Raw genomic sequence first — 60,948 nt, 5'->3', positions numbered from 1 at the left:
ATAGCTAATGCGAAACAGTGGTGTGTCCTACCACAATTATGCTGACGACACTCAGATCTATGTCTCACTGACGGCAGGTGAATATGGACCGTTCACTCTGTCATTGCCTTCAACAGATCAGTGAGTGGATGCAAAACAACTTTCTCCAGCTGAATCCAGACAAAATTGAAATCATCGTCTTTGGCTCACAAAAACTTAGAGAAAGTATTAGCAACCATTTCCAGTCTCTTTCTCTCTAAAACCCGTAAACAAGGTAAAAAATTCAGGAGTAATTATGGACTCAGACATGAATTTCAACCGCTATATCAATTCAATAACATCAGTAGCTTTCTTCCATCTGAAAAACATTGCCAAAATTACAAACATAGTGTCCCAACCAGACTTGTAGAGACTTATCCACGCATTTGTCTCCAGTAGACTAGACTACTGCAACGGCCTGCTCACTGGCCTCTCCAAATGAGCTGTAAAACAACTGCAGTTAATTCAGAACGCTGCTGCTCGGGTCCTGACAAGAACCAGGAAGTATGAGCTCATCAGTCCTGTTCTCAAGTCTGGCTCCCTGTGGCTCAGAGAATAGACTTTAAAACAGCTCTACTTGTGTATAAGTCTCTCCATGGCCTTGCACCAAAATACATCACAGACTGCCATATGAATCATCTCAGACTCTCAGCCTCCTGCTGGTGCCCAGAGCCAAGACCAGACACGGGGAATCTGCGTTCCAGGTCTATGGGGCAAAGGTCATGAATAGCCTTCCCGAAGTTGTGAGACAGGCCCCCACCTTGGCTGTGTTTAAATCCAAGCTAAAAACTGTTTTGTTTAGTCATTTTACCTGTTTTTTAATATTTTAAAATACAACATTATTTTTATTCTTTGTTTTACTCTGACGTACATTGTTTTACATTTTTATAAATTGCATTGTGTTTTTATTTTGTTTTTTTAAATTGTGTTTTAAACACTGTAAAGCACTTTGAATTGCAGTTTGTATGAATTGTGCTTTAAAAATACATTTGATTTGTTTTGATTTGATTTACTGAAAATTACTCAATAAGTGAATTTGTGGTCTGACATTTTGCTCTACTTTCTACATTTGCAATTTCTTGTCTCAGGCACCACTTGACCCCTTTAGAAACCACGTTACATTAGCTTTCTATCTCTCCCTCGCCAAGATGCACCTGCTTCTTCTTTACGCAGTCTGTAAGTTTTACCAACATTTCACATTAAAAACATAAATAGTCAAAGCTAAAATTTCTGTTCTCAGTTTGTCAGATGGCAACCGTAACTTTATCATCCGTGATTCAAGATGTTGGCATTACTTCTGTCCACATTGGGAGTAGCGTGACTCTACACTGCTACTACAACAGTACGCAAGTGGCCAGCCATTATTCGTGGTATCGGCAGAGACTGGGAAGTGGCCCCACAGTCCTAGCCACCATTTACAAGTTCGACACACCGTCCAAGATACTGGTGTGGCTGGAGAAGCACCCGCGTTTTGCCGTGCAGAGGCAAGAGGGACAGAACCATCTCCACATCTCCTACGTTCAAGCTCAGGACACGGCTCTCTACTTCTGTGGCAGCTCCCATAATAATGTGGTGGAGTTTGGACAAGGAATGTTTCTCAACGTTCAAGGTAAATGTTCTTTTAGTTTTGGTTGTATGTAATAAGCTTTCTTAAAAAAAAACAAAAAATTGTACTGCAAACTGAATATTTTTAGTCCTACTTGACAAAAGCTTATATGATGATTTGAACATTTCTATTTCTTGCACCACTTTATCAGATATGATTTAGTTTTTCTCAATTTTGTGTATATCTTTTGAAAAAAAAAAAAAAGATTTGGTGGATTCCTTAAATGTGATGTCCTCAAATTGTTTTTTTTTATTGCTTTGAATTGCTCCCTTACTCCTGCTCAGAGGTTACATTCACAGAGAATTAACAGCGTAATTTTTTAAGCCGTGGCGTAAAATTCGGAAGGCAGTCCGTCACTAAAATCAAACTATTGCCCTTAGATTTACATAGGATATCAAACAAACAAACAAACAAACTAACTAACTAACTAACTAACTTCAAATAAAGTGCTGAATTTCAGTTTCTACCTATTTGTCCTCAGGGTGCCTCTGCTGCCCCAGCACAGCACGGTTTCACTTTTTCAATTCAGTTGCAATTCAATTTATTTATGTAATGCCCAAAATCACAACAACCGTTGCCTCTGAGGGCCACAGTGAAAGACTGATTAAGCAATGTCTGTGGTGGCGAGGGACGATGTTCCAGAGTCCTCTGTCCTTAGACCCTCCTTCTCGGCCAGGAAAAACTACAAAAAACCACAAGAAACCTGGAGGAGTTCCACAGTGAAGGGGGATCTAACTCCTACAGACGGACAGACGGACGCGAGGGAGACTTGAGCGACTCAGGAGGAGTGGGTCCTTTTCTCTCTCCCCGTAATTCCGCCTTTTCGTAAAGCGATTGTTCTGACACCAATGTGCAGCATAATGGGCAGCGGGTGTGAACAGTGTTGCAGATCCGCAAATTCCTATTATTAAATAGAGCCCAAAATTAAAAAATTAAAAAAAAATTATTGTACAAAAAAAATCCCAATAACGCACTAAAATGTTTGCACACCCTAGAATGAGAATATATTTCTAGTAAGATTTTTTGCCACCTATACGCACATTCACAAACACACCCACATAAGCACAATATAAGCAATATATAGTAAAGGTTTACATAGCATGCTCCAAAATGACCTCACATCATAGATCTAGAGACCAATCAGCTCGTGTAGGTGTTGTGAACACGCAAAGATGCCGTGAACCTGCCCAAATTCCATGAATGAGCTGCAGGTGTAAAACTATGGATCCAAGGGTTCAATAACAGAACAAATCATGGAACTAATGACCACCACGGATCTGAAGGCCGTGGATCTGAGGGCCATGGATCTGAGAGCCGTGGATGTACTACTCAGAAGCGATGTCTTGAACTGTTTATGACTGAAAAACTAAATAACGTAATAAATGCTATAGAAGGAAAACAAGGAAATGGAATGTTTTGCCAGGTATAAAATAATCAATGTCACGTTTCGTGTGCATCAGTGTTATCTGTACTTCAAATACAAGCAGCCTAAATACTGACTTAATCATGACTTCAGCATGTTTGGCATGTAGATAAACACGTCATCTGAATGCATTTGACATGTTGTAGAATGATAGGCATTTGGCAGAAACAAAATCCTAAATTTAAGAAATCTATTTTAGATAATACATAATAATACATAATAATAAGAATCAGAATTATTTCCATTGTCAGTGAAAATGTTTGCAAACAAGACATTTTTAATGGTTTTATATTCTATTTGCGATACACCACAAAACACTGAATAATAACACTAAAATATTGAGCTGTGACATTAATAGATTTTGGTAAACACATATACAAAATTTACAGTAAAGCACTATGTATACAATATAATAATTAAATTGACGTACATAAACAAAATTGCATTAATGAGCAAATGTTCTGATGTACTGTAAAAGTAAAGAAGCAGCACAACAGCATTAGACCATGAGCTTAATTGATCCATGAGTGAAAATGATTTTATGATCTCTCGCCCCGTGCACACCATGGAGCTACTAAAATAATGCCTGTTATTGGGTCATTTACTTTTTACGGTTCAAAATCCTTCAGTTTTCCTAAAACCAGTTGTTTAATATTTTGCTTTATCTCACACTGGGCTCTGGCTGCTCTAGCAACTCTCGCTCTGATTGGTCAGCACGATCACATGGTAAGCAAACCTACGTAACTCCCGGGCATGAATCTATTATAATATCTGGATAGGGTATGGCTAGTCGCAGCATGTCGCAGACTACCCCAGTGGCCACTCCTTTGGTACTGCATCGTGCGTCCATAAAGCTTTTTTTCCCTAGAGCGCAATGTAACTAAAAACTGTTCGTGTTCGGCTGACAGGGGACGTAGAGCTTTCCAAAAAGTCGGATATGGCGGCAATTCTTACTTATTTATGGGTCATTGACTTTTTCCAATTTTAAGATTCTTCAGGTGTCTTTAAAACGAATTTAAAGCTGTTAGCTTCGGGTACGCTCTAGCGCGCCGCTCTAGCCCAGCTCGTGACCGTCTAGACCAATCAGAGCGTGTGTAAGTGAAATGAACGGGACGAGATGCCGTGGATGAGCCCAAATGCCTCGAAAAAGCTATACACGCGTAAAACTATGATCCATGAGTTTAATAACTGAACAAATCATCAAACTAATGACCACCACGGACCTGAGGGCCGCGGATCTATTACTCAGAAGCGATGTCTTGAAATTGCTATGCCTGAAAAACTAAATAACGTAATAAATGCTATAGAAATGGAATGTTTTGCCAGGTATAAACTAATCAATGTTATGTTTCGTGTCCATCAGTGTTATCTGTATTACACAGACAAGAAACCTAAATACGGACTTAATCATGACTTTAGCATGTTTTGCACGTAAACATGTCATCTGAATACATTTAACATGTTGTAGAATGATATGATTAAAAATCGGTAATTTAAGAAATCAATTTTAGATAATACATTCCATGTACTTAGGACCAGAATTATTTCCATTGACAGTGAAAATGTTTACTAACTAGAATTTTTTTTATGGTTTTATATTTTATTTGCGATAAACCACAAAACACTGAATAATAACTCTAAACTATTGAGCCATGGCAATAGATTTATTTTTTCCGGTTCAAAACCAAACCAGTTGTTTAATATTTCGCTTTATCTCACACTGTGCTCTGCGCTGCTCTAGTAACTCTCTCTGATTGGTCAGTACAATCACATGGTACGCTAACCGGACGCAGACCTACGTCACTTCTGGGCTGCAGTGTCCAAAGAGTTAGCTAAAGGCAAACTGGTGACATGCGCTACTGAGCAGCACTCATTGACTTGAATGGGCGGCCATCTTGGCTGCTGGGGGCTTGCTCCCGGGTCGCAGTCCTCGAAGGCTAAAGGCTAAATGGCCTCATGCACCACTGAGCAGCTGCCATTGACTTGAATGGGACGCCATCTCTGCCGCTGGGGGCTTGGACTGGACTAATATTATATTGGACATTCGTAATATGTAAAAAATTACATTCAGACTTGACATGAAAATGTATAAATTTGACAGACTTTGGACAACATGGGACTTTTTCTTTGGGTTTCCTATTTTTTTCTTCCTTTTCTTTTTATGATTGGTTTGATGTCTTTATTAACTTTATTAATTAATATCTGAGCTCTCTCTGGTCTTGCTTCCCCTTCACTGGTGTTGTTTTTTATGTGTTCTTAAATTTAGAAAATAAAAACATTTAAATGTAAAAAAAAGAAAACAATACATGATGATCAACCCTAACCCAAACCCTAAAATCAAATACATTTTCTTACATTCGGTAATGTACAGCGGTTTCAAATTGATGTAGGCATTTCAGCCCCTATTTACCTGCAGTGTCCTGCCTTAAAAATAAAAGTAAAAAAATACCGTAATCAACTTTCTTATTTTTTATAGATCCTGCAGAATCCGTCGCCAAATATGTAACCCAGTCGCCTTCATTAGTGTTGGCAGACCCTGGATCTTCTGTCACATTTGGCTGCTCAGTGAGGCCAGGGACGTGCACTGAGGAGAGCAGCATCTATTGGTTCAAACAAGGCTCCGGACTGGGCCTTCTCCACACCGAAGGCCCAGAGTATGGGGCTCTGAACTGCACGTACCACCTGTGGAAGCCCAACGTGAGCTGGTTCGATGCTGGGACATACTACTGTGCCGTGGCCTCCTGTGGGCATGTACTGTTTGGTAGTGGGACGGTTTTACAGTTTAAAGAGAGAGAAACTGGAGAGAATGGAGACCCGGACGTACACATTCGAGTCCTGGTCAAGTTGTCCCTTCTCAGGATGGGTGTGCTGCTTCTTATTGTCAGTGTGTGTCTGTTGACATACTGCATTAGGAGCAGATCAACAACAATCCAGAAAAGCTCTCAAAATAAACCAAGAATTTAAATTGAACACCTGCACACCTGTTTTGAGCACACAAATATTTGTGTGCTCAAAACACACAAATATTTCTGTCCTCTCTGAGTGCTGGGCCAAAAGTGCAGAGGAGCGAGCCACAACAGCGAGATGCACTAATTTACTCACTTCTCTCATTAAAGATCCCATATCATGCTATTTTTCCTGTTTCGTAGTCTACCCTAAGGGCATAATCTGATAATAATAATAATAATAAGTGTTGTGCAACACCCATAACATAATAGTTATGAAATCTCACCCATACCTTGGACCCCACTCACAAACCCGGAAATGCAGACGGCTTGGTTTGAGATTCGCCCCCACCCTTGCAAAGAGCAATCCGCCTCCCCCGCCCAACCCGTGACGTAGTCTCAGCGAGAGCGTGTGTCCCCCGCCCACCCGTGACGTAGTCTCAGCATGGAGACGGTGTGTGTACAGCTCTTGCGCTCCATCTTCTTCTTTATCGTGGCAATAGCGCCACCACTCAAATGTAACTTTGTTGTAAATTCCACCCCACAAGTCACTCCAACTTTGTCCAACTTTCTGCGTTGGACACGGTGCAGCAGCCAATCAGAGATGACGCTCCAGTGACATGCTACATACGACCCGGAAGCAGACCAAAAACAAACCCCGCAAGATAAAAAAAATCCTTAAGACGCAGCTCTCAGAGCAAATACTGCTCAGCTCTGAAGTATATGCGGGCCCATCGCCTCCGCTTTTGGACTTTGTAAAGTTAATAAACCAAAGCCATGGTCCGCCATTAAACTTCATTTAGACCACGAGAAAAGCAACACAGCACAACTCCTCCACTGCGCATGAGCGCAGGACGACTCGGACACACGTCTGCTGTTGAGTGTATTTTACAGACGTGCGTCCGTCTTCAAATGTACAGGCGTCCAACTTCTGCGTCGGGCGCAAATTTGACGCCACAGTGTCTACCTAGCTTAAGAAGGTTAAAAGCTCTGAAAAGTCGATTTTGCATGATATGGGACCTTTAATCTAAATGAGTGAAAGACTTTCCAAAGAGAAGTCTCTTATCAGGCAGGCTTATTTAGTTAGATAATAACAGAAATCATTACTGATCTCCTGCGCTGTTAAAACTTTCTACAACCGCATAGGGAGAGCTGCACTTCGGTACAGAGGTTCAAATCCGGACGCCACAATGCTTAGCTACGGATCCAGACTGTGGAATGCAATTTTTGACATTTATAAAATGTAAAGACTTAATTTTACACTGAATTTGAAAATGTATACATTTGTCAGTTATTGGGACACGTAGAAAAGGGGAAATGTTTTGCTTTTTTTGCTTTTGCTTTTCCTATTATTTTAGTTTTGTGTTTTAACTCTGTGTTTTTCTTTTTCGATTTTTGTTACACGAAAACACACACACACACACACACACACACACACAATAATGTGTAATAATCTCAAATCAATAAACCGAATTCTATTTGGTGAAATACTTATCTAATAAATGACATTATTATATTTTTTCTCTCATTCCACTGTTCAAAAGGATTTTCACACAGAGAATCAAAGCCACATTTGAAAAAAAAATTCCTCCGTTACTTTACAGTGATGGTGGTAATGAAGCATTCTCAGCATTCAACATATTCTCATCATTGCACATTTAATAATATATAGTTTTTATTTTACAATATTGACATTCCAAAATACTGAATTTGCAGAGAAAAGTTTAAACATGTTTATAGTTAACAATAAATTAAATTAACCTGAAATAAATTATAATCTCATAGTCATATTAACGTTTCATATGACTATGAGATTATAATTAATTTCAGATTAATTAAACAATAACAATATTTTTTTGTTTCATCAGGACCAAGCTATGGTGTTAATGAGCACAAGTTATTAGGCACTTATTCCAGAAATGTCTAATCATAATTACTTAATAATAACTTGGCTTTGATTCTACACATAATATGTCAGTCACCTTGGCACCTCACTTCTGAATAAACCACTATGTCCTGTCTTGGTGTTCCTGAGGCTGACCTACAAGAGGCGCTCCAAGACATCACATTCACTCCTGCATAAGTAATCTCATCTTCAACCTGAAAAAAAGAACAACACAAGGCCTAAATAATGATGTACTATGTCTTTATAAATGTGCAATGAAAGGAAAAAGTGCACTATGACCTTTTCACCATTAGTGCCATGACGGGAATCTACTTCTGTAATAGAAACAGCGTTACTTGGGTGTGGAAATGTGTTCTCATCTGTGTGTGATGTGAATGTGGTCAGTACCTGTTTGATCATTTTTCCTATAGCTATAAACCAGCCAAACCAGGACAACCACTGCCAAACCGAAAACTACATTCAACACAATCAAGACAAGGACAGTGCGACTGAGGTCAGGCACTGCAGAAAGAACTCCATCTGCAAACAAAAGCACAGATATTTTTTGTATTCCTTTATACAGGTTCAATAAATACAAGTATTATGATCAAGTAGTGATGTCTTCATTGATTGCTTTGCCAATATTTGAACTTTTTAGATAATCATCATTTGATTTATGAACAGTTTATTTTAAGGTACTGCACCTGACTGGCAGATGATTCCTCTGTTTGTTTTCAACATTTTCTCCATGTCACATGGGGTAGGTGGAGAATGCACAATTATATGAATGTTGGCGGGCTGATCACAGAGTGAATGTTGTAAAATGCATGAGTTAAACAGCTTCAGAAGGGTTTTAACCTTCCATTCCAACTCACTAAGTAGATACACTTTAAAATTTGAGATGAATCTTTAAATATACATACATTCATGACATGATTACTGTACAGTAAGATTACTGTATTGCCAGTATTCTCGCACCTCCATTATGAACCAAACCAACCTCATTTCAATGTATGGAAAGCATTTTTCATACCGTGCACATGAATCCTGGTCCCATTCCCAATCCGTGTGTGTCCACAGGCAGTCACCACACAGAGTTAAGTCCCATCTGCAGTAGAACTAACGTTCCTCAAGGTCATGTCATGAACACATGCCGTTTCTTTAGTAATTGCATTTATCTTACAAAGACTCTCATTCATTATTATTCCAAGAAATAATCTCAGAGGTTTTAACCCAAGTGACCCGGATATGTTCTGTTTTACTGTGGCTTGAGCTAAAAGAACAGCTTAGAGTCACAGAGTCTCCTTGCTGCACTCTGATATAATCTGGACTCTGGACCACAGACTGCACAGACTTTGACTGCACCGACTCTTCTTCAATCTCCGGAACAATGCCGGATCCAAAGAGAAGGCAAGGCAAGTTTATTTGTAGAGCACATTTCATACACAAGGCAATTCAAAGTGCTTCACACAGCAGGAAAAATGCATTCAAATCACAAAGAAATTACAGAAACAGAAATACAATAAAATTAACTAAATTAAAAATTATCAATCCAACTGATTGTCTAAACTAATAAAATCACAAACAAAAGAGAAGAGTGCAAAGAAAAAATCCTTTCAGTCATATGCGGCATACAGCTAAACAAAATTGTTTTTAGCTTAGATTTGAACATTGTCAGAGTAGAAGCCTGTCTCACATCTTCAGGAAGACTGTTCCAGATTTTAGCTGCATAAAACTGAAACGCAGATTCCCCATGTTTTGTCCTGACTCTGGGCACCAGCAGGAGGCCGGTCCCTGAGGTCCTCAGAGTCCGAGATGGTTCATATGGCACTAACATATCCAAGATGTACTTTGGTGCTAGGCCATGGAGAGACTTGTACACAAGCAGAGCTGCTTTAAAGTCTATTCTCTGAGCCACAGGAGCCAGTGCTGAGACCTGAGAACAGGACTAATGTGATCGTATGAAGTGTATTAAAACTAGGTCCATGCAAAGTTAGGCCTCATTCTGAGACTGGCTTTTAGGAATATGTGTGTTTCTACCAAAATGTCTATTCCACGGAATGTAAGGGGCCCACATCTGATTAACTACCGAATGGGAGATGTCTCCATTGGCTGCGAGGCCTTGAGATGCCTTGTATACAGCTGTGTTTTCTCATGATCTCATTTCTGTAAGTTCTCCAGTTTTAGAGAGGAGAGCTTTTCGGTCCTCATCCTACCCAAATATGGATATTCTTTACATCTGATCTCTTATTGGCTAACCGGCCTTTACATGTGTGATATCATACCTGTCAGATATTGTTTATCGGTCTTTGTGCGGTTTCAGTATATAAAGGCGAGGTATGCCCAGAGAGGGGGTTCGTCTTCCTGATCACCAGCGGACCCAGGGCGCTGTTTTCTGCTGTCCTGTTATCTGATGCTGTTATCTGTATTAAACATCTTCGAAAAGTACAGAACAGTGTCCGCGACTTCTTCTTGTCACACACCACCCCATGGGAACGTCACTTAAACCACATCACGTACTTCCTTGTTCTAGTCAGGACCCGAGCAGCAGCGTTCTGGATGTACTGCTGCTGTTTTACAGCTCGTTTGGAGAGGCCAGTGAGCGGCCGTTACAGTAGTCTAGTCTACTGGAGACAAACGCATGGATAAGTATCTCTAAATCTGGTTTTGACACTATATTTTTTTATTTTGGCAATGTTTTTTAGATGGTAAAAAGCTGCTGATGTTATTGATTTGACGTGGCTATTAAAGTTCAAGTCTGAGTCCATTATTACCCCCAGATTTCTAATTTGGTTTGTAGGTTTTAGAGCGAGACTCTGGAGGTGACCGCTAACACTTTCTCTTTGTTTCTGTGGGCGAAAAACGATTATTTCAGTCTTGTCTTGTTGTAGAGTTCAGCTGGAGAAAGTTGTTTTGCATCCACAAACTGATCTGTTGGATGCAGTGACAGAGTGAATCTACTGGTCCATATTCACCTGCCGACAGTGAAACATAGATCTGAGTGTCGTCTGCATAATTGTGATAGGACACATTTTCACTGCGTATCAACTGACCTAACGGCAGCATGTAGAGGTTGAACAGAAGGGGACCCAGGACTGACCCTTGGGGCACTCCACAGGTCAGGGTCATGTGGTCTGAGACACAGCTACCAATTTCAACAAAGTACTTCCTGTCTTCCAGATAGGACCTTAACCAGTGTAGGGCAGTACCAGTGATGCCCACCCAGTCCTCTAGTCTCTGTAAGAGGATCCCATGATTGACAGTGTCAAAAGCAGCACTCAGATCTAACAGAATTAAGACTGAGGCTTTGCCCGTGTCAGTGTTCAGGCGGATGTCATTTGTCACCTTGACAAGAGCAGTCTCAGTGCTGTGATGAGGTCTAAAACCTGACTGAAAAAACATCAAATGAGTTGTTTATTAAGAGGAAATCTGTGAGCTGTTGGTAAACAACCTTTTCAAGGACTTTGCCCCAAAATGGCAGATTAGAGATGGGCCGGTAATTACTCAGTACTGCGGCATCAAGACTGCTCTTCTTTAGGAGAGGCTTTCTGACCGCAGTTTTCAAAGACATTGGGAATGTTCCAGATTGAAGCGACATGTTAACTATGTGAGTGAATGGTGCTAACAAACTGTTCAGCACAGACTTTAGAAATCTGGTGGGTAACACATCGAGGCAGCATGTAGATGAACTCAGACTGGTGATGATCTCATGGACAGTTTTGTCAGTTACTGGTGCAAAGTGAGTTAGCTCAAAGTGTCTTGGTGGTTTTAGGGTAATTTTTTGCATTGGAGAATTTATAGCATTTTTAATGCCCTGAACTTTGTCATTAAAGAATAATGCAAACTCATTACACTTGGATGTGGAAATGAGTTCTAACGGCAGCTGAGCTGGAGGGTTTGTTAATCTGTTTACTGTGGCAAACAGGACACGCGAGTTGTTACTGCAGCTTCCAATTATTTCAGAAAAATATCTTTCCCTAGTTCTACATAAGATTAGGTTGTACATGTTCAGCTTCTCTTTGTAAATCTCTTTTTGAACCTGGAGCTTTGACTTGCGCCATTTCCGTTCGGCCCTACGGCACTCCCTTTTCTGTGCCCTGACCGAATCATCATTTCTCCACGGCGCCTTCTGCTCATTTTTAACCATTTTAGCCTTCATAGGGCGATGGTGTCCAGAACATTCAAAACACTAGATGTAACAGAGTTCAACAAATCATTTACATTAGAACATGAGACATTTTCAAAGTTTATCATTTCCATAAACAGTGCACATGTGCCATCACTTATGTGTCTCCTCTGAACAACTGCAGGACCAACCGGTGGTTTGGGAGAAACAGACAGGTCAAAGAAGACACAGAAATGATCAGACAGAGCAACATCAATCACATTAATATTTGAAATATTTACCTCCTTTGTAATTATGAGATCTAGAGTGTGTCCTTTGCTGTGGGTGGGGCCTCTCACATGCTGTGTAAGACTGAAGGTTTCAAGGACAGCATCAAGCTCTTTAGCGTTTCTGTCACAAATATTATCAACATGCACATTAAAATCACCTGTAATGACCAAACCATCAAAGTCTGTGCATACAACTGAAAGCATCTCAGTAAAATCATCAATAAAACTTTGGCAGTGCTGGGGAGGCTTGTATAAAACAATGAAGAGAATGGATGGAGACCGTTTTAGCTCCATTTTAAAGGATACATACTCAAATGATGAAAACACCCCAAAAGACAACCTGCGGGTAATTATTTCATCTCTAAAGACAGCACAGACTCCACCCCCTTTTTTGTTTTCTCGTGTTTCAGATTCAAACTTAAAGTTGGGTGGAGCAGATTCTATCAGAACTACATTTCCTGTGTTTTTGTCAAGCCATGTTTCAGTTAAAAACATAAAATCAAGATTATAAGAAGAAATAAAATTATTAATTAAGAGAGGTTTGTTACATAAGGATCTGACATTTAGCACAGCAAGTTTCAGACTAGTTTCAGTGAGACTGGGCTTTATCTTTTCACAGGGAATATGAATCACATTTCTCAGATTGGGCCTGACTCGCATTTTGTTTTTCCATCTGTGTGATGATGTGACTACAGAAATAGCTCTAGGGGGGGCTCTTTTTACATAGGGCCCCGGGTTGGTTTGATTTTTAATATGACAATACGTCCCGGCAATGCTGAGACCCAGTGCATCCTAGCTATGAGAGATACCAGGTGAAAGGCGAGGTTGGATGGGTGGTGGGGCTTTTGTAGCCAAGGAGAGTTTGGGACCAGGTGAGAGGCGAGGGGGGATGGGTGGTGGGGCTTTTGTTGGTGTAGTCGTCTTGTGCAGGGAAGAGTTGATAAGTATTGACATAGCCCTTGCTATATTGGGCGTGAGTGGAGCCATCTTAATGCCTGATTTGATCAGACTTTCAAAATGGCTGGGAAGGCCAATGGGTGAGAGTGGAGATGAGAAGGAGAATGATGAATCTTTAGTGGGAGTAGATGTTGCAGGGGGAACCCAGGGCTGGTGTGAAGGCAGGGGCGATGACAGGGATGTTGTTGGGCTTGTCACAGATGGGTCCAAGGCCTTTGAAGATTGTTCCTTTGCTGGAGGCGGTGGAGGTGAATGTGGAGCAGCTGGAGCTGAATCCTTTGCTGGTGGTGGTGGAGCAGCTGCTGATGAATCCTTTGGTGGAGGCTGAGGTTGTGGTGCTTTTGATGTTGAAACATTAGCTCGGTCTCTGGCTGATGGAGCAGGAATTCTTCTCTCATTCCTCTCTTCTCTAACTATCTGCTCAGGACCCTGTCCAGGCCCAGTCCAATGCCTCAGAGCGTGGAGCAGGTTCTCTGTCAGCACCCTCACTCCACCTCTGCATAGGTGGGGGCCATTTCTCTTAGGTCCTCTTGTTTCCAGAATAGATAGAAGTTCTCAATGTAGTGTAGTCCTCTCGGGGCACACTCTTTGGACAGCCATGTGTTCAGCTGAAGAAGCCGGCTAAACTTGTTTATCCTCCTGTCGATGTTTGGAAGAGGTCCACTTATGAAAGTTTTGATTTCCATTTTATCAAGCACGTCGAATAACTTCAAGAAGTCTTTTTTCAAAACTTCAGTCTGTTCCCGCCGCATGTCCACTGCACCCACGTGCACAATCAGCTGTTTAGCTCCTCCATGCCTAGCCATATATTTGGAAGGAGTGACGTTATCTCAGAAACATTGGCGCTTGGAAAAGAATGTGTGTTCATCTTTTCATGCGTCACGTGACTTATCGCGCAGTTTCCAACCAAAACAATCTGCGTGACCTTGGCTCCTGGCACAGTTCCTCCTCGCTGTATTTTGGCCACGTCATCTTTCCTTTTTTCATTTAATTCCATCTCTGAAAGTGGTAAACATCTGTTTGTGAGCTGTATTTTAGGTGACTTCACGTTATCTTTGTATCGTTTAGGCTTTGCTCCAAGTTTGTTCCAAGAAACAGCCTGGTCTTTCTGGTTTTTAGACAGTTTTGGAAACGACACAGAGTCACTGCGGTTTAGGTTAAAAGTAGCAGTTTGTCTTGTAAAAAGTGTGCTCTTCTTACCATCGGTTGACACAGGAATGGTATCGTGAAGAACTTTTTCAGATTCCAAAACAAATATCCGTGTTTTCAGCTCATTAATTTCTTGTTGATATTCTCCCTTCTTCTCCCGGACATGTCGCTGGCGTCAGATATGTCGTTAAAACTGGAAAAAAAATCTTAAAATCCTTGGTTTACTTCAAAAAGTCTAAAGCAAAAATGTTTGGAAGACAAAAACTGATTAAAAAGCAAAATAAATAAGGAAAGCAGCGATAGCAAGCGGAGCGAGCGAAAAAGCGTGTGCACTCTTCGGAAGCAGGAAACAGATACATTTGATCAGACATTTTATAACTACTGTTTCTCCAAGCTTTAGAGTTTTGAAACATTCTTCCTGCTGAACTTCACTGACTGAGTAGTACCTGAAATACAGCATAAATACTCAGGTTAGTTCTGCTTTGTTGCTCGTACTTACAGAGTCCAGAGCACAGGAAAGATGACAGTTTTCAACATCACCATTGTTACGGGCCTGAGCTGCTTTTGAAAGTCTGAATCGATGTGGGCAGAGGTAGAATATAAAGGTGAGAGTGGAGCCTTCTGATTGGATGATACAAAATTCATGCGGTGTTAATGATTGGGTACAACATGTCTTTTGCAAATATTCTTGCATGTGCCTGAAAGCACGATACCTCAACCCAGGCATTACTCGGTCGGAACACTCAGACTGCTTCTTCTCTTGTTGTAGCACCTTTGGGTGTACATGCAGTCGCTGCTGTCGTGTCAGTAATCATTTCTGCCAAGACTCCAACTCAAATTTCAAGAAGACACATTGTATCTATATACAGTAAAGACCAAAAGTTTGGACACACCTTCTCATTCAAAGAGTTTTCTTTATTTTCATGACAATGAAAATTGTAGATTCACACTGAAGGCATCAAAACTATGAATTAACACAATTATATACTTAAAAAAAAAGTGTGAAACAACTGAAAATATGTCTTAGCTTTGATTACTGCTTCGCACACTCTTGGCATTCTCTTGATGAGCTTCAAGCGGTGGCGGGCCGTGGGCCTGGGGCTTGGGCCTTCAGTGAGATCATACACAGTCCCAGGTAGTCACCTGAAATGGTCTTCCAACAGTCTTGAAGGAGTTCCCAGAGATGCTTAGCACTTGTTGGCCATTTTGTTGGCTATTTTGTTGGCCATTTTGTTGGCCTTCACTCTGTGGTGTCCAAACTTTTGGTCTGTAATGTATACATATAGGAAAACCACACGTTTTGGAGACTTCCTGCGTACATGCGCTCCCTCCATCACTGCAGAAACTAGCATTAGAAATATAGTTTGACCATCATAATTCCAGAAAAGACGAACAAAAAATGAGAGGACAAGGAAGACATAAGCCTGGTAAAACTATGCGACCAAGACAAACAAAGCTGCCGACCCACGGGCCCATTAAAAAACAATCCGCCTCACAAGCTAACAAGGCTAACACGGCTAGCGGGTAAAATGCTGAGATGGGGTTCTGCGCAGATAAAGACTGCGAAATGCAGCATGACATTGCGTTGTTTAGAACGGAAATGAGAGCAATGATGGGAATGACCCCACGTGAAGAGTTTGAGAGCGATATAAAGGAGATGTATATATATATATATATATATATATATATATATATATATAAAGCTATAACTTAACTATATATATATAAAGCTATAGCTTAACTATAACATAACTAATATTATCGTGTTATTCACTACACACACACACAAACCTTCTTGCTTAACACAAACCTTCTTGCTTATATACTGGCCCTTGCCAGTAAAACATTGCAGTGAAAATAGTGTAAATTTGGGTCTACATTTCTTGGTACACTGGAGGTCACGTGGTATTCATGAACCTGTGCGCAGGGCTCTGATCCTGCCATACGCAGAGCAGCTGGTGGTAAATGCAGCGGATAAAAATCAGCATAATTTCAATAGAACCGCCCCAAAATATTCATGTTCAAGTGGCCCCACCCACTGGATTTACAGCGTGTGCGCACCAAATACGACATAAAGCAGCATTTATCTGAATAGGAAATTGTTAAAGGCGGTATGGACGATTTTTCGGCGATTTGAGAACGCAGGCGGAAGTGCGCATGCGCCCTCCCCGTGCGGACTGATACAACACACACGTGCGTTTGTTTATTAGCGCAACGGAGCGCATCGCATCGCTCGTCTCCCGTAGATTTCTGTCCACTTCTGCGTCAGCTCGAACTGTCTTTCTCCGTCTTCATTTTGCCCCGTACACTGAGGGAACTATATTATGATAGATCCATGCGCTTAGGCACGCGGAAACGTGGGGACGAGCCTGACGCGGCTGCAGGTGAGCAGTAGGTGCGTTTTATGATTGATACGTGGCAGGACAAATGATTTATCCACGCCACGAGGAAATATGAGAAAAAATTTGCTGAAAAAAATCGTCCATACCACCTTTAAGAATGGCACAAAATTGGAAAACAATTAAAATTAATCAAAAGATTTAAGCGAAAAGATATATCCTACATTTGCTATGAAATGATTAATTACTGTGTTAGGTTGATCAACTTCCAAAGGATTATGGATCGTGTGATGCAAGTGCGACAGTGGTGGCCTGAGCAGCACTTCCCACGGGCGTGCTGAGGATTAGAAGCTCACAAGAACCGGGCACATAGACCATCAAAATCAGTGGACTGGGCTAACACTTTATCTGCTGCGTGCAAAATTGGAAGTAGGCTGCAGTTTTATCAGATTCTGATACCCATTCACTTCTATTGGAAAAACTGAGCCTTTTTATTTGTAACTGCTGCTGTGAGGCTTGACATTTTGGCCTAAAATGTTTGTATTAAACAGCTCTACAATTTATTTAGCCATTTTGTTCATAAATCAAGTTCTAAACTATAATAACTGACCAGTCAGGTGTCGCATTTTCCCTGGGTCGGTTTAGCTAGTGTTAGCATAGCCTCCTTTCTCGTCGCCGCACTCGAGCTTCAGGCTGCATGGTCTGTGTTTCTGGGTAAACAAACATTGCCGCTGCTGCTTCTTATGGACATTTATGATGGCATTACACAGTCATGAATGCATAACTGTATTAAATGAAGTAGACAGTATTGTTATTTCGTGAGTTTAGTCATAGTTAAGTCAAGTCTAAGATGCTTTTTTGATAATGTTTGTTTGTTAATAGAGCAAATGTTAGCACACAGGTTTCTCTTTCTGATTTAATTTAATTTGAATATAAATACATCAAATTTGTGCTGCCCAGTGGTGGAGTGGTTATGGCACAGCACATGTACGCTAGGCTCCAAGTGCAGCTGGCCGCTGTGTTGTGAGTTTTATTACAGACTCCAACACTTTACTGCATGTCCTCCCTTCTCTCTCATCCCCATTTCACACTGTTCTTGCAAAACAAATCTTTAAAAAGACAAATATGTCAGATTCACCACCTTCTCTGCATTTATCTTCACCTAAGAAACTGCTTGGATGTTCAGGTGAGAACAACTCATGGTTAAGATACAGTGCAATTAAGAAAAATTAGGTTTCATAGCCTAGTTCCAAATTACACTTTGCTACATGCTAATTTCGCTATTCAGTATCATGAAATGATGAATCTTACAATTGAGCTGCAGTAATGTTGAAGTGAGTTAAATATATAACTAGAAAATTTGCATGTCTATAAACTCGGTGACCCGTGACTTTTCATTGATGTTCAGGGGGTCAAAAATACCAGAGTTGTGGCAGAAAGAATAAAGTCTAAAGAATAAAGTCTAAAGAATTAAGTCTAAAGAATAAAGCCTAAAGAATAAAGTCTAAAGAATAAAGTAGAGTTGTTGTTGTTGTTGTTGTTGTTGTTTTATGGCGGTTGGCATCCAAGTGTTGCATTACCGCCAGACTTTATTCCTCAGACTTTGTCGTAGTCCTCAGACTCTGTCGTAGTCCGTAAAAGTACTCCTTCCTTGAGTGTCCTGCAGGGGGTGAGACTCATGGTCCAGCATAGATGTGAATCTGAGGACTACGAAAAGTCTGAGGAATAAAGTCTGGCGGTAATGCAACAATTGGATGCCAACCGCCATAAAACAACAACAACAACAACAATCTAGCCAGGACCCTTCTGTCCCCCACCTCCTGCACCGAGTCCAGAGCACAGCCCAGGACGGAGCTGGACTTCTTGATGACTTTGTCCAGCCTCTTCCTCTCCCTCTCTGTGATGCTGCTGCTCCAGCAGGCCACACCGTACAGGAGGGCTGATGCCACCACAGAGTCATAGGAGGTCTTCAGGAGTGGCCCTGTCACTCCAAAAGACCTCAGTCTCCTCAGGAAGTAGAGCCGACTCTGGCTCTACCTGTACAGTGCGTCTGTGTTATGAGTCCAGTCCAGTTTGTGGTTCAGATGAACACCCAGGTACTTGTATGAGTCCACTCTCTCAATGTCCCTTCCCTGGATGTTCACTGGTAAGGGGGCAGTGGAGTGGCGTCTGCGGAAATCCACCACCATCTCCTTGGTCTTCCCCGCGTTGATGAGGAGGTGGTTCCGCTGACACCAGTCCACATAGTGCTGCGCCAGTCCTCTGTACTCCGCATCATCATCATCCGTGATGAGTCCGATGATGGCAGAGTCGTCAGAGAACTTCTGCAGGACACAGCTGTCCGTGTCGTGTCTGAAGTCTGCAGTGTAAAGGGTGAAGAGAAAGGGCGCGAGGACAGTGCCCTGGGGCGCCCCCACACTGCAGGTCCGAGTGTCAGACACACAGTCCCGTGCTCTCACAAACTGGGGTCGGTCTGTGAGGTAGTCCAGGATCCAGTCTGCCAGGTCATACTCCACACCAGCAGTCTCCAGCTTGTCCCTCAGGAGCAGCGGCTGGATGGTGTTGAAGGCGCTGGAAAGATCGAAGAACAGGATCCTCACAGAGCTGCCAGGCTTTTCCAGGTGAGAGAGAGAGCGGTGCAGCAGGGAGATGACGGTGTCCTCCACTCCGATGCCAGGCCAATATGCAAACTGCAGCGGGTCCATGGCTGAGCTCACGGTGGAGCGGAGGTGGTCCAGGACCAGCCGCTCCAGTGTCTTCATCAGGTGGGACGTGAGAGCCACTGGCCTGAAGCTGTATTAAAAAGTCCCACAAACAACCGAATAAGTATCTGATTTCTCGAATTATTAGAATATTGGAATGTCATGTAGGAGATCTTCTACTGAGAGTGTCTTTCAAACTTCCTATAAGTGATCTGTTCTTTTCTTCTGTCTACCTCTGTATTTACCTGCGTTGCATCAATGAAATTTCCCCATGTGGGACAAAAAAAGGAATATCTTATCTTATCTCTAAACAGTTGCATCTGATGTGAGTAATGCTACAGGAAAATGTTAAAGATCGAAAGATTGACAAATAATAAAAATAGTCTACTGATTAGTCTATTAATTAACAAGGAAAAACAGTTGGGTTTCAGCTTTAAATTATAAGAAAGTATGAATAGTGCATATTACTACACTACAACACGTGTATACTTCAAAGTGAAGATACGATAAGATAATCTTTTATTGTCATGGGAGAAATTTGCCCTGGGACAGGGGTCACATGCTTTACATACAAACAACATCACCAACAATACAATGCATTTAAATCAACATCAACATTGAATACAAAAATAGGAGCCCAAAAAATACTTATGCGATTCAACAAGAGGGGCCTGGTAGTCACTACAGCTTAAGCATGTGTGTGCAGTTTTTTTGATTGTACATTCCCTCAGTTATGTAATTGCCCTACACCTATGTGCAGATTTTTTAATTGCACATTTCCTAAGCATATGTGCATGACCTCATTTTTTGTAATGAGGTCATGTGTAGAGTAACAAAACACTTTGTCAAATCTTATTGGCCAATCTGACAGAGTCTGCCTTTATAAGAACACACAGCTTTGATGCACTCACCGCTGAAACTTCAGATACAATGTCAGCTTATAACTTTGTTATGAACCTCATCCTTATCATTGGGGGTAAGCAGCTATTTAAAATGTTAATTGGCTAAGAGAAACAAAATGTGTAAATAATTGTCTTTGTAATTCTTTGTAGGATCTTTTCCAAGTTTATGCTATGTTTCTCTGCATTGCCGTGTTGGACATAGTTTAACGCTATACTGCAATTGCCAAGATGCCGATATTGTTATGTGTTACTGGTACAAGCAAGCAATTGGGCAAAAAACAGTAAAAATTACATCTTACAACAAGTTGGGTTTGAAAAAAGACTTATCTAAAGTTGACCCACGTTTTACACTTAATAATACAGACAATTACAACAATTTGAAGATTAAAGATTTGCATTTTTCCGACGCAGCCACCTACTTCTGCATGAGTAGCAATTTGTACAACGTAGACTTTTTGGAAGCGATTACTTTGGATGTCGAAGGTGCCGGGTTCCATTTTACAACTTCGGTCTTTGAATTGATGCCAGAGAATTCTGGTATTCGAAGCTCGGCGACAATGGATGGCTGCTTTGACAACGGAATCTTCAGTGGAGAACACGGTGTCTACTGGTTTAGCCCGTCTAAGGAGTCCGGAAAAGGAGTTTTGTACAGTCACGGAGGAAACACTGATCAGGGTGAAAGCAATACGGACAGTTCAACAAACTCCTGCATCTACAACCTTCCCATACTGATGGCCACGCAACCAGAGATTGGACAACATGTGCCGTGACCTTGTGCGGAAAACTGCTCACTGGAACTAAAAGCAAATCAAACTCGGAAGGTAATTACTATGATGCAAATGGTCATGTTCTACATCTGGTTAAGTTTAGATCTTTTCTGGTTTAGTTCCAGGTTTAGTCCCAATTTACACTCAACTTTGGAGTGGTGTGTGTGCAAGTGTGACCTACTGTAAGTCTAGTGCAGTGTGGTCAAAATACAAAAAATTCTTACTCAGGAACTAACTAAGGACATTTTTTAAAATTCTGATTGCTCCTTTACCATCATGGTGTTATACAATATGATTTATCAACACAGAAAAATACTCTCTCTCTCTCTCTCTCTCTCTCTCTCTCTCTCTCTCTCTCTCTCTCTCTCTCTCTCTCTCTCTCTCTCTCTCTCTCTCTCTCTCTCTCTCTCTCTCTCTCTCTCTATATATATATATATATATATATATACACCCGGTGTCACAAACATAAACACATATCTGTTTGGCTAGAGGCGCGAGATATATTTAACATATCTATTGAAACAAGAAGATGGGGGACCCTCCTCCAGTAAAGTAACAACGAACTTCAAATTTTCCTTGCTCGTTTCAGACAAAGACGTGGCCTCAGTCCTGGTGCATCTCTTGATTGGAGGTTTGGTGGTGACTTTAATCCTATCTCTGTTACTGGTTTTGGCTATTTACAAGCTCAGGAAGAAATGTAAGCAGCTTTGAGAGCATAAATACACTGTTAAATGTCTGTTCCAATTAATTTCTAATGCATCTCTTTTCAGCTCCACCTGCACTCAACATAGAGGTAGGACTGCAGACAGACTTTCGTATAGATGCATTTTATTTTTAATTATGCGTCTTGTTTTTGTTTTTTGTCTTGTCAGAATGAAGAGGACATCCATTATGCGGCCTTAATGCATCACTCTTCCAACAGAGCAACAAGGCAAGCCGACAGCAACAACACTGAATATGTCTACTCTAGTGTTCGACTGTAGAAACTGGATAAATGGGACTTTAATTTTGGAACCCGTGTGCCCTTTCCTTTTTTTCTTTCTTTTGTCTTTGGATACCTTATTTTCTTAAATTCTTATTGTCAGTCAGTGTTACCCAACATGCTTTTCTCTGGTCCTGCCATGTTTGTTTTTGTTTTGTTGTTCTGTGTTTTTTATTTCGAAAAATGAAAAAAAAAAATAATAATGATGAACTTAAGATTAAAAAAGAACGAAAAGAAACTGACATTATATAAACATTATGAGTAGAGTTCCGGTTTTGGATTACTCAATTATATTCTCTGATTTACTGATAATTCTGAACTAAATCATTATGTACAGAAAAATGTGATCATGTTATTAAATGTGTTGTTTGTATGTAAGTGTTTATAGTTTGTTCAGTTATTGACTTTAAATTCAAATTGTCATTACTAAATCAGAAAGTTGGGAGTTGGGTTGTTGTTTGCATACAATTTGAAATTATGACCAACTGAATAATGATGATATTGGTTTGGAAATACACAAACAAATTTAGGAGAACTATGGTGACTTCACATGATGGCAGTTATGTAAAGCGTCCTGGAGACATATAGTTTTTGAAGCCATTAACATTTTCAGTGGGGTGGGTGTGCAATAGGTGATTTTAAAGGACACATTATGCAAAATAAAAAGTGTTGAACTTTTATAAAATTATTTCCTCATCAGAAACATACCTGAAGTTAGATTTAGCTTCATTCATGCTTGTTTGATGAATCATGTTAAGTCCTCTTCTCTGAGCTTCAGAAATCAGATTTGTGACATCATAGGTGGGGGTTTGACATCTTCTGAGTAGTTTTTACATCCATAAATCATCACCAGACTGAGTCTAAGCATTTTTGCCCTCACAAGACATTCATTACAACAGCATGTCAAGGCAAGCAAGGTTTGTTTTTCTCTCTTATTTAATTCCCTTTGCGGGTAGTAGCGTTGTGTAATTTCCTGAAATTTTTTTTTAGGTTCTAAAACATGAGATGACAAGGCTCAACCCATACGCCAGCTGCTGTACTCACGTAAGAGAAAGGTAGCTGAAGGCACCTTGCAAAACAGGCATACTTGCAGTAAGAATACTGCCTGCAGCCATCTGCATAATCTGCAAAGCCTAAGCCAAAATTAATGATGGGAAATGCAGCGCTGTTAAGACGTGAAGATGATGGAGGAGTTGGTCAGGGTGAGGGGGCACGGGGGCTGTGACTTCCACTGTCTTCTGGACATTGAGCTCCAGGTTGTTGCTACTGTTGCTACAGACCAAACCCCCAGAAGGCAAGATGGAAGCCAATTGAAGCCAATGGAGCGTGCTCATTGGCGTTGTGATGACATCGCCATGAGGCTTTGGCGTCGGGAGCGAGCACGCCGAGAGCGTGAAAGACTGAGAACGGTCAGGGCGGACTTTTGGAATATTTCCATTTGAAATGGTCTGTTTACGTAATGTATAATGATGAATTGTTAAATCCATCTACAAATATACATGTATCATGTTGTAAAGGTCTGATTAATGAGAATTATAAAGAAGTGATAAGATAAAAAGTCCGGTTTAATTGACAACAAAGTACATTTGCTCATTTAGAGTTGTAATAATGTCGCCGTCATCATTTTCTGTATTGTTTTTGGTTTGGGTATTCATTTTGCTATTAACTTTTCAGTTTACAATTTGGCCAATATGCTGATTTATTTAATCAAATGAGGAGAAATATAAAACATAATCATCAATTCTGTTACATAATGGAGTTAAGCAGTATTTAATAATATTCAGTTTCCTTGTGTGTCAATTCAATTCAATTTATTTTTGTAAAGCCCAAAATCACAACAACGTTTGCCTCTGAGGGCCACAGTGAGAAATGACGTGTCATTTTTGTATCATGTCAATCTTTAATAAATACAAAATACATTTGTTTATTAATGTATTTAATAAGAATAATGAACATGAAAAAACGTGTTGAATAAATAATCTGATTGAAGCTAAAAATATAATTTGATCTGCAGTCCTAATGTAACGAAACAATACAACATACAAAAGTTTAATACAACAAGGAAATGTTCATACATCTGGTTTGATTTTAGCCAGTTTGAGTTGAGTTTTAAAGCTACAATGTGGGACTCCCTTATTAAGAGGAGTTTTCGAGTCTGTGTACTGTTCATTATTATAATTATCATTATTATTAGAATCAGAATCAGCTTAGGAGTCGTCAGGAGTTTACTTGAGATGAGTCTGTGTCTGCAGTGACCTGTAGGGCTCTGGTCAGCACAGACAGAGGCTAAACTCACTGGTCAGGACAGACAGCTCTGCTCTGGACGGCTGCTTCACTCTGGAGAAGATGAGAAAGATAATCATTAGAACATCGATATATTATGTACATTTAACAGAGAAAAGCGGGAATAATATATTGACAGATTTACATTTTGTTCTGAAACACTAATATTTTTCTTTTCACAGTCATTTTTAAAGCTAGTACCAAAAGTTGTTTACTTATGCATAAGTTTAAACCTTAGAAGTTAGAACATAACTGACATGTTTTCTAAATCTCTGCACGTATTCCATGGAAGTAAATCCATGACATTCATTTAGAAAACAAGCGTGTGCTTTGCTGTTTAAACACAGCACAATTTATTATGAAATTGGTAATAAAACCTTAAATGTAGTCTCATCTGCCCCTGTGAGTACACGACTGTCACTTTTTAATTCCTTTACATTTATATTATGTAAGATATTACCCATTTCAGCAGGTTATATTTGAATATTGGTAGTTTTTGATTGTGCATAATACAAACATCACTTTATTTCCCCATTCTTTCTCTAGTTTTCCTTGGTCTGTGTTAAACTTAACCTTTTGTCTCTTATAACATTTTGTAGGGAGAATTAATTAGTTATTTATTTGCAGAAGGCATGAGCCATCACGACGTGTCGTTCCAAATGCATCTTTTCGTCTAGCTAAAGGTTAGCTTATGTTAGCTTGTGTTAACTGAGTAATCATTGATTTACACTTCATATTGAATGATGTGTGAAACCGTGAGGAATGACATAAAAACACAACTTACATGTATCGTGGTCTCGTCGTGTCCACTTTCTTCTGCTTGTGTTTAGTTTTTGTCACATGCTCTTCCGAGGCTCGTTCATGAGGGTTGCGTGCGCGCTCGGTGCACGTACATCGTTCACGTGATGTCAAAATTGTTTTATACAAATAATAATACAAAAGTATTTTAGAAACAGTCAAGAGTGAAATTCCTTATATTTATTTTTAGACTAAAAGTTATTTAGCATTTTCGGTAATTTTAGAGGCCGAAATGGTCCGACCAAAAGGCTGCATTCTGCGAAGAGGCCACTACTCAATTTGGCTCGCGAACCCTATCCAGATAATATAATAGATCCATGCTACAGACACCGGGGCACAGCTTGAGCTCCCGAAGCCGACAGACCCAACAGTTTATGACATTGCAGAGCGGTCACAGTGCGTTGTGCAAAGCAGCTCATTATACAAACCCTGATGGCGGACACCCGCTGCGGACGGCCCTCAATACTCTGCTGATTTCTGTGACACAATTTCTGTGGCTTTTCTCCGCATTCAGGTGAAGACCAAGGGAGTTCAAATGGGCCAAGACCACTGTAGTGTCTCTGAGCTACGCTACTCCTGGTCTAAAATGGTCTAAAACTTTTAATTATCTGTTTAATCTCAAGTCGAGAATGGGCTGGAAGCCACTATAGAGCACAGTCAGGAACACCAAGAAGATTCAGCATTTATATTTGATAGAAAAGCCTTTTCAGACCATGAAAAGTTGTACAACAGATATTTGAAAGATATTTACTAAGCACTTGTCAATCTACAATGTAGACAACAAGTCAAAAGCACGTCAATCTACACAATATATCTTTTAGAGTTTGAGTCTCACAAATTGCATTTGTCAGTTATAGGCGTTTTCTATGGTTTTACTAAAGGATCAGTATTTACAGCCCATGAAAAGTTGTCCTAGAATGTAGACATAAGCAGGAGAAGGGACAGCAGCTGTGTTGGGAGAAGGAAAGGGTCAGGATTGCAGGACAAAGAGGAAGGAAAGAAGCAGGACAGTAGCAGAGACTATGCAGGAGAAGGACAAGGGAAGTACTGTAGTAGGACAAGAGTAGGACAGTAGCAGTTCCAGGAGACGAACAGAGGCAAAGGAGAGGAGCTGGGCAGGGAAAGGACAGGAGCAGGAGTGGGAAAAGAGCAGGGGCAGGATAGGAGCAGGGACTGGAGCAGGGCAAGACCAGGATAGGGAATGAACTGGAGCAGGACAGTTGCAATGGCAGGGCAGGGGAAGTACTGGCGCAGAAGAGGAGCATGGCAGGGAAAGGACAGTAGCAGGGACAGGATAGGTGCAGGGACAGGAACAGGGACAGGAGGACAGACAGGAGCAGGGACAGTGGCAGGAGCAGGGGCAGGACATGGTCAGGGCGCATGCAAGGCGAGGAGCAATGAAAGAAACAGGGCAGGGAAAGAACAGGAGCAGTGGAGGGATAGGAGCAGGGGAAGGAGCAGTTGCAGTAGAAGGAAAGGAGCAAGGCTGGAGCAATGACAGGAGTAAGAACAGGGGCAGGACAAGGGAAGTACTGTAGCAGGACAGGAGCAGGCTAGCAGCAGTGACTGTAGCAGGGAAAGAGAAGGACAAGAAAAGAGGCACAGTTACAGGGGCAGGAAAGAAGCAGGGAAGCTCAAGAACAGGAGCAGGTAAAGTGAAAGGAGCAGGGCAGGTCTTGCACCCACCGCCCGTCAGTTTGGAGATTCGCGGAAAGGAGATAGTCTGTAATATAGCTAAAAACTGAGGGAATCAATCAAAAAAACACTCTGGGTACATATATGAAGAATGATAGAATGACATCATAGAATTGATAGAATAAGTAGTCAGAAGGAAAGGATAGTGCTCAAGCTGCCATACTTCCCCCAGCATAGTTGCTCCTAGGGCAGCGTAGCTGAAACTGTAGGTTTATATTTCTGTTCATAACTGGCCAGACCATAAGCCATTTCAAAGAGGAACCTTTTAAGCTTGGTCTACGTATGCTATAGATCAATACTGTACCTGAAAAAAGCATGTCTTCTTTGAACTCCCATTCACAGTAAGCATGCATGTTTAACAAGCTATAAACCTGTAAAGTGCAAGATATTATCCGTTTTGAGCGGAAAATTACAGGTAAAGCAATAACAAATCCATAAAGACAAGCCCGTGACCTACCAGAAAAGATTTTTAAGGGAACGTTGTGAAATAAAAAAGCTGCTCAAAGTGCATTTTTGCCCTGAATACTTGTAAGTCATGATACAGTTTTTGGTAACTTTTGCAGATTTAAGCTATAATAATTTATAAATAAATTATAAAAGAAATAACCATTTTTCTGTTCTACGTTACATTTCATGTCTTGATGCAAAAGAGAAAACAATCAACAAACTAGGCCATCGTCTTTGCGTAGACACATCCTGTTGAAACCACAGGGCTTGCTGGTCTTCCCCCCCCCCCCCCACAACATCAATGTCCAAAGTTACAGCACATAACTTTGGTATACATGCAACATTTATAACTTTCAGCAATCTGACAGAGTCATTTGCACCGTAATGGCAGAAACATTTGAACATGAATTTAAAACCTTAAAAAGGGGTGAACATTGATGGTGGTCTGGCATTAAGTTTTTTTCCGCCAGTGGAAAAAGTTTACCGTCATTCACACCTCAACCCGAGTAAACGCACCAGACCCAAGCACACCACTAGACAGTTTGCACGCTACTGTTGGGTGTAATGATAGAAAGGAGGGGATTAGTTTTTTGTTCTTCATTTATGCATGCTTAACTTGTCTGTACAAATGGCAATGATTTTGTTGGTGTGCAATTTAAAACCCCACAATACATTTGCTTTTGGAGATAGTTTGATGGTTAAAATACATTTAAATAAGTTGGGTTTATATCTGGCATTGGTTAGTTGAATTATCAAGAGGCATCACAAAAACAACACAATAATTAGGTAAGTATTAAATCTGTGTCACAGACTAAGGTTCTTTGATCACCAAAATGTACTACTTTTTTCAAAAAGTAAAACATATTTAAATCAACTGGATTTATATATATAATAAAAAAGCAGTTGCTTGTTTAAAAACTGCTGGTTAAAAAAAAGTCCAGGCTTATTGGATGGTCCTGAAAAATACATTAAAAAGAAAAGTGCCGTTCTCCTTTAATGGACACATCATGTTAAGAAAATCCACCAATCTCCCACTCAGAGTGTCAAAAACAGTCCATTCTGATTCACCCCAATGACTGATGTTTTCTCGATCTGTGACGTGGCTCTGAGAATCTGCTGTGTTATCTATGAAGTCTATAACATGCATTTTAAGTCATGTGGACCTGAAGACATAAGGAGGAGGCAGTGCAGCATATTTCGGACAATATGGATAAATTAAGGGAGCTGAAAGCCGAGGTAGTGAAACTGCGGTCGGAGAACAAGACAATGAAAAGCAAGATACTAGATTTGGAGTCCAGCATTTGACACAAGAGATCTTGTGGAATATATGAAATCACGTCCTACAAAATAAACTACTAACATATGTGACTCGCCACGGCAATTGTCGGACCATGTCGGCCTCGGTGAAACTGAGAAAAACAGCGTTTTACTTTTTTTCCCCCAAATTTGTGATTTTCATTTTTTTGCAGAATGTGCTAGTTGAAGTTATGAATAAGCCCCTGTGTGCTTCAGATAACACTATTGGTTGTCTTAAATGTATACATTAAGCTGTTAAAAATGTGGAGTTTTCGGGTCTTTTTCCTGCTCTCCTGGGGGGCGTCACCTTTTTCTAGCCAACGTGTTGTTTACATTTTCCACCAATCAGCTGTGATCCGCATGGCTACAGCTGCGTGCTCCGTGTTTTTCTCTCATTAGTCCAGACCGTCTGCAGAGCACAGTCTTCAGAGCTTACATTTCCTGGACTACATTGCAACGGAACTGTTTACTCAGGTACACTTTTGCTTTACTACTAAATTATTGCTTTAACGCTGTGTTTTAAGGCAGTCTCGCGATCACTTTAGAATCGTACTTGTCTGCTCCGGTGGAGCTAATGCTAAGCTAACATGTTGCTTCAGTGCACTCTGCAATACGGGCTTAATGTGACTACTTGCTGTTATCACCATGTTATCGGGTTATTTTTCGGCGTGGGTTGGCCCGTGGGTTGTGTGGGTTGTGCTTTGTGTCTGTTTTATGGTGCTAAACCGGAGCTAAACGCAGCTATTCGGAGCTAAGTTGTAAGCTAAACTTTGCTATGTTATCGGGTTATTTTTCGGCGTTTTGTCTGTACAAATCATATACTTATGTAGTATTTCTTGACCCGTGGGTCGTGCTTTGTGTCTGTTTTATGGTGCTAAACCGGCTCTTAGCCCCACAGCCCGGAGCTAAACGCAGCTATTCGGAGCTAAGTTGTAAGCTAAACTTTGCTATGTTATCGGGTTATTTTTCGGCGTGGGTTGCCCCGTGGGTTGTGTGGGTCGTGCTTTGTGTGTGTTTTATGGTGCTAAACCGGCTGTTAGCGCCACAGCCTGGAGCTAAACGCAGCTATTCGGAGCTAAGTTGTAAGCTAAACTTTGCTATGTTATCGGGTTATTTTTCGGCGAGGGAAGAGAAAAAAACTACAACTCCCGATACCACTTCTGGTCACGTGGCTTACGTACGTTGCACGTCACGCACGCACTGCGTCACTCGAACCAATCACGCGCTTGCCTGGCCATTATCAGCTTCCTGTGTGTCCCTCTGTGCACGGTGTTGGAAGAGACAACAGGACGGCTGAACCAGGTAAGCTTTGCGACTAAAACACCCGCTTTTAATCACTTTAATGTGCGCCGGTTTTAAACTCGAGTGTATGTTTATGTTTTGGTGTGCTGTTCTGCAAGTGTTTTGCTTTTACGAGCCGTGTTATCTCAAGTGAGCTAGCTAGCATCGCTAGCCGAGGGCAGATGTCCCAATATCTCCGCGTTTTGCATCTTAAATACACCGTTAACGTCACAATGTGAACTTTTATCTGTGAAGCGTGTTATTCCCATATTACTGTTAACCCTAATCCTTTTATCCCCCTTTTCAGAATTGGCAAAGACACCCTGACTGACATGACCTGTCTCTACGTGAAGTCTGCTAAGGAGCGTGGTAAGTGTAAAACATTATTTTGGTGATTTTCGTGTTTTAATGATTAGAGTATAATTAACCATAAGCAACATCTGTTTTTCAGGTGAGCCTGCAGTTTGTACATCAAGCTTCAGATCACTGTAGAAACAGCTTCTCCCACACATCAGAAGCTGCAGGCCACGCACAGATCATCAGATTATCAAGCGAGCATACATGAAGACCAGGGTTGACACTTTGGAAGACATCGCTGAGGTTAGTTTATATTATTTGACTACTGTAATGTGTAAACATTAGCCTGGCAAAACTTCAGTGCTGCTCTCTGCTTAAGATATGTTTCTTCTGTTCTCATTTTTTTACATTGTCGCCCTTGTCATCAGGTAGTGGAAAACAGCTCTCCTGTTATTAGCTAGCCTCTACATTTGCATAGCATGGAAGTCTTCACAAACGCTCTATTAAAATCTTCCCCCCAAAAAATTACTGAAAACGTCAAAGTAAATTTTTTCATCCCTTTCAAAATGATTGTAAACCAAAACACATGTAAATCAATGACAATAATGGTCAGGTTTCCACGGTAACATGCTTGTAGATGGAGGTTTGCCATCCCTGGCTTTATCGATCAAAATGGTAAGAAGAATGTATGTGCCAAATTTGATTTGGCTATGTCTAAGTACATTTTTTGACCTCATTTAAATGTTCAAGGGGGCGCTGTAGAACATTTGTAATACTTAGCTATATATGTTATACATCATTGCGTTCAGCTCATTATTTTACACAAAATGTATCTTAATGCCGGGAAATAGAACATTTCATTCCAGAGAAACGCAAGTTTTATCACAAAAATTGCCATTTTTGTTAACGCGCTTGCCACGCCCACATTTGGAATTGTATCAAAAATCAAAAGAAATACCTCTAATCACACATGGGTGAAGTTCATTTTGACAAATGTTCACGCCTTTTAACTGAAAATCCAAGGTGGGAAAAAATAAAGTATGATATGTTAAAATACTGGTTCCGCCCACAATGGCCGACTCCCTGTGGGGTTTAGGGCGGGGTCATAATACAATTTTTTACTTGCCATGACATGAGGTATGTTTGTACCAAGTTTCATAAATCTAAGACAAAATAGGTCCATCAGTGTAGATGGCGCTAGCGAGTTACTTTGCTACTTTTTTTAGACCCGAAAAAACACATTTTTCACCGATCCTGAATTATGTGTCGAAAAAAATTGAGTTTTCGTTAACGTTCAGGGGGTCAAAATTGGGGTGTTTGGGACAGAAAAAAATAAAAAATAAGAAATATAAACTCAAGCTAGAGTCATGTGATTTTGTCATATTGTGCCCGCTCACAACCTTATCTGTTATAAATATTTTCAGTTGTCTACGATAATTAAATCGTCTTTTACAAATTTTTAAAAATCAAATTTGGAGAGGGCGCTAGAGAGCAAATTGCGTTCAACTTTGAAATCTCCCACTACGTCAAAACTTCCCCCCAAAAAAATGTGTAAGAAATGTTACCTTCTCTTTCTCCTTTGTTTTTAATATATTTATTAGAGTCCAGATTAGTATTGCATTGATATCCTTTAGATATTATTTCCCTTGTAATTTCTGATTCATAAGCCTTGATAAAAATTTCCGTCAGAGGGTTATAATGGTCGTTACTTTGCTTAATTCTTGATTATAATAACCCCTTATTTGTAAATACCTAACAGAAAAGTCCTGGTGCTCCAAGCCAAAGGATTCTTTCAGCATTTCAAAGCTTTTCATGTGATTATCTTTCATAATCTGGAAGAAATCATTATACCTTTTGTAATCCAGACCTTGAATCTCAGGTCAGTTCTATTTGGTACAAAAGCTTGGTCATAAGCCAACCAGTTTAAGATTTTAACATCTTTGTCAGTAAGGCCTGTACAGGAACCCAACAACATTGATCTCAATATTTTTCCATTGAGCTTAAAGGTGGTATGGACTATTTTTTTCAGCAATTTTTTTTATCATATTTCCTCGTGGCGTGGATAAATCATTTGTCCTGCCACGTATCAATCATAAAACGCACCTACCGCTCACCTGCAGCCGCGTCAGGCTCGTCTCCACGTTTCCGCGTGCCTAAACGCATGGATCTATCATAATATAGTTCCCTCAGTGTACGGGGCAAAATGAAGACGGAGAAAGACAGTTCGAGCTGACGCAGAAGTGGACAGAAATCTACGGGAGACGAGCGATGCGATGCGCTCCGTTGCGCTAATAAACAAACGCATGTGTGTGTTGTATCAGTCCGCACAGGGGAGGGCGCATGCGCACTTCCACCTGCGTTCTCAAATCGCCGAAAAATCGTCCATACCGCCTTTAATACTCTTGATCACACAATACAGCAACACTCTGATTTGAGCTGAAATAAACTGTATATTGCATATTATTTATATTTTTCATTAATTTACTGACTTTACTTTTTCCTCCAGTGCCTCTCGAGCTTGACACTTCTAATGTAGGTTGGATGCGAAAATTCCATTCGCCGCTACAGATTAGGGTTCCCTCAGAGTGGTCTACAACCAGGTCCATAATATCAGTATAAAAGGTGATACACATTCAACAGAGCAAAAACATTTCCATTAATAGCTCCTCTAACCAGTACATATCTGCCTTATTTGTCTTTATATTCAAAACTGATCTCAAACAGAAAGCCATTCTGTTTGAGATCAACAATGCAACTCCCCTCTTATGTTTGCCCCTGTATGATGAATGAAACGACCTTCCACAACAGACTTTGGTTAAAGTTCAAATGGGTCTCTTGTATATATACAATGGTCTATTCTTTCTTTTCTCATTTTGGTTAACATTGATTGATTGATTAATTGGGTTCAATGTGCTGTTAACTTTAAAGGATGCTAATTGTAAAACTTCCAATGCCATTGGGTTGATTGTATTGATTTTGCTATTCATAATTTTCAATTGGCTTTAAACTCTCTGGTTGAACACAACATATAAACACAGTACAAACTACCAAAACAGGAAACAGATGAAGGTCTAACATAGAAAACAAAAGGGTTCATGCTCAAAATGTGCATCAAACCCAAAACCTGATCATAAAAATGATTAGGTTTTGAAATGAGAAAAGTGAAGGGAAGTCTATTCCTAATGGAGGGCCCCTAAAAAAGCTCCACGTCGGCTCCTGGCTCCATTCCTCACAAAGAACTGGATACACTACCTCCCCAGTCCACCACGTCCCTTCGCTGTCCTCAACATACATTTTTCAATTGTCCCACAAGACCAATCTGGATGTAATTAGACACAGAGTTTATGTGCTAAAGCAGACGGAAGTCGGATGTCAAAAACAAACAAATCACGATCATCAGTCTCTTCTAATCAACAGAAATGTATCACCATGTGACCACAAACTGAATTCACATTGCCATGCTGATGGCTCCATCTCTTGTCATTGTTTGCTTCTCTTGGTTTGGTTTCCTGTGTGACGTCACTTCCGGGTGAGTGTATCGCCTTTTCAGAGTTGTTTGTTCGCTTTCTATCGTTAATCCACAAAAAATACACACTATTTTGGACTCATAATACACAACAGTGAAAGTTTGATTGCTCCACAAACAATCCGGAGCCTCATACAGCTCACTTTGTTCAGTATTTCGTGTATTAAACCCCCCTCGCTCTCTAGCTTCAGCCTGAACTAGCCTAGCCGCTAGCATCATGGATCTTCCTCTGCCTTTACCTGCTCAAGTTGTCATATGCCGAGTCAGAACCCTGGCTCTTTCTCTGATGACAGGTGCGTGAGGTGTAGTGGTAGCTTTGGAGGCCAGGGTTACGGAGTTAGAAGCGCGGATCCGCTGTTTAGAGGAGCTAAAGTCTAGCTATAGCCAATAGCAGTGCTAGTAAGGCCGAGACTAGCCCATCAGCGCCTCCCGTGCAGCCGGGACTAGACCAGGAACAAAATAGGGACAATAGGTCTACAATAGGTTTTCTCCCCTAAGCGATCACACGCCCTCTGAATGGACTCGTGACACTCTAGTAATTGGAAGTTCTATAGTCAGAGACTTGAAGCTGCCAGCTGCTGCTAGGATTATTTGTTATCCAGGGGCAAGAATGGGTGACATCGAAGGAAACCTTAGGCTCTTAAAGCACGCCCGGCGGAGACAATCAGAGGTGCTCAAAGTACAAGTAGGTGCGGTGTGTGAATTGGCAAAGTCGATGTCAGATATCGTAATATTTTCTGGTCCCCTACCCATTCGGATCAATGCTGAATTGTACAGCCGTCTTTCAGCATTCAACAGCTGGTTATCTAGTTGGTGCCCTCAAAACAACGTAGTCTTTGTTGACACTGGAGTGCGTTTTGTGGAAAGCCCGGGCTTATACGCAGGGATGGCATCCATCCGACTTTGGAGGGTACATCCCTATTAGTTCGGAATTTGACGGATAGCCTTAGTCGCCTAAAGTGACCACCGAGGGATGAGCCCCGGGCGCAGAGCAGCAGTGTAAGATTGAACAGTATCAGTGTCACTGAACTCTATGAAGATTTTCAACATATGAAGTGTTCAGATTCAAGGCAGACAGAGACTGTGTGGGTCCCTCGTGCATATAATGCAAAAACGTCAAACCTCAGAAAAACTATTTCATGGGTCAGACCAAATAACTTAAGAAAAATAACACTCAGAAATGACACAAATAAACAAATAAATACACATATAAAATGTGGACTGCCAAACATGAGATAAATTTCCTCCAAATCGCTTTTAGTTTAGTTAGAATCAATTAGTGACTATAACATAGATCTAACTGAAACTTGGCTTCAACAAGATTATTATGTCAGACTAAATGAGTCCACCCCACCCACCCATGTTAACTTTCAGACCTCCAGGAGCACAGGCCGAGGTGGTGGTGTGGCAGTAATCTCTCACTCAGGCCTACTCATGAGCCCTAAAATTAACAATGCATTTCACTCATTTGAAAGCCTCATGCTATCAATCACGTGTCCAAATATGAGAAACCAAAAATGAGTTTTGTTCATAGTTATCTACCAACCTCCCGGTCCCTATTCAGAGTTTTTAACAGTATTATGGCTTTATATCAAACTTAGTGTTAGCCTGAGATAAAATAGTTATAGCTGGAGACTTTAATATCCACCTGAATGTGAGTAATAACTCTCTCAGTAATGCCTTCAGTGCCCTGTTAGATAGCATTGGTTTCACTCAAAATGTAAATAAACCGACTCACAGTCATAAGCACACTCTGGATCTTGTCCTAACATATGGAATAGAGATTAGTGACCTCATTGTCTTCCCTCAAAACCCTATATTGTCAGATAATTTCCTAATTACCTTTCAGTTTATTCTTAAAGATAATCCAGCCCCACAGAATAAAGGTTTAATGAAAAGGACAATATCCCAAAAATCTATCCCAAAATTCAAAAAAATAATAGAGCCAATATTCAGTGACATGTCATGTGATCCTGCTGAGAACAGCTTTAGTCCAGGGTAAGTGACCAATTTGTCAACTTGACCATGAATGCTCTGAAGTCTGCACTTGATGTCCTCACCTTGCTCTAAAGTAACCTATGGTGTGCCTCAGGGTTCAGTACTCGGTCCAATTCTGTTTACTTTTTATATGCCGCCGTTAGGTAACATTATCAGAAAGCATGGCATTAACTTCCACTGCTATGCAGATGACACACAGCTGTATTTATCAATGAAACCCGATCAGAGTGATCAAGTAGACATACTTAGTGCTTGTGTGAAGGATATAAAAGCCTGGATGACACTAACCGCTTCTTAACCCTGTAAAAAACGAGGTCATTGTGCTGGGCCCTATGTCGTCTACGAGACGCTTTATCTGAGCAGATAGTCACACTGGACAATGTTAGTCTTATTTGACCAGGGGCTCTCATTTAAAGCACATATAAATCAAGCCTGTAAAACAACCTATTTCCATTTGCGCAATATAGCCAAAATCAGAAGAATCCTGCCTAAAAGCGAAGCTGAAAAACGTATCCATGCATTCGTAACGTCTAGGTTAGACTACTGTAACTCCCTGCTCGCAGCGTGTCCTAAAAGCTCCATAAAAAGCTTTCAACTGATTCAAAATGCAGCAGCAAGATTACTAACAGGAACTGATAGAAGAGAGCACATTACGCCGGTGCTAAAGTCCCTTCACTGGCTCCCTGCCTAGTCCTGACCTAGAGCTCTTTGCTCTCAAAATGCTGGCCTTCTGGTGGTCCCAAGAGTCTCTAAAAGTACAGTAGGAGGTAGAGCGTTTAGCTTCCAGCTCCTGTCCATATTAAAGAGACACAGTCTCTTTATTTAAGACCAGGCTTAAAACGTTCCTCTTTGAAATCGCTTATGGTCAGGCCAGTTAGGAACTGAAATTTAAAACCCACAGTTTCAGCTACGCTGCCCTTGGAGAAACTATGCTGCAGCCTCTGCTTCTGACTACCTATTCGATCAAACAATATTCAATATTTAATTCCACTTGCAATCTGTTCATTGCCTTTGGTTTTTCTCACTTCCCCGAGGGAGTGGAATAGACTCTGTGGACCCAGATGCTTCTCTTCTGGTGAAGTGGTCTCTACCCCATATGGACAGTCCTTCATCTGCCTGGAAGATCTGGTTCTCCTCCTGATGAACTGGTTCTCCTCCTGAATAACTGGTTCTCCTCCTAAACAGCTGGTTCTCCTCCTGAAGAACTGGTTTTCCTCCTGAGTGGGTCCAGCTCCACTGTCTGCCTCGCGTCCGCCTGTCCGTCTGTGAGAGTCAGATCTCTCCTTCACTCTGGAACTCCTCCGGGTTTCTACTTTTTCCCAAGGAGGTTTTTTGTAGTTTTTAAGGACAGAGGACTCTGAAACATCGTCCCTCGTCCCCACGGACATTGTTTAATCCGTTTTTCACTGTCGCTCTCAGAGGCAACTGTTGTTGTGATTTTGGGCGTTACAAAAATACATTTAATTTAATTTAATTACCTGTGTTTTGCATCCTCCTGAAAAGAACCTCTACCTCTTCTGGTGTTCTGAGCATGTTTTTTTTAACCTTCGATAGTCACCAGAAGAGTCGGGAATGAGAACCCATATCTAAATTTTCTCTTCCTGAATTCCTCACAAATGTGGTGGAAGTTTGCTCGTTGTTGGCGAACCTCATATGGAATATCTAGAGCAAAGCGCTTGCTTTTGTACTGGTGGTCTCCTTTAATATTTGCAGCCTTCATGACACGTTCCTTCACACAATCGTTAAGAAACCTCATTGTCAGGCCTCGTGGTTTATCAGTTGCTGGTCTTGGTTTGTCCTGGCGGTGTGTTCTTTCAATTGTGATGGGAGGGACTTCAACTCCAGAGCTTACAAAGAGCTCTGGTACCACCCTCTCCAGGAAGCTTTCAGTATATTCTCCAGCCCAGTGACGTGCGGTGAGGTTCAGGGCGAGTGAGGCACCAAAAAAAATTTGGGACAAGCGGGAGTCGAACACACTTTCTCTTGTGTTCAAAGCCGTGTCGCTCACCATTCAATTCGCCATGTTCAATGAGTGACATCAGCGTTTTTAGATATATAGGTCCGTCTAAAACAACCCGTTCAACTCCAGTGTAGGTCTTTCTTTAGTTATAACCTCTTGCTTTGCTTGAAAATCCAGATTTGTGGAACGTTTTAACTTGGAAATGTAATCGTCCAGATTCTACAAACACAATAATAACAAAGAAGATAGTGAAACCTGTCCACACACGGCCGGACTCAGGAGCATGCGCGTCCATGCAGCGCATGTAATGCAGCCTCCCCTGAGTGAACTTTTACTGCGGTTTTATAATGAATCTGTGAGCCTAAAACATGCTTCAGAAATACATTTCATACATTATCGAGAATATGGAAGCACTGAACACAACGTCAGGGTGTTTTATTTGTTATAAACAGAGGGAGAGAGAGTGACACATAATTTGCATTGCACCAGCTCAGTTGGTGAGGAGTGTGTGCGTGTGCGTGTGTGTGTGTGCTCCAGAGGCTGAGCAGGAGCTGCCTCCCCCTGTATGTGAACGGCATCTGAACATTTTGACATTCTTATTTGACATAATATTGTTCGATATTGGATTCAAACGGAAAGTGGGTTTTTAATACATACCAGATGACAAAATATTATATATATATATATATAATATATCAATATTTTTTTTATATTTTATTACATTTTTTAATTATTTTTTCCCCCCAAGATTGACAGGTGAGGCCCTGCCTCCCCTGCCGCCCCTGAATGCTCGTCCTTGCTCCAGCCTCTGAGGTTTGGTCTACACATCTTGGATTCTAAATCCAGGATCTTACTTTTCATATTCTAGTTCTCTGTCTGCAACGTCATCAGCTGGGCCCCCATTGCCACCATTATCGGCCTTCAGTCTCTGCGGCTCATCTGTATTGCCCGAATTCGACTATTCAGCTTCTTCATTACGTGCTCCATTTCCTCCGCCCTGTTTCAGCTCCCTTACATTCAAACTGGTCGAGTCGGGCCTATATGATTACTGCCCTCATTTCTGTTCTGGGCGACGCCATATCACGCTGCATTTCACATTTCATTGCACACATCATGAGCGCTAATCAGTTCAGGGTCACCTCTTTTACTTCGTCCGGCATAATGACGCCGTGAGACTCTTTATCCGGAACGACAGAACCCCATCCCTCTGCGGGTGAAGAGTTGAGGTCCGCGGCATCAGACCCGCTATCTGTGTTAGCCTCTCGTTCGTCACAACCTCCCTTTTCTTTTAATAATAATTGGATTCAATGTTTTTTGCCTTGCCATACTTATCTTGAGATTCAACTCCACAGCCGGTTGGGGATGGAAATCAGGAGTCTGGAACAGATAGAGAAATATGGGCAAAACGTTTATTTTTATCGTTTCAATCTTTTCCGTTAGACTTAAGTATTGGATAAGAGTGGATTTTTCAAGATCTTTCTTTATAGTGGAGAGGAGTAAGTTTTTCTCTAAGATTGTTGATAGTTCTTTATGGAGGACCATACCTAAGCATGTTTGGTTGCCTGACCAGCCATTCCCAACACGTTTTGCCAAACTACTTATCAAAACTGTGTGTGGGTCTTGGGCTCGACCCCTGCGGTTCAATTTCTAGGGCGCAGTTTAGAGAGCAAAGAGAGAACCAATCACATAAACCCAGAAGCGTCCGGTTATACACGCTTAACCGGATATTACGTAGCCTATGTCAACAAGGCGTGTTCCGCGTTATCCGTCCCAGAACGCAGAAAATGTCTCCTGAATTGCAATGACACCTTTCGTATAACCGCATCTAACGCACGTTCATCATAGCAAGTAGAGCGGACTTTCCTGATTGTTCAAACCGAAGTGAGAGCAGAAGTAAACACTCGGTCACGAGCCGGGTCCACCATCTTGAATGTTTTGGAACGGGGGTGGAAAGCGCTATTTCCGTATCTCAGTGTGACTCTGACTCCGATTCCAGACCCTTATGCATTCTGTGAATGCGGAATGTGGGCGGGGCTGGCGGGTCAGGCAACATGTTTGGGACATTGGACCAATATCATGAAGGAAATGCATCACATTAGGTATGGAAATTTCTGGTTTGGTTAAATATTGTAAGACATCACAGCAGTGACGTGCATTCAGGGGAGGCAGTGCCTCACCTGTCGATCTTGGGAAAACAAAGAAATAAAAATGATAAAATATAAAAAATATTAATATTTGTCTTCTGGTATGTATTATAAACCCCCTTTCTGTTTGAATCCAATATCGAACAATATTTTTTCAAATAATGTCAAAATGTTCAGATGTTTGCCGTTCAGATACAGGGAGGCGCGGGGGAGGAGGCAGCACCTGCTCTGCCTCTCGGAGCACACACACACTCCTCTAAAACTGAGCTGGTGCAATGCAAATGATGTGTCGCTCTCTCCCTCTGTTTGTAACAAATAAAACACCCTGACGATGTGTTCTGTGTTTCCATATTCTAGATATTGTATGAAATGTATTTCTGAAACCTGTTTTAGGCTCACAGATTAATTATAAAACCGCAGTAAAAGTTCACTCTGCGAGGCATCAGTACGTGTGCCTCATGGAAGAGGGCGCTTCTGAGCCCGGCCGTGTGTGGACAGGAGCGCTATCTTCTTCGTTATCATTTTGTATGTAGAATCCGGACAATTACATTTCCAAGTTAAAACGTTTCGCAAATCTGGATTTTCAATCAAAGCAAGAGGTTATAACTAAAGGAAGGCCTACACCGCCTACAACGGGTTGCTTTAGACGGAGTGATATATCTCAAAAGGGGCATTTACACTACACTTAGTCTAGTGGTTAGAGACACGGCCTAGCGGTTAGAGATCCTGGAATCCACTCCCACTTGCCCTGAATTTTATTTTGTGTTCAAACTTTTTTTAACTTATAGATTGCTCAGTCTAATTTGTTTGGGATGTGTGTTTGATCATTTTGGTGAGCTAGCTTTCCTTGATTTAAACTTTAGTGGATTGCACAGCATTTTGTGAAATGTCCCAACATTTTGATGACACAAAACTGCAGAGCCTGTCAAAATATGCAAGGGTTTTTCGACTTTGCGAGACTAAGGGCGGATCTAGTGGGACTGTATAGCACACAAACGGTGAGGAATGAATGCAAGTCTCCTGCACAGCTTCTCCTCTTTTTGGTCCAGAACGACCTGTTTAAGGTGCTCTTTAGGGTTCATTCGCATTTGTAAATCGGTCACTGAAAGAGTCGTGCCTCCCTAGCCCTGAACCTCAGCGCAAGTCACTGAAATTAACATGTCTATTGTTACAACCTGTAGGATCCTCTATAGTTTCAGTAAATATGACCTGCTAATGCTTCAAATTTAACAAATTACCATTTTCAATTCTGGTTTGGAACTCTGTTGTGCATATTTTTTTATTTAAAACTTTAGAAAAAAAAATAGAAAAAAAATACTGTTATCATTGACAGGTTTGTTCAAGATAATTTGAATTGTACTCTGTAGTTTGATGACTGGAAATTTATCATGACATATCAATATCAATATACATTTTATTCAATATAAACTGCATAATCTTAACAATGTATTATATATACAATCCATTGTGTATATATACAAAATGTATATATATTATTACATGCAGAAATCAATCAAAATGCAACTTGTTCAAGATTAAAGGCTCACAAAAGAAGATTTCACATAATATGTCCCATTTAAAAACTTTTTTTTCACATCAATATTAACATTAGACCACCCGTTCTTCTCTATTGGATGTTGAAGTAGACACATTCAGTCCAAGTGTCTTCCGTGTGTCTTCTGGATCTCTTGTTCTTGGTCTGTTCCATGGCCACATAGTAAAGAACATCTCCTTCTTTGAAAGCCTAATATTGTAAAAACAAAACAAAAAAATAACATTATTGTAAGAATAACAAGTTCATTCAGTCACCCTTCACACACACAATCAGAGACACTGGGGGCGAATCAGGTTAAGTGTCTTGCCCAAGACAGTATCGCACCGCCAACCTTTGGGCCAGTAGGAGAGAGCGGGATTCAACCACTGAACTACTGCCGCCATAATGTAATGGTAAATTCATTCAGATGATGAGATTATGCTTTGTTTATCCTGACATAATGAATCAATTTTAAACCTACCAAATCTCAAAGACTAAATTTTCACTTAGTATATCAACATCCACTGTCCACACAAGTTTAGTTATTTTCCTACATTATGCACCTATAATCGTTCTATGGACAAATTAATTCTATATGTTAGGTCGGGGATTTGTAATATTAGTTCTGCTATAGCAGGTGAACCATTTGAGACACAGAGCTCATCTTGGCCTTAATTTGAAGCTAATAGATTTTCTATTTACATATGAAACACTAATGTCATGCAGTACGGTTACCATGTAACTGTGAAGAGAATTTGTCAAAAAGAAGGTCATTATTAGTTAAATATTATTTTCATTAAATTGTTTAATAACTGATGCATAAACTCCTATAATGTTATATTGCTGTATTTGTCATCATATCAGTGGCATTTGTTCCAGACTTTCAGACTTCCATACAGTCATACAATTAAGTTTTTTGTGGATATTTGGGACCAAATGTGGTGGAGTTGAAATCGTAATGGGTTTACAATAATGAAAAATAATAGTAAGAGAGAAGTAAAATGACATAGGAGAGGGCTGGCTCCTGGACCATAATTATTATCAAAGGAAGTGTTTTCAAAATGTGTTCAAAATGGAGAATGATCATCAGGTAAAGCATTGTGATGGTCATTCCTGTGAATACGGCGTAACGATGCATTCTGATAATAAAATACATAATTTTGAGTAATTAACTAAAGATTTTGAGTGTTTTTTCAAACTTCCTATAAGTTTATGTGTTTATAAGTATATGTTCTTTTCTTCTGTATCTACCTCTGTATCTACCTGCATTGCACCAATGAAATTTCCCCATGTGGGACAATAAAGGAATATCTTATCTTATCTTGTCTTGTGTGTACAATGTTTATATGAATTGTTTTAAGGAATGCGTTGAAAAAATAAAATAAAAATAGTTCTGAACTAAAAAATGTGCCAAAGCAGCAAAGAAAATGTAACATAAAAACAGTGACGGCGAAAGTTAGAATTGGTTAGTTGCATAGTGAAGGAACTTGACCGAAGAAAAGACCAAAATGAGTAAGGTGAGGGTTATGGACTTTAAAAACAGGGAGGAGCCCTTTAGGTGTGTGGTAAGCATTTTGAGCTCTGGAGAAGTTCAAAATGAAGAAACATATCATGATGTTGATTTTGCATAATGTGTCACCTAATTAACCTAATTAAGTTGTTATATACACCAAACATACCTTGGTTATAGTTTTTTTAGAGGTTGAAGCAAAATACCACTCTGGAAAGCAAACACACGTTTAATAAAATACATACATCTCTATTTTCAATTGGAACACATTAAATAAATACAAACCTGCATTATTCCGCTTGTTCAAAATGCATAGAATAAGGGCCAGTAAAACAACCACAACAGAAGTGAATGCTAACGCAGCACTCAGGACAGCAACCTGGGTAGATTCTGTAAAAACTACACAAGCAAAACAGAAATTAAACTATAAATCAGATGGTAAGCATGACAGAAAATGTGTTCTTAAAGATGTATGTCTTCATTGATATGTTAATGCTTTGCCTGGAATGTTACATTGTTTGGCATTAAATACAAATACAGCTATTTTTATTGTTCAAAAACAACAGGAAAAGCAAACGTTATTACGATGAGCAGGCTTGTCTTTTTATCAGACCGGTTACTTTGTTTCCATGAAAAAGTGAAAAAGTACTCTTATGTGTAAAAGTACTTTTTTGTGTAAAAGTATTTTTTTGTGTCAAAGTATTTTTTTTGTGTTAAAGTACTTTTTGTGTAAAAGTACTTTTTGTGTAAAAGTATTTTTTGTGTAAAAGTACTTTTTGTGTAAAAGTACTTTTTGTGTTAAAGTACTTTTTTGTGTAAAAGTACTTTTCTGCGTAAAAGTACTTTTTGTGTAAAAGTACTTTTATGTGTAAAAGTACTTTTTTGTGTAAAAGTACTTTTTGTGTAAAACAGTACTACATGTGTGTAAGAGTACTATGTGTGTAAATATTAATATGTTGAAGTGTGAAGTGGTTTAAAGTAGTTTAATTGTGTAAAATTGCTGAATTTGTGTAAAAAGTACTTTTGTGTGTAAAAGTACTGTGTTCAATGCCCCATTCATTTCAATGGGGAAAAAGTACTTTTGTAAATACTGCAAAAAGTACAAGTAGTACAAATGTCAAAAGTAATAGCAGTAATGAGACAGTGAAAACGATCGTAATGAGGTATAACTTGTTGAAATCGGTGAAAGTGTTAAGGAGTTGAAATGCGCCGAAGGTCGAAAAGTGTCAAAATACTGATACTTTTGCAAATACTGCAAAAAGTACAAGTAGTACCAATGTCAAAAGTAATAGCACACGTAATACTGTGAAAGCGATCACGCAGACACTCAATTAATAGTTTCCTTAACCAAAACATATCTGCCCTCTTTTTCTTTACATTCAAAACTTTGTAAAGCTTTTTTGTTGTAAATCAATATTACAAATCCCCTCCTGTGCTTGCCTCTGTAAGAATGTATGAATAGGAAACAAATGTATTTATTTTTTTCTATCTCGTTCAAATGAGTCTCTTGTAAATATATAATGTATATTTTTTTCTTTTGTCATTTTTATTTTTTTTTAATCCAATGTCATTGGATTAATTGTATATATTTTGCCAAAGTTAATTTTCAAATAAACTCTCTAGTAAAACACTCTTAGGTGAACCCGTCATTTCCCGGAGATTTGTTGTTTTTTTGTATTTCGATTGCACTTTGAATTTCAGTACCGTAGATGTTATTACAGCACCTATTTCTGTTTTGCTCTTCAGTCATTGGAGACAAATTGAGAGTGTCCAAAATATTGTATTTCCTCCTCCTCATCTTCTGACACCCTGGTGAAAAGTTTCCTGCAGAAGGACCCAAATGATGACCTTACCCGGTTCCGTCCGGCCAAAACCACACTACTCTGACCATCTCACACTTCAAAAATCATGCATTTCTGCCAGGGATCTATCCGCCCATTGTCGTCGTAATCTTGTCAGTAATCTCCCGTAAAGCACCCATAATCACCGGGTCTATCCAAATCTCTCCTGCAGAAGGATCTGATCTGGAGCTGGATCGATCGGGTGAAGGGGGCAGCAGTGGAGCTTGAGCCAGGGCGTGTAAGTGCATAGAGACTAGCACCGGTGCAGTGCTGGCTATCTTAGGAGTAGCATTGCTAGCCCAATTCTCAGTGGTGTTTTTAGGCCCGAGCCCCAGCAGGGCGGAGGGCCTATTGCTCCCGCAACGCTGCCGAAGGCAGCGTTGCAACTGTCTGACCAAACAGCCCGCATGTTTGGTGCCCCTTCGCCCCTGGCAAGTACAGTGAACTAGCCCATGCCGAAGGCATGGATCATGCATACTTACTCCTGCTATGACAGAAATAGTCAACAATTTGTGAATGGGCGTAGCCCATTCACAAATTGTTGACAACAGCAGCGCAAAGCGCTGCATTCCTCCAAAAACCCTCCTGGCATCGTCCTGTACGCGAGAATCCATGCCGCAGGCATAGGCCATGCTTGTATCTGCTCAAATCAATGGAAGTCTATCGGGAAGGCTTAGAGCTTTCAAACGATGTATAATTTGTTGTTATAGTGGAAACGGCTATATTGTTTTTGCTAAAAATATTATTATTAGGCCCGAGCGCCACAAGCTGGCGAGAGGCCTATTAATCTCGTAAGGCCGTGCGAAGCACGGCTGCGAAAGTGCGCACGTAGTGCGCACGAAATCGAGCGCGAAGCGCTCGCCCACTTCCAAACACTCACTAACGCACTCCTCCACTCATGCACGCCCCGTGCATACTAATTAGTTGTAGGAAAATGGAACATTACCGTTGTAAACGGGCGAAGCCCGTGCAAAAGTTCGCACTAAACGAGCACTTTACATTGGGATGACGACCGCGAAGCGGTCGTCATCCCCATATAAAGCACTCATTTGCGCTAAGTAGCTCACGAATACGTTCCCCATCTCTTGCATGTTCCGTGCATATAAGCATGTAATGCAAAAATTGAACATTATTACTGTATAGAGGGCCAAAAACACAAAGTGGGCGGAGCCCACTCAAAATTATCGAAAGTACCCGTCAGTGACCAGGGACCCACACCATGAGGTAGGAAAGCGCGAGCGCTTTCCGAAAATGTATAGTTTATGATATTTGAAAAATGGGAAACATTGTTTTCGCATCGGAATATTATTCTTTCTTTCTTTCTTTCTTTCTTTCTTCTTCTCGGGACCAACCCCCCTATTTTTCACCCAGTGAACATTGACGAAAAGTCACAAAAATGTGCACACCTCTAAAAATCGTGCCTCTCTACATTCTGGCTATTTCCCTTTTCTAAAATAAAAAAAATTGGCGCGTCAGCGCCACTAAATGTACCAAAAATGCATTGAGAGATGGGAAATGACCCAAAAAAAATCTGATCGTAGAATCATGAAATTTGGCGCAGAGGTAGATGGTGACAAGAGAAGTAAAAAATATTATTACGGCAATGCCGTCCGCCCAACCAAATGTCGGCCATATTGCTTCAAAAATGGCTAAACATGACTTCGGAGTTTTTCCAAACGTCGTACTTTTACGAACTCCTCCCAGGGCGTTGGCCCTAAAAAGCTGAAATTTGGTGAAAATGCTACTGAGGAGTGGGACATCAAAAGTTATCCAAATTACATTGATACCTCTCACGGTCTCTGAGCGGCGAAGCCGCAAACTGTAGCTAGAATTTCAGAAATCTCCCATATTTAAAATTTCTGCCGTTTGCGCAGATAAAGTCCGAATTGCGTCAAATTAGAATCAGTTGTTAAACTCTTTGCCCTAAACCTACTTGAAGTGAAATAAATTCATTTGGCGCCACAGCGCCCCCTACAGATTTTATATGGAGGTTAAATGTTTAGTTTTGCGAAATTATGTGAAATTTGACACACAACTCAATTTTAGCATCCCCATCAAAAAAGTCAATGACTCATGTCATAATTGTTATGGCGTTGCCGTAACGATGACCGAAACCTTTCATGTTTACACTTTAGACTTTCACAAACTCCTCCCAGGGCGTCAGCCCTATTAACCTGAAATTTGGTGAGACTCATCTTCAAGACCATCAAAAGTTATCCACATTTTCATTCAAAGAGTCACGGTGTCTGTGCGGCAAAGCCGCACATTTTGCCAAGAATTCAAAATAAAATAGCTTTTTGATGGTAAAACAAAGGGGAGAAGATGTGACAGCGTCACAGATTCAGCAGTAGGCGTAATAAAAGGACAATTGGGGCTCCTCTTGCGGCGTGGCGGCGGCGTGGCGGCGGCGTGGCGAGGGCCGATCATTGCCGCTTGCGGCTATATTTATTATTATTTTTCTTGTTCTTCAGCGCTTTGATCTCTAATTTGACCCCCTGAACATGCTCAAAAACTCACCAAACTTTGCCCAAAATTCAGAATTGGCGAAAAATTTTGTTTTTTCTGGGCCATTTTTTTTTTCGTTAAAAAATGGCGCGACAGCGCCACCGACAAAAGTCAAAATACATTGCGCCTATGGGAGACGCCCCGAGGTCAACTTTGTCGTAAAGCTACGAAATTCGGGACACGCATTCCTCTCGTGAGGACAAAAAAAAAAAATCATTGTGGCCACGCCCCCAGACTTACTCTATGGCCGCCATCTTCCTTTGAAAATGAAAACACGCTGTGTTAGCCATTTTGTTCACGTCAAACTTTGACGAACTCCTCCTAGGGCGTTTTGCCCACCGACTTCAAAATCGGCGTACGTCCTCTGGACAAGTGGGGCATCTAAAGTTATCCAATTTTTTGAGATACCTTTTACGGTCTGTGTGCGGCGCAGCCGCAAAGTTGGACAATTTATTTTGGAATATTGCAGATCTAAAAATTGCTCCCATTTGATCAAAACCAGTCCGATTAGGACCAAATTTGAATCAGTTGTTAAACTTTCTAGTTTGGACCAGTTTATGATGACAAAATTGAAATGGGCGCGATAGCGCCCCCTACAGAGTGACCTTTAAATTAACATTGAAGGTCAAAAATTAGTTTTACCAAAATGTTCTAAACTTTACCCAAAATTCTATTTTGCCGTCCCGATCACAAAAGCCAATCAGACAAATGCCTTATTTTTTACGGCGTAGTCGTAGCGATGACAGAAACCTCCCATGTTATCCCTATGGGAAAACCGCAAAATCTCTCAAATATCCACATTTTTATGTTTCACACTTTTAACGAACTCCTCCTAGTGCGTTTTGCCCACGAACCTCAAAATCTGTGTACGTCCTCTAGACAAGTGGGGCATCTAAAGTTATCCAAATTTTAAGGATAACTTTTACGGTCTCTGTGCGACGGAGCCGCAAACGTTTCCCAGAATTCTGACTATTTGGCCTTCAGAGTGGCCTATAAACAATAGAGTTTTTCCAAATGACATGACATTTTGAACAAAATTCTAATTTGCCATCCTGATCATAAAAGTATGAGAGCCAAAGTCATATTTTGTACGGCGTAACCGTAGCGATGACAGAAACATCCCATGTTATCCTTATGGGAAAATCGCAGAATCGCTCAAATCACCACATTTTTTATGCTTCACACTTTAACAAACTCCTCCTAGGGCGATTGTCCGATCAAGTTCATATTTGGAGAATATCATCTACACAAGCGGGGCATCAAAACGTATCCATATTTTGATTCTAAGTGCTACGGTCTTTGTGTGGCGGACCCGCAAATATATGTCAGAAATGGGAAAACAGCGAAATCTCTGAAATGTTCACATTTACGCTTCACACTTTAACAAACTCCTCTGTCGGCAATAGCTCGATCAAGCTCATATTTGAGGAAATATCATCTACACAAGCGGCATCAAAACTTATCCATATTTATATTCTAAGTGCTACGGTCTCTGTGCGGCGGAGCAGCAAATTTGACTGACACTTGTGTTGATTTGCACTGGATTGGCCATGTCCACTGTGTCGCCGTCTGTCAAGTTCTTTTTTAATTCAACACACAATAAGGGCGCCATCTTTATCAAGTCGAAAGCGCTGAGTCGGAAGGGCGGCGGCCCGCGAGGGCCGTTGGATGCCGCTTGCGGCTTTAATTATTATTATTTTTCTTGTTCTTCATCGCTTTGAACTCTAATTTGACCCCCTGAACATGCTCAAAAACTCACCAAACTTTGCCCAAAATTCAGAATCGGCGAAAAATTTTGTTTTTTCTGGGCCATTTTTTTTTTCCTAAAAAAATGGCGCGACAGCGCCACCGACAAAAGTCAAAATACATTGCGCCTATGGGAGACGCCCCGAGGTCAACTTTGTCGTAAAGCTACGAAATTCGGAACACGCATTCCTCTTGTGAGGACAAAAAACAAATATTATTGTGGCCACGCCCCCAGACTTACCCTATGGCCACCATCTTCCTTTGAAAATGAAAACACGCTGTGTTAGCCATTTTGTTCACGTCAAACTTTGACGAACTCCTCCTAGGGCGTTTTGCCCAACAACTTCAAAATCGGTGTACGTCCTCTGGACAAGTGGGGCATCTAAAGTTATCCAATTTTTTGAGATACCTTTTACGGTCTGTGTGCGGCGCAGCCGCAAAGTTGGACAACTTATTTTGGGATATTGCAGATCTAAAAATTGTTCCCATTTGATCAAAACAAGTCCGATTAGGACCAAATTTGAATCAGTTGTTCAACTTTCTAGTTTGGACCAGTTTATGATGACAAAATTGAAATGGGCGCGATAGCGCCCCCTACAGAGTGACCTTTAAATTAACATTGAAGGTCAAAAATTAGTTTTACTAAAATTGTCTAAACTTTACCCAAAATTCTATTTTGGCGTCCCGATCAAAAAAGCCAATCAGACAAATGCCTTAATTTTTACGGCGTAGTCGTAGCGATGACATAAACCTCCCATGTTATCCCTATGGGAAAACCGCTAAATCTCTCGAATATCCACATTTTTCTGTTTCACACTTTAACGAACTCCTCCTAGTGCGTTTTGCCCACCGATCTCAAAATCGGTGTACGTCCTCTAGACAAGTGGGGCATCTAAAGTTATCCAAATTTTAAGGATAGATTTTACGGTCTCTGTGCGAAGGAGCCGCAAACGTTTCCCAGAATTCTGACTATTTGGCCTTCAGAGTGGCCTATAAACAATAGAGTTTTTCCAAATGACATGATATTTTGAACAAAATTCTAATTTGCAATCCTGATCATAAAAGTATGAGAGCCAAAGTCATATTTTGTACGGCGTAACCGTAGCGATGACAGAAACATCCCATGTTATCGTTATGGGAAAATCGTAGAATCGCTCAAATCACCACATTTTTACGCTTCACACTTTAACGAACTCCTCCTAGGGCGATTGTCCGATCAAGTTCATATTTGGAGAAAATCATCTACACAAGCGGGGCATCAAAACGTATCCATATTTTGATTCTAAGTGCTACGGTCTCTGTGTGGCGGACCCGCAAATATATGTCAGAAATGGGAAAACAGCGAAATCTCTAAAATGACCACATTTTTACGCTTCACACTTTAACGAACTCCTCCTAGGCCGATTGCCCGATCAATCTCATATTTGGGGAAAATCATCTACACAAGCGGGGCATCAAAAGTCAGTCATATTTTGATTTCAAGTGGTACGGTCTCTGTGCCGTGGAGCTGCAAATATACTGTCACAAATGGGAAAACGCCAAATCTTTGAAATGTTCAAATTCATGCTTCACACTTTAACAAACTCCTCCGTGGGCAATAGCTCGATCAAGCTTTACTTTGGGAAATATCATCTACACAAGCGCGGCATCAAAAGTTATCCATATTTATATTCTAAGTGCTACGGTCTCTGTGCGGCGGCGCAGCAAATTTGACTGACACTGTAGGCGTAATAAAAGGACAATTGGGGCGCGTTAGCGCCCCCTCCTCTTGCGGCGTGGCGGCGGCGGCGGGGCGAGGGCCGATCATTGCCGCTTGCGGCTATATTTTTTATTATTTTTCTTGTTCTTCTGCTTTTTGAGCTCTAATTTGACCCCCTGAACATACTCAAAAACTCACCAAACTTTACCCAAAATTCAAAATCGGCGAAAAATTTGGTTTTTTCTGGGCCATTTTTTTTTTCGTTAAAAAATGGCGCGACAGCGCCACCGACAAAAGTCAAAATACATTGCGCCTATGGGAGACGCCCCGAGGTCAACTTTGTCGTAGAGCTACGAAATTCGGAACACGCATTCCTCTTGTGAGGACAAAAAACAAATATTATTGTGGCCACGCCCCCAGAATTACCCTATGCCCGCCATCTTCCTTTGAAAATGAAAACACGCTGTGTTAGCCATTTTGTTCACGTCAAACTTTGACGAACTCCTCCTAGGGCGTTTTGCCCACCGACTTCAAAATCGGCGGACGTCCTCTGGACAAGTGGGGCATCTAAAGTTATCCAATTTTTGGAGATACCTTTTACGGTCTGTGTGCGGCGCAGCCGCAAAGTTGGACAACTTATTTTGGGATATTGCAGATCTAAAAATTGTTCCCATTTGATCAAAACAAGTCCGATTAGGACCAAATTTGAATCAGTTGTTCAACTTTCTAGTTTGGACCAGTTTATGATGACAAAATTGAAATGGGCGCGATAGCGCCCCCTACAGAGTGACCTTTAAATTAACATTGAAGGTCAAAAATTAGTTTTACCAAAATTTTCTAAACTTTACCCAAAATTCTATTTTGGCGTCGCGATCAAAAAAGCCAATCAGACAAATTCCTTAATTTTTACGGCGTAGTCGTAGCGATGACATAAACCTCCCATGTTATCCCTATGGGAAAACCGCTAAATCTCTCGAATATCCACATTTTTATGTTTTACACTTTAACGAAGTCCTCCTAGTGCGTTTTGCCCACCGACCTCAAAATCGGTGTACGTCCTCTAGACAAGTGGGGCATCTAAAGTTATCCAAATTTTAAGGATAGCTTTTACGGTCTCTGTGCGACGGAGCCGCAAACGTTTCCCAGAATTCTGACTATTTGGCCTTCAGAGTGGCCTATAAACAATAGAGTTTTTTCCAAATGACATGATATTTTGAACAAAATTCTAATTTGCCATCCTGATCACAAAAGTATGAGAGCCAAAGTCATATTTTGTACAGCGTAACCGTAGCGATGACAGAAACATCCCATGTTATCCTTATGGGAAAATCATAGAATTGCTCAAATCACCACATTTTTACGCTTCACACTTTAACGAACTCCTCCTAGGGCGATTGTCCGATCAAGTTCATATTTGGAGAATATCATCTACACAAGCGGGGCATCAAAACTTATCCATATTTTGATTCTAAGTGCTACGGTCTCTGTGTGGCGGACCCGCAAAAATATGTCAGAAATGGGAAAACAGCGAAATCTCTGAAATGTTCACATTTACGCTTCACACTTTAATGAACTCCTCTGTGGGCAATAGCTCGATCAAGCTCATATTTGGGGAAAATCATCTACACAAGCGGGGCATCAAAAGTTATCCATATTTTTATTCCAAGTGCTACGGTCTCTGTGCGGCGGCGCAGCAAATTTGACTGACACTTGTGTTCATTTGCACTGGATTGGCCATGTCCAATGTGTCGCGCCGTCTGTCAAGTTCTTTTTTTATTCAACACACAATAAGGGCGCCATCTTTATCAAGTCGAAAGCGCAGAGTCGGAAGGCCGGCGGCCCGCGAGGGCCGTTGGATGCCGCTTGCGGCTTTAATTCTCCTTGTTTTTCTTAGACATTTTACAAAATAAGTGTCCAGTCCACTCCCACATGAAAATACCAGATCTTCCCAGGTGAACCCGCAACAAACACAGATATTTTGTCCACGAATACGACTGCAGCCGGACAGACATCCAGACAATCCAAGCGGTGGAAGTCCACAAAGTAGCTTTTTAAAGGCATCAAGCCCAGGGACCAAAGGTGTTGCAGTCATAGTTAGATCAGTGCAGTGTTGATGAAACGTGTTAAACTTGTCTCATTGCTTGAGTGGATAGCACATGGGCGCTCTATGAGCAGGCCGTTGTTGGCCGTGCATTGTTGCGGAAAAGCAAAGAGAGGGAACATTTGGATACCATTATTCTTGTGTATATGAGGTGTTATTTGTGATTGTAACTATTGTGGTTTTCAGCTAAATTAAGGGTCTATTTAGATTTTGGGGCTATCTTTTAATATGATTTATTTTTGTATATTTTTTGTTAATATGGGATTTAAAAATTTGTTAAAGGGATACTTTTATATTTATTAGTACTTATTAAACAAGGCCTTTATACTTATTTTTTGGCTATCACACATAAGTATAAGTATATAAGTATGAATATAATATAAGTATAAGTCACACCCCGGCCAAAACTATGAAAAAAGTTGTGACTTATAGTCCGGAAAATACGGGTGCACCAACAACCACTATTCCCACCTAAGTAACACACATTGTGATTGTACGGGTCAGATTTGATAGGAACATCTGACATCTAAATTAATTAAACAAATAATTGATCTTGTATTGAGCAGCATAATTAATTTGCTTACCATTCAGTTTGGTCCCCTTCCCAAAAAGCAGGTGTCCACAGGCAGCCACAGCGCAGTAGTCGGTCCCAGTCTGCTCTGAGCTCAAATTGTATATGGGGAGCTTGTAGACACAGGAGTTTGTTGGACTGTCTGTAGTATTGCTCTCACACTGATCATTGCTGCTTCCATAGCTGTAAAGGACTCTTGCTATGGATTCCTCAAACTGTTTGAACCAGTAAATCCTGTACGGTCCAACACAGCTTTCCGGCTGGACACTACAGTTTAGAATCACAGAATGTCCCGGTTCTATGTCCTCGCTGGGAGACAGATGAACCTCTGTTTGGATCTTCAATCCTGTTCCTTTGACTTCTACATTTGTCCCCTCTGCAAAATGCAGCTTGTACAGTTGGCTAGAAGCACAATAGTACATAGCTGTGTCGGAAACTTGCAAATTGAAAATTATCAGGGTGTTGTCAGTAGTCAAACTGAAACGTGATTTGCTTTTAAATTCATCATAAAATAGGGCCTTAGTGTCAAATGTATAGAGCGTTGACATAAGTGTAGGTAACTGTCCAAGATTTTGCCTAAACCAATACATTATGTCACATTTTTCAGAAATTGAGCAAACCAGGATTATTTGATCGCCAACATTCTTCTTCACGTAACTTCCACTTGAGTGAAAGCATGATGATGTCAATACTTGACCTAAATAAAATAATAGATAGAATAAATATAAAGCAGAAAAGCTTTACTCTAAATTGAAAGGGTTAAAAACTCACCCGCAATCAAAAATGTCTGAAAAATCAACATAATGGAAGAATTCTACCAAGTTTGCCTCGAGTGTCAAACTTCAGAAGTGTTAGAGATGAAATGCAGTTGACATGGTTCGCTTTCTGCCCCTCCTTTTGTGATTTGATAACCACATCCTCAGGTTTTTGTGTTTGCTGTACCTGCTTTTTACTGAATGTATTGATTTTAAACTATTTGTAATCGTCCACATATGCATCATGAGTATCTTAATTATTCACGCGATGAGGTTATTAGCACTTTTTAAGACTCCAAGAGTGAGTTTTGCCATCATGGTAAAACAAACTTCCTGCTTTGAGGAGAATAAAATACTCCAGATGCTTTTACAATATATATGTACTGGGGGAAAACTATGGAGGAATCAAAAAAATTAAATATGCAATACATTCATTAAATCGGCAATTAATGAAGTAAATATGCAATTAATGAATTAATATAAATGGATTGACAAAATTATTTATTTAATACATTCATAATTTCATGGTGTTATATCTGTCCGACTCATGCTGCTCTGTTCGAGTCTACTTCTCTACAGGGGGACCTCTGCTGTTACTGATATATTGCTCAGATTAACAGGAATACTGTGGAAATGAATCACCATTGTTCCAATAAAGATACGATTTTGAGTGTTGGTAAACAACCCTAAAGCTCCGGGGCATGTGCCCAGTTAAGTGTGTTGCTTTCCAGTGTCAGAACAGCACAAATGAAACATGACCAGAGCACTGGGTACAGCAGAGTAAGTGCCGCAGTGTGGTGCAAACTCTGGGTGTGAAGTGGGGCTGGAGAGAGAGTGCTCTAACTGTGTTACTATCTCTCTCTGTAGAGCAGAGTTGGTGGTCCATTGCCCACTTGAAGGTTGTATGGACCATTTTCATTTGTTTTTAGTTGACAATAGCTGGTAAAATAACATAACAGGTGTGCAACAGGCATTGTGTAGCCTCTTGCAGAACATGTGAAGACCCTAAGGTTATGGCTTCTTGAAACCAACTGAAATCCTCCTGCATTCTGAAGTTTGGGACAGGTACAGTTTCTCTGTAACAACTTGAGGGTCACTGTCATTGCCTCGGAACAGAAAATAAAACACATTGCGACTCTGCAATTACATATAGGACATGGTATTATAACAAGAATTGCAATCCGTTTCAATGAAAGTTTGAAGACTGAAAACAAATTACTTCATTGTGCCACTCCTCTCGTTCAAATAAAGCATGACCTGGTAATTTACTTGGCATATTGTCAGAGCAGCAACATGTGTATTGTGTGAATTCCTTGTGTTTTAGAACTACTAATGCAGAGTAGTATATGTGAATAAAGACACACAATTGCCAGAAGGGATGCGTACCGGTAAGCAGGACCGGATCTGGATTTGTAAAAACGTTTCGGTTCACTTCCAAAAAACGAAACCCCAGTGATTCGGTTCTGGACTCATAAAAGATCTAGCACTCACATACCATATCCTTATCGTTCTAGAATCTAGACCATCTGAAACCTTCCATGGATTGTGAAATTTGCGCTGGAAAAGACGTAAACACTGACGTCGCTGTCAATGGCGCACCCGGACCCATTAGCGATGTACGCGTCTTCCGCGTGGCAAAAGTTGAAGCCGACGAAATTTGTTTAAAGACACGAGAGATCGAACATTGAGGGCGGCAGGCTGTAAGATCGCTGGCTTTATTTGAACCGTTTTAAGCCGCCGCGTGCGTCGCCGCTTGTGCCGGTCCGTGTGTTAGTTTAAGACTGCTTGTAAATATTATAACTTCTCACTCATTTTAGTAATGCATGCTGGTTTAGTGCTCTCAAGTTGTCACTTTATTTCTTGAACAGAGTTGGTTAATAACCACGCCAATAGAACAGGAAAATCAAAAACAACTTGTAACCAATATGCATGGATCTATTATATTAGTGTAGCTGGAGATGTAATCGCTAACTAAGGACCACGCCTCAACCTCTTACCTCCCCAGCAACCACACCTCCACTCTTATTACCCAGAAGGCCTATATATGCAAAGGCCAATCCCAGCATCTCTTGTTTTCTCTGCTCTCTCGACAGAGAGAGAGACACTCAGTACAGCGCGTTCATTCAAACCAACCATGAGCCATTTCCTCAGATTCTGATCCGTTCCCAATCCGAACAATTCAGTCTGAAACATTCAGTCGGTCAGTTCTCCAGAGGACTCACCCAGCGTGATTCCACAGCTCCAAACACCATCAGCTCCTTCGCACCTGCGTCTCTCACGGACCCCACCTCCGGGACACTCCATGTCACCTCCGGGCGTCCACACAGAACACCGACCTCCACTCCACAGCAACGGCCTGGACCCACGCGCTCTCCTTCTCGCTCTCTGCCCCTCATTTTAACCGAGCGCTATCCGAGCTTTCAGACGCTACGTCAACAAATATCCATGTTTTTGTCAGCCTCACTTCCTGGTTCCACGTCCGTCCGGAGGCGCGCAGTCGATGACTTCACCATTGCTCCACGGGCCGCAGCTCGACCTCTCAGCTCCCCCTGGTGGCGGGAGCCAGGTTGTACAACTCAATTTAAAGCAAGATTAAACAACGTTCATAGGGACTCGGCAGTGTCCCAGCTTGTCTTTAACAATGTTGAGTTCAAACGCTCCCTCTTTTTCTCAATCTTTCTCATCAATTCTCATCACCTTTGCTGCAGCTGCACTCAACTCCCTCAACATGCTTTCCTCTATCCCTCCTCTGTACATACATTCTACTGCATGTACCATCAACGTACCATCAACGTACCATCTTCTACGCGCTTGCTCTTTACCATCCACTATCATTCTGGCTTAAGCTAACCTTTCTTTAGCCCTCTGTTCATGCTGTTCATCGTTCCTACTCTTCTCACGTGAACTCTCAAGCTTCCTTTTCTTTTCTCATGCAACCTTCACACCTCGTAGGCTCACAATTCATGCTTCCACTAAATTACTTTCATGTCACATTCAGCTGTCTGGCTTCGCCGCCACATGTTAGTCACAGGTATCTTCTAAGATTCTGTTTCTAGCATTGCGGCAGGTTCTCATCTTCTCATTCGCATATTACCTTAAGTCTAATCTTCTGAGCTCTTGCTTTTCACGCTACCCCATACTACCATGTTTGCCTTGCAGCTCAACACGCAGCTCAACGCGCAGCTCAAGCTCAACGCGCAGCTCAACGCACAGCTCAACGCACAGCTCAACACACAGCTCAACGCACAGCTCAACGCACAGCTCAACGCACAGCTCAATGCAACTCGCATCTCTCAGCTCAACGCACAGCTCAATAGCTCAGCTCACAGCTCAATAGCTCAACTCAGAGCTACAGCTCAAAGCTCAATAGCTCAACTCAGAGCTACAGCTCACAGCTCAATAGCTCAACTCAGTTACAGCTCACAGCTCAATAGCTCAACTCAGAGCTACAGCTCACAGCTCAATAGCTCAACTCAGTTACAGCTCAATAGCTCAACTCAGTTACAGCTCACAGCTCAATAGCTCAACTCAGTTACAGCTCAAAGCTCAATAGCTCAACTCACAGCTACAGCTCAATAGCTCAACTTACAGCTCACAGCTCAATAGCTCAACTTACAGCTCACAGCTCAATAGCTCAACTTACAGCTCACAGCTCATTAGCTCAACTTACAGCTACAGCTCAATAGCTCAACTTACAGCTACGGCTCACAGCTCAACTTACAGCTACGGCTCACAGCTCAACTTACAGCTACGGCTCACAGCTCAACTTACAGCTACGGCTCACAGCTCAACTTACAGCTTCGGCTCACAGCTCAGTCACAGCTCCGAGCTACTACTCTCAGCTACAGCCCTCAGCCAACCCACATGTCACAACTTACAGCTCACAGCTACAACTGCAGCTCACTCAGAACCCGCCGGCAGCCACGCTCGCCCCAGAGCATCCACGCTCGCCCCAGAGCATCCATGCTCGCCCCCGAGCATCCACGCTCGCCCCAGAGCATCCACGCTTGGTCCCACGCTCGCCCCAGAGCAGCCTCGCTCGCCCCAGAGCAGCCATTCATCCCTCCCTTCATCACTCATCCCACTCTATTCCCCCCCTCCCCTTCCCCATTCATCCAAACCATTCGACCCCTTCCCCATCATCCAACATCCCACTCAAGCTTTTCCGCGTCCTCAGAGCCCCGCCCGCAGCCACACGCTCGCTCAGAGCCCCGCCCGCAGCCACACGCTCGCTCAGAGCCCCGCCCGCAGCCACACGCTTGCTCAGAGCCCCGCCCACAGCCACACGCTCGCTCGGAGCCCCGCCGCAGCCACACGCTCTCTCAGAGCCCCGCCGGTAACATGTTCACTCCAAGCACGAATCTCACCAGCAGCCGCGCCCACGCGCTCGCCCCGACCCACGGCAGCGTCCTCATGCTCGCCCCAATCCACGTATTCATTTCCCAGAGCCTCTCTCTGAGCCACCGGGCACTGGGACGTTTACCACAGAGCCACCGGGATACGCCCCTCTGGTTCTCAACAGTCTCTCCTTCGACCCTCTTCTCGCACAGAGTCCGTTCTCCACTCGATCTTTCGACTCTTCATTCATCCCTCCCTTAATCACTCATCCCGCTCTATCCCCCCCCCCCTCCCCCCCCCCCCCCCCTTCCCCATTCATCCAAACCATTTGACCCCTTCCCCATTCATCCCACATCCCACTCAAGCTTTTCTGCGTCCTCACCAGGTTCTCATCAGGCACCGGGATGCAGTCTCTCTCCGGAACAGTCACCGGGCACCGGGATGCTCATCCATCTCACATTCCATCCTTCTTTTCAGAAGAAACATCTCTCAACGTGCACCTCATCCACCGCGCATCGGTTGGTGCATTGGAGACCGCTCGGAGCTCTCCGGCCCCTTCCAACCCATTCCAGCTGCCGTGCGCACTGGATGGTCCTCAGGCGCTTAGTCTCCTCTACCAGGCATTCACATAATCCCAGAATTATACCTCACTATCGTTCTGGACATTTTGGGGGTTTGATCAGTCGGAGGGCTTATTCAACACCTCTCGTAGATCAATAAGGGATATCTTATTATGCGCAACTCATAATACTCAGTCTATTCCCCTCTATCAATCCGTCTCCTGCATTGCTCATACTCAAGTCCCCGTAATTGACCAACTCCTACTCTCGATTCACCGTCCCAAATCCGACGCTCTACGATTGCTTCAATTCCTACTCCTCAATACTACTACCCTCATATCTTTCATTCCTCTCATTCTCAATCTCATTCAGCTCAACTAAATTCCCTCATTCATCGCTCATATTGACTTCTTTGCTACCCGCAGCTCGTTAACTCCTAAATCCATGCAAACATTTTGCTCTCCACTCCAGAGCAAGGAGACTCCACCATAAATCCAGTTCTATCGACTGCTTGTCCAATCCTATCACTCTTGCATCTTATTCTCCATCTACTTCCGTCGACGACCACGAACGCTAAAACACTATTCAAATGTACCAGAATTAACCCTCGTCTCAGTAACGGACGGACTGCTTTCGATTTCATCCAGCTACTCTTCAAGAGTGCTTGGCTTTCCAGCTCCTCTTCCCCCATGCCACTCGTAACATTATTTTCAGCCAGGCTTACGTCAAGATCCAGATCAACTTCCTTCATTTTAAATCATTTTGGGGGTTCTGAATCGGCTGGGCTGATTACCCGAGACAGAGCCCCCATCCTGAGTCTCTACCCAGCCATCTCATCGAGCTCTCCCTCATCTCATCGAGCTCTCTCTCATCTCATCGATCTCTCTCTCATCTCATCGATCTCTCTCTCATCTCATCGATCTCTCTCTCTCATCTCATCGATCTCTCATCTCATCGATCTCTCATCTCATCGATCTCTCATCTCATCGATCTCTCTCATCGATCTCTCTCATCGAGCTCTCTCATCGATCCCTCTCATCGATCTCCCTCATCGATCTCCCTCATCGATCTCCCTCATCGATCTCCCTCATCTCGATCTCCCTCATCTCGATCTCTCTCTCATATCGATCTCTCATCTATCTCTCATCGACCCATCATGACTTATCAATAAACATTCTTTCGTATTTCATTGTTGTGGCGTGATCCTTGCTAGTGAATCAATATGTAATGACCTGTACTCCACACAATAACAATGCATTAACAACAGTGTGAAAGGAACATTTAACCAGATAATGCTTAACATTAGGGTCGCTACCATATGAATTAAAAAACTGTGTTATCTTGTGGTGTGATGTAGTTAGCATTTATTTCATTGGGTGAATGTGCAATATACATATTTACATCTAAGTAAATACTAAGTCAAAATAATATTGTTTAATTGCTGGATTCATTAATTGGAGCTTATATTTTGTAATAGTATTTTGTATTCTACAGTCGTTAAATATGGACTGGTGTTTAATGCTGCTAATATGATGTATTGTGTGTTGTGTAAATAAATACATATTTTTATATTACTTTTTTGATACTGCTAAGTTAATCGATTTATAGTGGTTCTAGTTGACTGTTATGCTAGTTTTTGAAGGTTTTTACCTGATTTTGATCTGCAAAATTAAAGTGGAAATGTTTCTAAAGGCATTAAACTTCAAGTGTGGGTAGACACTTAACAAACATAGTATCAGCTGACACAGCTGCCCCAATACCAATACTTAACTTGCTCTTGTTCGGAAATTGTAAAGTGAAGTTGTTCAAGTAAAACACACGAAAATGTGTTAACTGTTAACGGGCTGTAGTAGCTCAGTGGTGCTCGTGTTCTTATCCAAAGATTGGCGGTTTGACTCCCCGCTCGGTCAGATCCACTGGCCCGCAGGTTGGCGGTGCGATCGCAGCTGCCTCATGTGAATACTGCCGTTGTGCCTTTTGCAAGACACTCAAC

General features: G+C 41.4%; 3 protein-coding genes across 3 annotated transcripts; 2 read left to right on the top strand and 1 right to left on the bottom strand.

Moving 5' to 3' along the window:
• The first annotated feature begins 1,266 nt into the window (after window positions 1–1,266).
• On the top strand, window positions 1,267–20,528 carry LOC140372101 (uncharacterized). The gene is made up of 3 exons (XM_072459383.1): window positions 1,267–1,627; window positions 5,524–5,927; window positions 20,472–20,528. The coding sequence occupies exons 1-3, from the start codon at window positions 1,267–1,269 to the stop codon at window positions 20,526–20,528; spliced, it is 822 nt and encodes a 273-aa protein (XP_072315484.1).
• Window positions 20,402–22,102, top strand: LOC140372100 (uncharacterized). The gene is made up of 2 exons (XM_072459382.1): window positions 20,402–21,082; window positions 21,961–22,102. Exons 1-2 carry the CDS (start codon window positions 20,564–20,566, stop codon window positions 22,069–22,071), a joined length of 630 nt encoding a protein of 209 aa, XP_072315483.1. The 5' UTR covers window positions 20,402–20,563; the 3' UTR covers window positions 22,072–22,102.
• Window positions 22,103–41,422: 19,320 nt separating this feature from the next.
• LOC140372099 (uncharacterized) lies at window positions 41,423–54,148 on the bottom strand. The gene is made up of 5 exons (XM_072459381.1): window positions 54,074–54,148; window positions 53,316–53,999; window positions 43,125–43,238; window positions 43,009–43,049; window positions 41,423–41,539 (listed from the first exon to the last, which is right to left on the bottom strand). Exons 1-5 carry the CDS (start codon window positions 54,102–54,104, stop codon window positions 41,423–41,425), a joined length of 987 nt encoding a protein of 328 aa, XP_072315482.1. The 5' UTR covers window positions 54,105–54,148.
• Between the last annotated feature and the right edge of the window lie 6,800 nt (window positions 54,149–60,948).

This window comes from Eucyclogobius newberryi, unplaced genomic scaffold, assembly GCF_026437365.1.
Source record: "Eucyclogobius newberryi isolate DKJ021-1_F unplaced genomic scaffold, fEucNew1.0.hap1 SCAF_22, whole genome shotgun sequence".
Taxonomy (NCBI): Eukaryota; Metazoa; Chordata; class Actinopteri; order Gobiiformes; family Gobiidae; genus Eucyclogobius; species Eucyclogobius newberryi.
The sequence above is the reverse complement of the archived record's forward strand: the minus strand, read 5'-3'. Positions and strand labels throughout refer to the sequence as shown.

Bases quoted from the DNA above. Each gene is read 5' to 3' on its own strand.
- LOC140372101 (XM_072459383.1), top strand. From the start codon at position 1,267: ATGGCAACCGTAACTTTATCATCCGTGATTCAAGATGTTGGCATTACT. The intron at 1,628-5,523 runs GTAAATGTTCTT...TATTTTTTATAG, and splicing joins AATGTTTCTCAACGTTCAAG to ATCCTGCAGAATCCGTCGCC. The intron at 5,928-20,471 runs GTCAGTGTGTGT...AATTCTTTGTAG, and splicing joins TGGGTGTGCTGCTTCTTATT to GATCTTTTCCAAGTTTATGC.
- LOC140372100 (XM_072459382.1), top strand. From the start codon at position 20,564: ATGTGTTACTGGTACAAGCAAGCAATTGGGCAAAAAACAGTAAAAATT. The intron at 21,083-21,960 runs GTGCCGTGACCT...TTGTCTTGTCAG, and splicing joins AACCAGAGATTGGACAACAT to AATGAAGAGGACATCCATTA.
- LOC140372099 (XM_072459381.1), bottom strand. From the start codon at position 54,104: ATGTTGATTTTTCAGACATTTTTGATTGCGG. The intron at 43,239-53,315 runs GTAAGCAAATTA...TTGCTTGTGTAG, and splicing joins GAAGGGGACCAAACTGAATG to TTTTTACAGAATCTACCCAG. The intron at 43,050-43,124 runs GTTTGTATTTAT...TTTGCTTTCCAG, and splicing joins GAACAAGCGGAATAATGCAG to AGTGGTATTTTGCTTCAACC.